Source organism: Rhodamnia argentea, chromosome 9 (assembly GCF_020921035.1).
Source record: "Rhodamnia argentea isolate NSW1041297 chromosome 9, ASM2092103v1, whole genome shotgun sequence".
NCBI classification, from domain to species: Eukaryota; Viridiplantae; Streptophyta; class Magnoliopsida; order Myrtales; family Myrtaceae; genus Rhodamnia; species Rhodamnia argentea.
Genome location: NC_063158.1, coordinates 806,954 through 878,056, shown reverse-complemented (window position 1 = coordinate 878,056; position 71,103 = coordinate 806,954). Strand labels below are relative to the sequence as shown.

At 40.3% G+C, this 71,103-nt stretch overlaps 5 protein-coding genes across 9 annotated transcripts; 3 read left to right on the top strand and 2 right to left on the bottom strand.

Moving 5' to 3' along the window:
• The first annotated feature begins 6,163 nt into the window (after positions 1-6,163).
• LOC115740890 (growth-regulating factor 8-like) lies at positions 6,164-8,965 on the top strand. Of its 2 annotated transcripts, XM_048285837.1 has the most exons (5): positions 6,164-6,451; positions 6,536-7,032; positions 7,242-7,418; positions 7,589-7,895; positions 8,138-8,965. In XM_048285837.1, the coding sequence occupies exons 2-5, from the start codon at positions 6,618-6,620 to the stop codon at positions 8,718-8,720; spliced, it is 1,482 nt and encodes a 493-aa protein (XP_048141794.1). In that variant the 5' UTR covers positions 6,164-6,451; positions 6,536-6,617; the 3' UTR covers positions 8,721-8,965. The 2 variants fall into 2 exon arrangements, with proteins under 2 accessions (XP_048141794.1, XP_030530392.2); XM_030674532.2 differs by having other exon boundaries at positions 6,164-7,032.
• Positions 8,966-22,215: 13,250 nt separating this feature from the next.
• Positions 22,216-25,278, bottom strand: LOC115740889 (protein IQ-DOMAIN 17-like). The gene is made up of 5 exons (XM_030674531.2): positions 24,894-25,278; positions 24,370-24,669; positions 23,842-24,090; positions 23,578-23,715; positions 22,216-23,235 (listed from the first exon to the last, which is right to left on the bottom strand). Exons 1-5 carry the CDS (start codon positions 25,017-25,019, stop codon positions 22,444-22,446), a joined length of 1,605 nt encoding a protein of 534 aa, XP_030530391.1. The 5' UTR covers positions 25,020-25,278; the 3' UTR covers positions 22,216-22,443.
• A 19,373-nt stretch (positions 25,279-44,651) lies between these two features.
• Positions 44,652-46,115, top strand: LOC115740759 (uncharacterized protein At3g28850-like). Its single transcript, XM_030674335.2, has one exon. The coding sequence runs from the start codon at positions 44,879-44,881 to the stop codon at positions 45,956-45,958; it is 1,080 nt and encodes a 359-aa protein (XP_030530195.1). The 5' UTR covers positions 44,652-44,878; the 3' UTR covers positions 45,959-46,115.
• Positions 46,116-50,579: 4,464 nt separating this feature from the next.
• Positions 50,580-52,366, bottom strand: LOC115740882 (NAC domain-containing protein 66-like). The gene is made up of 3 exons (XM_030674523.2): positions 52,051-52,366; positions 51,666-51,934; positions 50,580-51,542 (listed from the first exon to the last, which is right to left on the bottom strand). The coding sequence occupies exons 1-3, from the start codon at positions 52,226-52,228 to the stop codon at positions 50,829-50,831; spliced, it is 1,161 nt and encodes a 386-aa protein (XP_030530383.1). The 5' UTR covers positions 52,229-52,366; the 3' UTR covers positions 50,580-50,828.
• Positions 52,367-63,233: 10,867 nt separating this feature from the next.
• Positions 63,234-69,706, top strand: LOC115740829. 4 transcript variants are annotated; one of them, XM_030674437.2, is made up of 9 exons: positions 63,234-64,588; positions 64,756-65,114; positions 66,195-67,035; positions 67,132-67,328; positions 67,428-67,577; positions 67,693-68,026; positions 68,157-68,227; positions 68,314-68,436; positions 68,821-69,706. In XM_030674437.2, exons 1-9 carry the CDS (start codon positions 63,715-63,717, stop codon positions 69,181-69,183), a joined length of 3,312 nt encoding a protein of 1,103 aa, XP_030530297.1. In that variant the 5' UTR covers positions 63,234-63,714; the 3' UTR covers positions 69,184-69,706. The 4 variants fall into 4 exon arrangements, with proteins under 4 accessions (XP_030530297.1, XP_030530296.1, XP_030530298.1 ...); XM_030674438.2 differs by having other exon boundaries at positions 63,235-64,588; positions 67,135-67,328; XM_030674436.2 differs by having other exon boundaries at positions 64,801-65,114; positions 66,195-67,328.
• Positions 69,707-71,103: the final 1,397 nt, after the last annotated feature.

Sequence of the window (71,103 nt, the reverse complement as noted above, 5' to 3'; positions counted from 1 at the left end):
AGAAAAACGAAGCTTGAATCACGCCGGACGAATTGTGGGTCTCCCGTCCAACTTCCGTTTTGCCCAAATCCACGAAAATCTATCAACTCTCTAGATAATCAGCCCTTAGATCCATGTTTCCAGTGATCTTACAGTTGCATAGGAAAAAAAGAAGCTCAATTGGTCCTCCAGACGAACCCTAAACGAGCCATTTTTTTATCGACCTGCGCTGAAACCCGCGAGAAAGAGAATGTCGTCCCATGAGTTTCAAAAGAATGTGAAAGCCCCTTTTCTATCTTCTTAGGGGCGGATTGCACGAAGGAGAGTCCCTCGTGATGATGCTTTCATTCCCCATAAATCTAATGATCACATTCTTGGTGGATTGAGGAAGCAATATGCCAAGTGTTACTTCCATCTCACGTTCCATCGCCACCTATTCCCATGCACGGCACTACCACTTCTCCTTATTTTTGCGCATGGTATCCATAATTGCCGCCCAATCCTAGTCAATTCCATGTGATATTGTCCTCCTTTGAACCTTGGTTATGTCACACATCTATTCGGCCGTGTATCAATGGTTGTGGATTTAATGTGAGCGCAATCCTTGAGCTGAATTTCAAGGAAAATAATTCGTTCCTAGGTGTAAATGATTAGCCGCGCCACGTTGTGCACATTGAACTATAAGCCCTTTACTTAGAATAGGCGGAATTTCTATAATAAAGTTCTCAATAATTTGAGCATTCAATAATACGTGACGTCACACATTTTCAGATCGACTGTATCTTATATAACTTATTGCGAATACATTGCGCAATATATCCAAAAGGACTTCAATTTAGGGAGCTGATTTTCAGAATGCTGCAGGCCTAAAATGGCCTCGATCGATCTGGACCGAATCTATTTACCGGGTTTTGGGGCTACGGATTGGCTAACAACAACAACAACAACAAAAAAGTTGAGCCGGGCCTGTCGGGTCCTGCCGAGAACAGTCGGGTTGAGCACAATCATCGATCGGATAATGAACAGTTTCCGAGCTTCGGTTTTCCAGTGCAAATGGGGAAGGTTAAAAGACTCCAATTCCGCGTCGCAAGGGTAAGGATGGTGGTGGTCCTGAGCGTACCGTTCTGAGAGAGAAAAAGCAAAGTTCAAAAAGGACGAGAGAGTCTCTGACAAGTGACCAAAGCAAAAGCATGGTGCCTATAATCATTGCTACAATTGTGTTCCACATGAGCCAGACGGAACGGACCAAATCCTTTTTGGTTTTTCATAGGGACAAACTCGAAGAGAAAGTCAAATGCATCGGCCAATGACCAATCTCTCTCCATTAGGTGATACATGATATATCACACATATGCATTAGGATCTACTCCATGTTTCCTTGACGCCGGATACCATCGCTTCAAATGCCGGAATTTGATTTACCTTTCCTGCGCCGTGAAAAAGCTGGGATCAGCAGTTGAGATAAACTTGATTCTACCCGACTTATAATATTTTCTCATGTAAGAACATCTCGGGAGAACTAAATATGTTCTTAATAGCATGATGACACACGAAGATCTTAAGGATCGATCCTCCTTCGGCAAATCAATGAAAGCTTAATGCCAAGAGAAATTGTTCTTTTTTTTTAAAATCAACTTACGCAACATAAGACTTCATCAAAGGCCTTGCGATGGGGGCAATCCTTCCTTTTCTTCCCATTACATGTTTCCGCTGCAGCCATTTTAAAGACATGACGAGTCCACAACGAGGCTCACAGAAATGACATTTTCCTAGGCCGGCCATGTTGCCAAAAGGATCAATACTAAAGCCCCTTGAACCTAGGTAATCGGCCTCTCCCACAAAATTCTCCCTCCTCTTCGACCCCGACCGCATCATCCCGACTTGTGCCCTCGCCGCCACAAGGAACGAATGCATGCCAAGGGAGAGGAAGATGAGTGGAGAGACGAGTTGCCGCGCACATAGGGCACTAAAAAGCCAGGCGGACTCATACGCCCCAAGGCTGCCTCCGAAGCGACCCCAACGGCCAAGGCCGGGGGCGTGGCCGGGGAGAACGAGACGGGCGAAGAAAGGCCAGGATTGGAGAGCCGACCTCCTTCAGATACCAAAAAAACCTGAGGGTCAATGGATAAATTGCACTATTTGGTAAATTTACCATTTGGAATTGCGAGCACCCGACATTCCATCAACGACGGACAGGACCTCGTGTTACTGTTCGGATAACCAAAATCGTAAAATGCAAATTGGACAATTCATTGTCGTGATACTTCTTTGCAAACGTTGCTACCAAAACACGTCGTACCCCCCAAAAAAAGATGCTACTAAGGACTAGACATCAGACCCTTAAATCGACACACCAATTCAGCAAAACAAAAAAAAAATAATAATAAATAAATAAAAATCGAACGTAAAAGGCAAATGGGGCCCGAAATTTCGAATCGACCATTTCACGAAAATAGGAATATCTTAAGTGATTTTGAAGCGCCAAGGCATCGATATTCAGTTAGCGCATCACATCCCACCAAATAATTGAAATAAATAAATAAAATAAATTGATAAATTGGTCCCCCTTCCCACGCACGAAACCCCAGGGTGGGCCCCCCCGGCCGTGTTGCGACTTCCAATGCGCGCCCCTCTGTCTCTGCCCTCTTGACGGTCGGGCTGGACGGAGAGCGACGCCTCTTGACGGAGGTCCGTTAGCCTGGCCAGACGACACGGACGGTCAACGGCCGTCCCGCCCGTCCAGGTGAAAGGAGCGTGGGGAAAAAAAAAATTCAACGCTTTGATCTGGAGATGACGTCAGAAGTTAGTGTTAATTAATTTGATGTGGCTTTGGGACTTTGGGAGGTGCAATTAGGGGCACTCTCGACTTTTCACTCCCAGTCCAAATGCTTGTTCTCATTTATTTTGGTTAGCAATACGATGTATAATCACTTTTTCAAAGGAGTAAAGAGTCGATTTGTAGATTTTTCGCCCGAATGATTTCTAGGTTTAGGGACCGTATGGCAACCATTCCGATCCGAAAAAGTGATTTTGATTAAAATGATTTTTTCCGATTCTATTTTCTAAATGAGTTTTAGAGAATCAGAACGCGTTTGGTAATCGCATAAAATTTATATTTCTAGAACAAAAAACGCGTTTGATAAGCGCACAAAATTTTTGCTCTTTGGAACAATTGATCTTCCCAATTTTTATCATTTAAGTCAAATAATTGCATAGGTACTTTGTGAAATTTCATTCTACATTTTCGAATTAATCGAAGATTAATTCATATTGATTATCTTATATAATATATTGCATATTGAAATGTAAAAATAAATATCAATAATCATCATGAATCATTTTCGTCATTTATTGTGGGGTTTCATTGAACTCTTTTGAGCGAGCAAACAACCGACACGAGCAATACCTTCGTTTTTACAAGGAAAATGCATTGCCCCGCCCTTCATTGTGTGTGTTTTTGGTTCTAGGAAATCAAGCCTCGGTCTTAATTCATCGAAAACTTAAGAACGAGAGTTTGCTAAGTATTCACGATTGTTATTTTTGTCTTTTTTCAAAAAATTTTAAAACTAGACTAAAGTCTAAAGTACATAAACTTAGGCAGATCACAACCAATGAAATCAAGTATGCAATCAAGGAATCATGAAATTGACAAATCACTTCATAAAACCCCGACGAAGCCTTAAGGGCTTAGAGAAATGTGGTTCGAGTTTAATTGCAAAGGTATTTATGATTTAAAGAAAAAAATCTATGAAATTTAGGGAATCTAGGTCCAAATTTATGAAAATGATGTCAAACTAGCATAATCTAAGCTTCTTCTATTTTTATGAATTTCCTGAAATTTTTCTTATTTTTTAGAATTTGTCCAATTTTTTTTTTATTTTTTTATGTAATATTTTATTATCTTATATATATTTTTCTTTGAAAATGAGACCTCGTTCTGTTTTAGGTTGAGGAAAAATTGAGAGAATTGAAAAAGAAAAGTGAGAGATGTGGAACTTTATTCTCTTTTGTTATTCTTAAAAATGATTCTTATACCTAGAATTAACTCTCTTTTTTTTTGTTCTTGTTTTTGCTTCAAAATTGTTTCTGAGAGCATAATCATAATTAGAATCATTTATATTACCAAACAAGATTCTCGTCTTTTTTGTTCCGGAAAACAGAATCGAGAGAACCATAATGGCTACCATGTAGGCCCTTAGCATCCCTTGAATTTCGTTGGTGCACAATTTAGTTTCGAAAGAGATTAGAAGAATTTCATGAATAATTTCTATTTGAGATCGAATGAGCTTTGTGAAAGATTTCGCTTTCACATGTGTTGCGGCTATGGTGTTGGAACGTCGAACCTAAGCACGGATCGCCAAAAGGCAAAACCGTAGCAACAGTTAGAGAACTCAGTGTGTGCTCATTATTAAATACGAATTCGCCATCGACCACCTATTTTGATATGAAGAAGTCATAGATCTGCTATTTAAACCCGTGACCCATGACATTATTCAAATAATTCATTGGGTTATTTAGCGCTTATTTTTTTTCGGAGTTATCCGACATTTATCACTATTTGAAGTTGCATTGCGTTGTTATTACGAGTTCAATATATTCCGGACATGTAGGCCATAAAGCGCATGCGACGTTATTCGGGTCAAATGCGCCCGAAATTTTGCTTTAGATAAATCTGGCTAAGGGAATATATAAAAGCATAGCTACGCATGATTATTCCTAGACAAACCGCTGAGAACGATTAAAAAAAAAAAATACTATGTGCTGTTACGCGTAGGTAGGACCGACCAGCCAATTGAGCCTGGCTCATCATAAAGAAAGCAAATCGAGCAGCACTTTTGTGAAGAGAATATTAATTGAAGGACAGATCTGATTTTCGTTTTTCCCGATTTGTAAATTAATAGTGTAATTCTAGATGTACTTATAAGTAGAACGAGATCACGTCAATATAAAATAGTTTGTAAGAACGATGTAGGACAATACTTCAATACTAGGCACGTGAAACTCGGTCACACGAATTACGCCTAAGCCATGCCTAAAGAGGAAAAAAAAAAAAAGCTTAAGAAATCAAATTGTGAAAAGCAAATTCTAATCCATGGACAAGCTTATCCTAAAATTTATTTTCCATGTAAAATAATAGAGCAGGGCAAGGTACATGAGACCGAGTTACATAGCTATGTGAAAAATACTGAAAACGAATGCTTCATCAAGCAAGTCCTATTTAATATCATTAAATGTTGGGATCACTACAATTTAGCCCAAGGATTGCTTTTTTTTTTCCCTAAGTTCAATTCGAACAGCCGCCGTTGCTCGATATCCATGAGAGTTTGGCCACCATCGACGCCATTGCTCGATATCCACGAGAGTTCGGCCACCATCGATGGTGGCTGGCAACAGCTCACCACTGGCTATTAGTTGCGTACAAATCCAAAGAGATATTTATTTTTCAACTTTCTTCTTGTAACATTCCTGTGATTTTTTTTATTTTTTTTTATGTGGTCACATGACGACTACGTGCGTTTCACGGACGTTAAACAACTTTATTTATTTATTCATCAGTCATGATACCATGTATAGCACGTTTTTAATGGAACTATCGGTATACCGGAAAATGGATAATGACATGAATGATACCCGAACTTTGTCTCAACGTGCAATGCAAATCCCTAAACTTTTAATTTACTCAACGTGATCCATGAATTTTAACTCACTATGTAATGTCGTCCTCGAACTCTTCGTTTGCTCAATATGGTCCCTACACTTTTGGTATATGATCAATTAGTCCTCAGACTATTAGAATTTGTTTGGTACCGTCATTCGATTAATTCACATCAAAGGATCACATTCACCGAATTGAACGTGTATCAAAGTTCAAAGATCACGTTGAATAAATTAATTATCTAAGGACGGCATTACATATTGAGCTAAAATTTATAAACTATATTAAATAAATTTAAAGTTCACGAATTATATTATATATTGAGTGATAGTGTATGGATCATTTGTGCCATTTAAAAAGCGTACATATGATAGGGATTTATGGGGCGATACTGCAAAAATGAAAAAGAATCAGGGCTGTTGATGCCATTGCCCGTTCTTACGTACTGGAAAGAGGAGGTGAAATTGTGGCGTTTTGTAACAGTGTGAAGCTTTCTTCTTTTTGGTCAGTAAACAGTGTCAAGACTTGACGGCAACAAAAAGTTTCTTGCAAAAGCGTACGTGTATCAGAGAGAGAGAGAGAGAGAGAGATTGTCTGTATTCCGAAAGGGGTGCGAATGTTGGAAGCGGAGGAAGCAAACTAAAACTCATGGCTCGAAATGGCGGCACCGCTAAACCCCACCTCTTGAGGGGAGCTCTAGAGAGAGAGAGAGAGAGAGAGACGGACGTTCAGTGTGGCCGAACGAAGTGTCTGTTCCTGGTTTTTTCTTGTGTTGAGGGGTGAAATTGAAATAGCTTCAGCTCCGACCCTTTGCTCTCTCTCTCTCTCTCTCTCTCTCTCTCTCTCTCTCCCCTTGTTCTTCTTCTGGTGCTGGGAGGCGTCGTGAATATTTTGGGGGGGTCTTTTGTTTTGGCCTTGTTGATGGGAAAGGCAACTTTTTGTTGAGACCCGGAGAGGAAAAAGAAGAAGGAAAAACCCAATCATGGGTACAAGAAACAGCAACGACAGTGGGATGACGGTGGTTTCCGGTTCGGAGGAGGAATGCGATGTCGGGCTGGGTCTGAGGATGCAACAACCCGAGAACGATGACGACAATTCTCGCAAAAAGAGGACCCCGATGATGATGATGTCCATGGCCATGCCTCATCGTCACCACCATCACCATCCTTATCCCCAGCAATACATGCTGTCGCCATCGTCCTCCGGTAGAGGAGTTGTTGCTGGAGACTGTTATTATGGCGGTGTTGGTGGGTCCATCTTCTCAGGCACAAGCAACCACCACTTAGCGTGTGTTGATGAAGAAGAAGCAGCAGCAGCAGCAGCCGCACTGCTTGCTTCTGGCCCTGCCTCTGATTCTTCTTCTGCTGCTGCTTCTGCTCCTGTCTTTAGCTTCTCAGGTAAAGTTGCTTCCTTTTTTCTCTCCTCCTAATCTGAACTTCTCAGTGTTCTTTTTCTTTATTATCATAAAAGAAAAATAATGGTTTCTTTCTTTTTTTATTTATTTAGGAACTGAGGATATGACTGGACAATAGACTAGGGAGGCATGAGTTTTCCGTAGCTTTTTGTTGATTTTTGCTTTGAAATAATTGGGGTCGTTCGGTTGCAGGAAGAATGGCAGCATCTGCAAATGCGAGAGCGCCATTTACAGCAGCACAGTGGCAAGAGATGGAGAGACAGAGCATGATCCTCAATCACATGATGATGACCTCTGCGCCTGTGCCTCCTGAACTCCTCTTGCCCATCACCAAATCCCTCCCCACTGTTCTTCCTTCCCAATCCAACAGTAACATTCCCTTGTCCTCTTCAACTTTTTTTTTCCCCCTTGTTGGCCTCATTTCCATCCTTCTTTATATTAGGTCTTTCGCTTTAGCAGCTCAAACTTTAAGTCAAAGTTCATCTCTTTCCCCTTTAAAATCGCTAAAAAGATGGTTTCTTTTTTCTGGATTTCCTTAGGGGGTTCTGATCCGGAGCCGTGGAGGTGCAGAAGAACAGATGGGAAGAAATGGAGGTGCTCGAGAGATGTGGCTCCTCACCAGAAGTACTGTGAGCGTCACTCCCACAAGAACCGTCCCCGTTCAAGAAAGCCTGTGGAATTACAAGCTGATTACACAAACGCCACCAGCAACACCAAGAAGAGCAATGTCACCACCACAAACTCTCCATCCCTCGACTCGTGCCAGAGCCCTCAATTCCTCAACCAGACACCAAACCCACCTTCAGTTTTCCCCACCACGGTGGCCTCAGCTTATGACCAACCCAGGTGAGCAAAAAGAAGAATTTCTTTAAAATGGAAAAAAGAAGAAGAAAAGTCCCTCCAACACAAACCCTAAGCCCCATTTTTTTAATCAATTCGAAATTTATTGCATCCCTCGTGCTTATCCAGTGGGCAATGAATGTTGTGCACATCTTTCTCTGTCTTCCTTTTGTTGTTTTGTGCATAAATTTCTGCAAGTTTCTTTTACAGTTGTTTTTGTTTTGGTTGGTATTGACACGCTCGTGAAGGGGCTTGGAGTGGTTCATGAAGGGCGAGACCATCTCCAACCAGGAAGACTATCACCACCACCAACAGCAACCTATGCATGCCACCTGCAACAGGATCGACCCGTTTCATTTAAAGCAGCCACATATGCCCCTGAGCTCGTACTCTCATTATGGAAGCACCCATGAACTGCATGAGACCAGGCATTTCATTGATGCATGGTCAACCCCACACAGAGAGGACAGCTCAAACAGGGCAGCCTCTGTTTCTGCAAGCAAGAAGATGCCCATTTCCTCCCTCAGTTTGACGATGTGCGGAATTGGAGAGGAAGACAGCGAGAATACGGACATGGGCGTGGGGTTGATGGGCGGAGAGCGCGAGAAGTCGGGGGATCTGAGGCCACCGCACTGGATGATGAGCCCCGGCGGGTCATGGATGGGTTCGACAACGCCGGGCGGGCCGTTGGCTGAAGCTCTTTGCCTGGGGACTGCAAACGCAAGCTCCACGAGAACGGCAGGGGCATGCGAGGCATCTGGTGTCACCCCTACTAGCAGTAGGAACTCCTCCAGTAAAGATGAAGGGCATGAGCTAAATCTCATAAGCTGAAAGATAGTTTCATCCTTTTGCCAATGAAGGTCAGGTAAAATTGGATTGGTTTACTTTCGAGTTGACGATACAATTGAACAGTGAGAGCAACAAAAAAGAAATGTTTTTGATTCGTTTATATGGTCTGATCCAACTTGTTTGATATGTTTTGGTACCTTAGGAGAGAAGTAATCTTTGCTGCCAGGTGCTTTTGTATTTGTTGGACTGATTTTCATGTGTCCATTGTCATTGTGGTTCCTTCTTCAGTTGATTGATGTACATGTACTTACTGCGAAATCATGATGCTCTTGCTTCTGCTAATCACGAATCGGTTCCATATTCGATAATAAAAAAAAAAGCTTGGTATGTTTGGGGAATGGTGCTCTGCCAATTTGCCCAAACAAAAGACAAAATCTTGATTAGCAGAAGCAGAGCACCATTCCCCAAACATACCAATCGTGAAGATATTTTTGCTGTTGCACACAAATTCGTACCTTCTATTGTGGACCTTCTTGGAGTAAAGTTTGATTGGGATAAAGTCGAGTAGTGGAGTCGAAATCGTACCAGAGTTGGTTGACTTTCATTGACATCGAGGAGTAATGTCGTCCGACACTGAAAAAGGTTCATCAGGCTCTGATGATGAACCCGGGCTGAGTATGTTTTTCAGGCCAACATGCTGGATTCGACTGAATCATAGGATGATTCAATATGCAAAAAAGATATTGGTTGGCCGTCAGCTTGTAGTTACTAAAAGGACTGTCTGCATCTGGAGACCTAACACAGATCCGTGACCTCTCGTGGAGATTTTGGAACTGCACCTGGTCATGGACCTTCGGCTGTGGCAGGTCCGATCCGGTCCGCCACGTTTGCTTTCTTGTAGGGCCGACCTGGCCTGCCCGAGCCGAATTGATAATTCGTTTTACGGGTGGGCTTGGAAAGGGTTGCTCTAGTCCTGAAATTGGCCTGATTGGGCCCAGCACACTCAACCGAATGGTTCTGATCCGAAGTGAAGTTTCAGACAGATTGACCAAGTAATTTAGCCGTAGAATCATTCTGTTGGCGGGGGTTAAAACATGCTGTATCTTTCGTTTGATGAGGCGTCCTTGTGGCAGCATGTCAGGCGTTGTGAATTCGTTCTTATATTAGTCTATGAATGAAATGGTCAAAATGTAGGAACACATGCAAAACCAAATTCCTAGAACCTTCAATTCCTAGTGGTAAGGAAGTCAAACGAGTACAGTGAATCAACAAAAATCAGAAGGACTTGAATTGACAGTGAGCGCAGCTGTGTCGATGCGTCTTAAGCAATTCATCCTATATTTGGTTAGATTAGGAGGACTCCCGTGTGAATCCATTCACCTGCGCTTAGATCTTAAACAGATGTCTCTGACAATTGGACTTTTTTGGGGGCATTGCTGCTGTGCCGATGAACTGAAGCACAATTCCATACGATGATCATGCCCTATCAACGAGAACAGTAAGGGCGCGTTCGATTCGATTTTTAGGAAAAACCTTTGAAGGAATGCAAAGGACTTTAAACTCCATTTGTTTCGCAAAAAAGAATGTTTTGGAAGATATTTCCCTGAAAATGATAGTCGTGACGCTTGTATTCAGTATAAAAAATAAATAAACGAAAAATATTTCACCGTCAGCACAATTTTTGGACATATGTTGTCGTCGATGATGTAATCTTTTTTCATTGATTAATTATTTTAAGCAAAAGCGATCGTTTTTAGAAAAATATTTTTCAAATCATTCATTTTTCCCGAAACAAACGGAACCTTAGGTTAAAGGGGGGGTTTTTTTTTTTAAATGCAAGTAGTGTATGGTAAATTGTAATTTAAAAGTGCATCAAGAAGCAATTCTAGTTTAAATGGGTTTGAAAAAATCACACTTTGTAAATGATTTTTGCTATTTTTTTGAAAACCTCAAAATCGGTGAAGGGCTTAGCGTGCCCGAGCCGAGATCCGGCTTATCAGTATCCGGACTTGACCTTGTTGGCAACTTGAGCCATTCGCCAATGACGTCGCGCGAAGTGAGTAAATTTCCGAAATTATGAAAGTTTAACAGTGGCAAAGTCGAAAGAAACATATATATTAGCATTTCAGAGATGCTCAAAACCCAATGCAATTCTAAATGTGTCGTAATTAAAGACATTTAGATGTCTTTGAAAATGCAATCGCATTTTCCAAAACTCTTCAAAAAAATTTGTCAGATAATACTTATATCTATCTAAATAGCTTTAGAGCCAAAGTCCGTCGAGAAAACTTTATGTCATACAAAAGCAAGTAACATAGTGAGAAACTTAGTTAAGTTGGGTTAGGTGACTGGAAAGATAAAAAGACAAGGGGAAAATTTGGTGTGGCCATTGCCTTTTAGTGGCACTGCAGCAATGGCCCCTAATGCTGTCAAATTTAAATTTAAACTAAGTGGGGGCTCTAAGTTAATCATCAGACCCACCGAAGAAAAGGTGCTAAGTTAATCGTGGGGTAGAATCTTTCTGCATACCCATGTTTAGGAATCAGCACATTTCATCACATGCCTGTCGGCCTAGAAGAATGAAAGCGTCACATTGTTTAGCTTAGTTAGCATTGGATAGTCATGTATCTCTTTTACCCTAAAAGCTAGCTCAAAGTGAAAAGCTTTCCATCAAACCTATAAAATAATCACAGCTTCTTCCATGATTGATGTGGGATAAACCCCCAATAATCTCTTCCACAAACGATGTGGAATAAACTCCAACAATCTTATCCTTACACATCGAGCTTAGGTCGGAGCATCAACAGCTCGCTTCGAGTGACTGTTGGGTCTAAATTTGTTGGTATTCTGATTCTGTTACCAATATTAGGTAATCTTGAGCCCCCTTTGACTCTTAAAGTTAGCTTAAATGGTGAGATTTTCTCTCACATTTATACCTAGCCCCTTTAACAGTTGATAGGGGATAAACCCCAACAGTTAGGAGCAAAAGTCAATCTGTATGGCCCATTCTTTAATCATGGTAGGGTGCAATCTCTCTCAAGCGGTCCCCTTGGTAGCATTTGGAATTTCGGCACATTTGAATCCGAGTGCCAATCGGATGTAGTCGAGGGCTTAGTAGGTCTGTTTGAGGTCAAAAGCAATTTGCTAGGTATGCTAATTGCCGTAGCGAGAAGGTGCAAAGTAATCTTCTGATTCGCATGCCGATTTCTTCAAAGAAGGGAAAACACAATCTAAGGTTGGAATTGTAGGTGGGAGGTCATATACTGACCGAAGCATTGGAAGTTGCACTTCTCGAAATACTTTCAGTACTATACTTTATTTGTGTCTACAATAAATATTGTCCATGTGGTTTTAGAATCCACCGATACCTTTTCTCAAAGTTCCAATTTTTTATTTTTTATTTTTCTGTTCGATCTAATTTCAGAAATTTCAAAAACTCACCTAATATAATCCTTTCTTAAGTTCATCACTATGCTAATGCATTTTTCCCACATAGATCGCCACCTCTGTGTTTACCGGGCAAAATCTGTTAGAATATATTTTTTAATATTCAATGTGGGCTTTATTAATTGTTATTGTAAATATTAATTGGTCTAATAAATATAGATAAAAGATTTCCTAATTCTAATTGGATATGGGACTGGATAGTATGGAATGAGATAAGCCTTATCTATAATGAGGGGATAAGGTTTCAATCTCTATAAATAGAGCTCAAGTCCTTCCTCTAAACCCTAATGTCCACATAAGCTCACATAAAGGGTCGTCGGGAGCGATACGTGAGGGGACGCCTCATTGAAGCCGGTGATAAAGGGGATTCATAGAGGAGAAGCTCTTGAGCAACGGATCGTCGCAAATTCCGCATCAAGAACGATGGATCCAAAATAAGGTGCGTCAATTTTTCAACTTTATGAATCTATGATTTGTGTATCTAAACGTGATTATCTTGGGTCGCTGCATAAGGATATTAATCGCGGCTAACATGTGGTATCAGAGCCAACACGTTCTAAATCTCGAATCACGTTCTAGTATTTTTTTGAAATTTTATTTTCGTCAAAATTGAAACAAAATTATATATTCGGAACCTACACGATGAGACGAGCAAAACCATATAATTTTCGCCGCTAGAGGACGATGGATACGCCTCCACGCACGGCCACGTACTGCTGCCCATCGGGCATGTGGTGGCCATGTGCCAATTGAGGGAGCCACGCGGCGACCCGGGCCCCGTACGTGCTCGGCACGTGTAGGGCCGATGTCATCCTGGCCAGGTGCAGATCCGACCTGACTCGGGACCCGACCTAATTCGTGACCCGACCCGCTCCGGTTGATTGTTGACTCGAACTTCTCGGTCGAACCGGTCGTTGACCGGTCAGACCGAGTTAAGCTCGACCGGGTTCGCCGGTTCGATTAGGTAAGCGGTTAGGCCGGATAAACCAGTTTGACTGGTTTTAGAACCGATTGAGAAGCAGAACACGTGCCCCGCACCTGTCGGCACATGGGCTTCACATGCCAAAGCTTCAGGTGGCCCGTGAGGGAGCGTGAAATGTCCGATTGAGGTGTTCCAAGTACCGATGTGCTCATATGCTCATGCTCTACAAGATGATATATTTATTTTACACGTTTGATGCATTTATGGATGGAAAATACCTATGGAACTCTAAGTACGTGTATTGTTTGGGGGTATTTTTGGCTTATTTCTATGTATTTCTATAAGCTTTTGTGAAATACGGTTGCAATCTCACATGTAAGTACCGCATACAGATATGTGGAGCATAATTTATCAATTACATGTATATGGTTTAACATGTATTGTTGAGTGAATTAGAGCGGCATGTAATTTTATGGATAATTGTCCTTAGTTTCTGAAATTACATGCATACGGTAAATGTGAAATACAAAGTTTGTATCCCAATTTCAAAAAAATCCAATTGGGTTATGACCGCCAAAGTGACACACTTGGTTGGATTTAATAAATAACGGTTTATAAAGTATTAGGATGTCTCCCGCTTTAATGCGTAGTTATACTCCCAAAGGAGGTAATTGCGTATTGCTACATAGAGGGTTGCATGCACAACATATGGTTGGGAATTGATTGGTCTTAGTGCTTTCATACACCCAAAGGTGGTGATTAACGAAGATTAAAATAAATTCTCATAGCCGTTGTAATGCGTAGAGTATACAACCGCATATCATATCTTCCGCCCAAAGATGATTATATGATGATGTATATAACTCTCAAGATAAATTTTCACATTATGCTAATTATAAATATTGATTTTTTCAGTCACCTTTTCCGTGAACGGCAACTCCATAGCTATTGAGATTCTTACTGGTTCTAATTTTAAAAAGTGGAGAGAGGATTTTCTATTTGGTATGGAACTAGCGGATGTTCACATTGTTCTTAATAAGGATAGACCGATAGCTCTCACTAATGCTAGTATAGATGCCCAGAAAGCACGGTTCTTTGCTTGGGAAAAGAGCAACAGGATTTGCTTATTGTCAATGAAGCAATCCATACAAGAACATCTTAGAAGTGATTTTGCTGCTGGCATCACTACTAGGCAGATGATGGAGACCTTAGTGGCTAGAAATCGTGACTTTCCTAATACCGAAGTTGGGACACATATGTCGGGGTCATTTAGTTTGAAGTATGATGGTTTTGCTGGTGTTAGGGATTATGTTCTAAGGATGGTTGATCCGCAATCAAAGCTTAAGGCACTTAATGTTCTTATCCCCGATGCTTGTATTGTGCATCTTGCACTCAACTCTCTTCCACCTGAATTTGGTATTATCCAAACACAGTATAATATCGCCGATCAACTATGGACAATCAATGACTTAATTGCAAGCGTAGTGTCAAAGGAAACTAAGCTGAAGAAAAGTAAAACATACGTTGCTATGTACGCTGCTTCTAGTTCCGGTGTTAAGAAGGGTAAGAGGCACAAAAATTGTGCTCACAAAGGAACTCATTCATCTGCCGGTGCATCCGACAACTTGGGTTCAAAGAAACCGAACTTTAAAAAGAGCGGTAATGCTGGTAAGGATGGTCTCTATTTCTTATGTAAGAAGGGAGGTCACGTAAAGAAAGACTGCGCTAAGTATAAAAATTGGTTGTCTAAGCGTGTGCCTAAATGTAATGATTGTTTGACACTAGTTTGTGAATCTAATCTATCAGAAGCCCCATCTTGTTCGTGGTAGCTAGATAGCGGTGCAACTAATCATGTTGCGTTTACCATATGGGGATTCATAAACTGGAGAAAGCCAAATAAGGAAGAATCAAAGCTCACCATAGGAAACAACAATAAAGGCGACGTCGATTTCGTGGGAGATGTCATTTTAATTCTAGATTCTGGTTTTAATTTGATGTTAAGGAATACATTTTATGTACCTTCCTTTAGACGGAATTTAATTTCCGTATCAAGTTTGGACATGTGTGGTTACTCTTTTGAGATTTCAAGCGGGGCAATTTCTATTTCTTTTAATTCAAATAAAGTTGGGTATTGCACTATGTGTAATGGATTGTACAAATTATGTTTGTCTCCCAACGAAATATACGTCGCTTATACAGCATAAAAGATTGTTTCTAAAAGACCTCTACCTAAGGAACGGTTTTACGCATTATGGCATAAACGTCTTGGTCACATCTCCAAGGAAAGAGTAGAAAGACCGATAAAGGCGGACATTCTACCCATTCTCAAAAGTGACCTAGACGCATGCGTAAATTGCTGTAGAGGTAAGATGACTAAAATAAAAAAATAAAGCTGCAGTCCATAGTTCTCATTTGTTAGAGATCATCTATACGGATATAAGTGAACCCTATGCAGCAACGTTGTGTAGAAATTTTTATTTCATCACATTTATAGATGATTATTCCCGATATGGTTATCCAGACTTGATTAAGGAAAAGTCTGAATCTCTTGACAAATTCAAGATTTTCCGGATTGAAGTCAAGAAACAACTGGGAAAAGTCATAAAAATTATCAGATCCGACCGCGGTGGTGAGTATTATAGACGACATGGGATATTGGACGGCTTAAAGGGCCATTCGCTAAGTACTTAGAGGATCATGGGATTGTGGCTCAATTTACTATACCCGGTAGTCCCGAATAGAACGGTGTAGCCGAAAGGTGTAATCGTACACTTATGGATATGGTGAGAACTATGATTAGCGTAACTAATTTACCTTTTTTTTTTTTTTGTGGGGTGAAGCTTTGAAAACAGCGCTTTATATTTTGAATCGTGTTCCTACAAAATCTGCACCTCTTACTCCTTTTGAGTTGTGGACTGGACGGAAACCTAGTTTGAATCACCTAAAGGTTTGAGGATGCCATGCAAAAGTAAACTTGTATAATCCAACTTTGAGCAAGTTGAATTCCAAAACCACTCGATGTTATTTTGTGTCTTATCCAGATCATTCAAAGGGATATTGTTTTTATAATCCCAATGGAGGAGCACGAATTGTTGATTCACAGACATCAAAGTTTCTAGAGCTTGATGTGGCAGAAAAATGTGATTGTTCGCAGATCGTTGAAGATAACGATGCGGTGAGTACTTCTATGTCATTTTCTATACCTATACAGATAATTGTGGAAGTTCCTACTCCACGGATCGAACCTGTTGAGGCTCAAGAACCTATTATCGAAGCGGTTCTCGATGAAGTTCCTCAAGCCTCTCGGGAACAGAATGAGGTTGCAAATGCTCCTCTAAGAAGATCCGTTAGACAAAGAAGATCAGCTATACTACCGGACTACATAGTTTATTTAGGAGAACAGGATTATGATATCGGTTGTGTTGTTGATCCAATGACTTATACAGAAGCTATTTCTTGTCCTCGGTTTGATTAATGGTTAGATGCGATGAATGATGAGATGTTGTCTATGAAACATAATGATGTTTGGGAGCTTGTTGAATTACCTAAAGGATATAAACCCGTCGGTTGTCAATGAGTGTTTAAGACTAAGAAAGACTCCATTGGAAAGATTGAAAAATTTAAAGCTAGATTGGTAGCTAAGGGATTCACTCGGAGAGAAGGAGTAGACTATGAGGCAACCTTTTCTCCAGTTTCTTCTAAAGACTCTTTTAGAGTGATCATGACTTTAGTAGCTCATTTTGGCATGGAGCTTACCGGATGAATGTTAAAATCGCTTTTCTAAATATAAACCTTGATGAATAGGTTTATATGGCACAACCCGAAGGTTTTACAGCAGATGATACAGGTAATCTGGTTTGTAGATTGAAAAAGTCTATCTATGGTTTGAAGCAAGCTTCTAGACAGTGGTACTTGAAGTTTCATTGTATTGTTACTTCTTTTGGGTTCATTGAGAACAAGTTAGATCGGTGTATTTGTTGCAAGGTCGGTGGGAGGAAATTTATTTTTCTCGTTCTTTATGTTGATGACATCTTGCTTGCTAGCAACGATATTGAATTACTGCATGAGCAAAGAGAATGTTGTCACGTAACTTTGATATGAAGGATCTTGGTGAGGCGTATTTTGTTCTTGGGATTGAGATCCATAGGGATCATTCTCGTCGCATATTAGGCAAACCAGGAATTGCTCCTGTCCGCAAATGTGATAAATTGAGTCTTTCATAATGTCCTCGTTCGGATATCGAGAAAGCACATATGAAGAATGTACCTTATGCTAGTGTACTTGGTAGTATCATGTATGCACAGGTTTGTACCGGACGTGACATTGCTTTTGCAAAACGATTTCTAGGCAGATATTAGTCAAATCCAGGACATGATCACCGGATTGCTGCCAAGAAGGTTTTGAGGTACTTAAAGAAGACTAGAGACTATATGTTGATTTATAGATATGTTCAAAACCCGCAGCTAGTAGGGTATTCGGATTCGGATTATGCTGGTTGTCGGGATGACATGAAGTTAACAACATGGTACATCTTTATGTTAGCAGGTGGTGCGGTATCATGGAAAAGTGAGAAATAGAAAACAGTATCATCCTCTACCATGTAAGCGGAGTTTATAGCATGCTTTTCAACTGCTACTCGGGCTATTTGGCTCCGGAATCTCATTAGGGAGTTGACTATGTTTGATTTTGTTGATAGACCCATATAGTTGTATTGTGACAATAACTCTGTAGCGTTGTTCATTAACAACACCGGAGGTCTCAAGGGGTCTAAGCATATGGAGGTCGAGTTTTTGACCATAAAGGAATCCGTATAGAATGGTGACGTTGTAGTAGAGCATATTACTACGGATATTATGATTGCTGATCCACCGACTAAAGGTCTATGCCCTTGTGTATTTGAACGACATGTTATTAGCATGGGCTTAGAAGCATCGTGGGATGCCATTGTTTAGTGGGGCTTTCTATTTTTGCTCTAATAAAGTTTACATTTGTATTATGTTACTTCTAGTAACGATTTTGATATGTATTGACTATTTTACATTCAATTGAGTATTTATGAATGTATTATTGAATGCATATCTATTGAAAATCTCAAGATACTTTGTAAACCTTGAGTAATGGCTGAGGCATTTGTTTTTTGCCATGTGCATATGTCTTGTTATATATAAAGTATAGTTAACTATAAACGTAAGATATATATGGGTTCGTTGGAACCATAAGGATGTTCTCTTGTGACACATCGGGTTTCGTGACACATAAAGTAAGAGAATGTGACCGACAAGGAGGATAACATATAAGGTGTCTCTCTTTTGAGATGTTATCCCTTTGCCATACTACCATATCAAATCCATATCAACAAAGTTAAGAGCATTTGTGACCATCGATGGTTCCGTGTCTTTTGATGCGATTCTTGCTATGATTTGGTGCTTAAAACTTTATGTAATCGGATTGACTATTTGAAATTATCTCTAAACCAATATAAAGATGCGCATATACAGTACAATTTCAATTAATCTAGCCCAAGTGGGAGAATGTTAGAATATTTTTTTTAATATTCAATGTGGGTTTTATTAATTTTTATTATAAATATTAATTGGTCAAATAAAGATAGATAAAAAATTTCCTAATTCTAGTTGGATATGGGAATGGATAGTATGGGCTGAAATAAGCTTTATCTATAATGAGGGGATAAGATTTCAACATCTATAAATAGAGCTCAAGTCTATCCTCTAAATCCTAATGTCTACATAACCTTACATAAAGGATTGTCAGAAGTGATACGTGAGGTGCCGTCTCATTGAAGCCAGTGATAAAGGGGGTTCATAGAGGATAAGCTCTTGAGCAACGAATCGTTGCAAATTCCGCATCAAGAACAATGAATCCGAAACAAGGTGCGTCAATTCTTCAACTTGATGAATCTGTGATTCGTGTATCTAAACGTGATCATATTGGGTCGCTGCATAAGGGTATTAATTGCGGCTAACATGTGGTAATGATAGTTGTGACGCTTGTATTCGATATAAAAACTAAATAAACGAAAAATATTTCACCGTCAGCACGATTTTTGGACACATGTTGTCGTCGATGATGAAATCTTTTTTCATTGATTAATTATTTTAAGCAATATAAGCGATCGATTTTAAAAAAATATTTTTTAAATCATTCATTTTTTCCGAAACAAACATAACCTTAGGTTAAAGGGGGTTTTTTTTTAAAATGCAAGTAGTGTCTGGTAAATTGTAATTTAAAAGTGCATTGAGAAGCAATTCTAGTTTAAATGGGGTTTGAAAAAATCAACTTTGTAAATGTTTTTTGCTATTTTTTTGAAAACCTCAAAACCGATGAAGGGCTCGGTAGCCGGCGAGCTAGATTTGGCATGTCGGTATCCGGACTTGACCTTGTTGGCAGCTCGAGCCATTCACCAATGACATCGCACGAAGTGAGTAAATTTCCGAAATTATGAAAGTTTAGCGGTGGCAAAGTCAAAAGAAAAATATATATTAGCATTTCATCAGAAATGTTAAAAACCCAATGCAATTCTAAATGTGTCTTAATTAAAGACATTTCGAGGTCTTTCAAAATGCAATCACATTTTCCAAAACTCTTCAAAAAAGTTTGTCAGATAATAGTTATATCCATCTAAAGAGCTTTAGAGCCAAAGTCCGTTAAGAAAGCTTTATGTCATACAAAAGCAAGTAACATAGTGAGAAACTTAGTTAAGTTGGGTTAGGTGACTGGAAAGATAAAAAGACGGGGGGAAAATTTGGTGCGGCCATTGCCTTTTAGTGGCACTGCCGCAGTGGCCCCTAATGCTGTCAAATTTAAATTTAAACTAAGTGGGGGCTCTAAGTTAATCATCAGACCCACCGAAGAAAAGGTGCTAAGTTAATCATGGGGTAGAATCTTTCTGCATACCCATGTTTAGGAATCAGCACATTTCATCACATGCCTGTTGGCCTAGAAGAACGAAAGCGTCACATTGTTTAGCTTAGTTAGCATTGGATAGTCATGTATCTCTCTTACCCCAAAAACTAGCTCAAAGGGAAAAGCTTTCCGTCAAACCTATAAAATAATCACAGCCTCTTCCATGATTGATATGGGATAAACTCCCAATAATCTCTTCGACAATCGATGTGAAATAAACCCCAACAATCTTATTCTTACACATCGAGCTTAGGTCGGAGCATCAACAGCTCGCTTCGAGTGACTATTGGGTCTAAATTTGTTGGTATTCTGGTTCTATTACCAATATTGGGTGAGCTTAAGCCCCCATTGACTTTTAAAATTAGCTAGGAGCAAAAGTAAATCTTTTGACCCCATTGACTTATAAACTCCAACAGTTAGGAGCAAAAGTCAATCTGTATGGCCCATTCTTTAATCATGGTAGGGTGCAATCTCTCTCAAGTGGTCCCCTTGGTAGCATTTGGAATTTAGGCACATTTGAATCCGAGTGTCAATCGGATGTAGATGTAGTCGAGAGCTTAGTAGGTATGTCTGAGGTCAAAAGCAATTTGCTAGGTATGCTAATTGCCGCAACGAGAAGGTGCAAAGTAATCTTCTGATTCGCATGCCGATTTCTTCAAAGAAGGGAAAACACAATCTAAGGTTGGAATAATAGGTGGGAGGTCATATACTGACCGAAGCATTGGAAGTTGCACTTCTCGAAATACTTTCAGTACTATACTTTATTTGTGTCTACAATAAATATTGTCCTTGTGGTTTTAGAATCCACTGATACCTTTTCTCAATGTTCCGACTTTTTTTTCTTATTTTTCTATTCGATCTAATCTCGGAACTTTCAAAAACTCACCTAATATAATCCTTTCTTAAGTTCATCACTATGTTAATGCATTTTTCCCGCATAGATCGCCACCTTTGTGTTTACAGGGCAAAATCTCTTTCTCCTTTCTTTTTTTGCCTCTTCATTTTCTTTTTTTCCGGATCAAAATAACGAGAGAGAAATGGTGTGACAGTCTTATGTTGTAAGTTAGGGGCGTGTGCAAACGATCCCAGAATTGTCTAGAATTGGATTGGACCAAATCGGTCTAGAACAGGTGGGTCCTAAGGGTACCGGTGGTACCAATAGACTAGAACTGGTGGGTATTGGTCCAGTTCCCGATTCTAGATGTGGAATCGCCCATCCGGATCGGACCAGTAAATGTATTTATAATTAATTAAAATCCTAAATCCCTAATCCCACTCGTCGGTTGTCTCATCTTATCTCGGTGTCTCTCAAGCAACTTCATCGGTCTCTCCGTCTCTCGACTCTCAACTCCCATTGACTCATGATCGTGCCTCCGACTGTTCCTCGTAGACATAACTCACGGCCTCGCGTCCCTCACTTGCTCTCGGTCACCTCCATTTGCTACAAGTTGGAAACCTTAATTGCTGCCATTTGCCCATTTTTAATTTCTTCAATTTACTCACTGTTCGAAATATGAATGGAAAGTGGAGCATTCTTTGCACATGTTTGTATTTTTTTTTTTCCCTTTTTACAAACAACATGGTAATTAAAGAACATGACATTTTTTATTGCTGAAAAAAAAAAGGAAGCTTGATGGGATCGGTTCATGACTTGCTGGAAAACAAATAGTAATCACGTGAAGCTTGGTGGGACCGGTTCCATGAAACCAACAGGCGGTTCCCAATTTCAATTTTTCGGAACGGTCCTTAGTGGGCAGTGTTCCCACCCTGAAGCCGATCCCTCCTAGTGCAAGTAACCTCAATATCGGTATCGCAAACCTACCGTCAAGTTACCAAAAAATTATAGTCACGCCAGCTAATGGTGTTAGAACTTTTAATAGAAGGACCGCATCGAGTGAATTTTCAAAGGTTCAAGGACTACGCTGAATGAAAAAAGAAAATTCATGAATCACATAAATCCCGAAAACAAATGCTTGTATAAAGATATATTATAGCGGGTAATAGCAATATTTCTTATGTTTGTGTTGCATCCACGAATTAGTACAAGCTCTAAACAACATGGAGGCTGGATAATCTCAATTTTCAGCCAGCTGGAATTGCCTGGCCAAAAGTTGCAGTTTCAAAGTTCAGTAATGTCAATTTTAGTTCACTGAGTTGCAGAAAGCAGTAATATCGCTATTGAAGTAGGTCCGCATGGCGTGTTCAGATTCCTGCAGCAAACCATGTTATGCTGTATCAGTATGTATAATTCATGAAGTGGCCTGTCTTCTTGTGCGTGACTCTCACAAATGCTTTGGTCAGTCAAATTCCATTCAAAGCCTCGCAGAACTTCAGTTCACCAAACCTCATTCAATTCCCCCGGCGAGAGCAAGAAACAGAATACTAGTACAGCAGAAAGAAAAATTCAAGCTAAGAATCGTCTTCTTCAAATATTTCCCTACATAATCACGGACAACGGCGTCCTAATTTGCCTCACCTAAACCATCTCAGATCCGTCGTCGAGCATGGCGATATCTCGCCGCCGGCGCTTTCCGTGTAACACGACAGATTCGATCTGTGCTCGCCCCCGTAGTTGTAGGTGTAATTCCCGCTGTAGACGCTCTTGAAGCTCGGGCTCCTCAAGTTCTGGCCGAACCCGCCCGGCCCATACCCGACCTCGAAGCCACCGTGCGGGTCCGGGGCCGGATATGACAATCTCTTTTTAGCAGACCCGGGGCGGTCCCGCTCCGGCGTGGATGGCCTCTGCCTGGGCGCGCTATGCGACCGGGATCTGGCCTTGGCGGACTCGGTGGCGGCCATGTAGTTCGGGACGGCTGTGGAATTGCGGTGCAGGAAGGCCAGGCTTGGGGTGTTGGCCGCCGAGTAGCACCAGTCGTCCCGGTAGCAGCGGGGGCTTGCGGACCTGACCTGGATGGGCCGGGCCTTGGCGGGGGAGGGGGTGATGGGGGAATGGTGAAGGGAGGGGTTGGCGTGGTGCGAGTGTGACCTGTGGAGCGGTGAAGAAACGGAGTGCGGGGTCGGGCTGGGGGTTGGCTGTCTATGGATGTGGTTCTGGTGGAATGACCTGCGGTGGTTCCTCGGCGTGGAGTGAGAGTAGGGCCGGGAGGTGTCGATCTCGACGGTCTTGATCGGGTCTTTCTTGTCGGTCGAGGATCGGCTCTCGGTCTCCCACAGCTTGGTGGCCATCCAGCGGTCCAGCCATTTGGTTCGCTCTTCGAGCTCGGTTTCATTGCCGGCCGACGGGTGCCTCCGAGATCTCCATATCTGGGGGAATATGAAGAGTTTGTAAGTGATCAGTTTCTATTATCAGAGAACAAGACATGTAGACCCACCAGGTAAAAATCAAAGTGGTAAACAGAGATTGCAATGAAATGGAGCTCAAACTTTGCCACTCAATTGAAACTTGATATGTTCCATCTCAACTCGATTCCACTCGATATGACTACTTAACTCGCCGGAATTCAATAGGAAGTGCTCGATTCGGGTCAACAACAAAATCAATGAACTACCCGCATGAAGAACAATTCAAATCAACCAGTGCTTATCGAGCTCGATGACGGATGAATCCGGTCTCCTTGTTGCCTTGCTGCAGAAAGAGAAGCCTACCTGCTGAGAGAAGGCCTGAGAAAGTAATTTCTCTCGTTGCGAAGCAATCTCCTTTCGACTCTGCAGCAACGCCTCGACGTCCTCCGCTTTGAACGAGTGCTCGTCCCAGAAGTCGGCAGCGCAGCTTGTATGCCTCGACTGCAAGCGAAAAGCAAAAGCAAAAGCAAAACCCGGCCCGATTAACTCACATTTTAACAGAAAACACTCCTGCTTTGCATCGCGAGAGACGTTGAGAACGGTAGCGAGTTAAACTCGGTCACGTACAACTGATCTCCTCTCGCGGATGTCCTGCAGATAGGAGGACTCCCACAAGTTGTTGGTCTCGGGATCGAACATGGACTTCCTGCTCCCCTCGTGCGAGAGCCTCGCCCGCTGATCCCGCATCCGGTCCTGGACTCGGACCAGCGCTTGCATGCACTGGAGCGTCAGCTTGGCTTGCTTCCGGACATTGTGGCCTCTCACCAATGCCTGCAGCTTCACGAGCCCCTTCAGTGCTCGGAGCGCTCTTCTCGCCTTCGAGCAACAAAAAGAGTAAACGGACCTTAACTTCTAGTTTTCCGGCAACAGCAGTCAAGATCAATTCTTTTTACGTGACTTCTCAAAGCATCAAATTTTTGCAGGATTGAGTTCTATGCTGAAGGTTCGTATTGAGTCAAACGCCAGTTTTGGCTTGAAAGTGACTACTCAGGAGAGAACTGAGCTGATGCTGACTAAATGTTGAAGCCTCAGAAGTGAAGTCACTTTCGAAACAATGTCCGTAAAATTTGAAGTTCACTTAAGTTTTGGACTCACCAAGTAACCTCTGAAAGCTGTCTGAATGACCACAGCAGCACGGTTCTCCTTGACCAAACTGGAAGGAGGCCTGGTCAGCCGGGCGATCTCCATGGCCGCCTGTGCGGTCACCACCGCCGCCTCAGCCGCCGCCGCCGTGGCCGCGGCCACTGCAATCGCCTGCCTCTGGTCGGCCGCCTTTAAAGGATTAACCGCCGCACAAATGTCGGTCGCTGCCGTTGGTGCCGCTTCCTTCGTCTCGCAGTCGGCGGAGTGGTTGCTGCCGGACTTACGGAACAACCATCTTCTCTTTTCTCTCTTCTGCACAACAAATTGTGTATATTTCCAAATCCATAAGGAGCTCTACTTCATCATCAACGAGCATTACACTCAACTAGTTAAGACCCATGCATCCACGATATTGCCCAAACATAAAACAAGATGAAACAATTCAAGTAGACTTACTTGAGCAGCTGAAAATCATCAAAAACAGAGAGATAGGTTATAAAAAAACAAAGAGACGAGAGCTGAGAATGAAGTCATACCCTTTCTTCATCTTCTTGCCCACATTCTTCTCTCCTCCTGCCATTTCTCTTCTCATTATCCTTAGCCGGAGATCTGAAAGCCCTCTTGACTTTTGTCAACCAAGAAGTACCACTCTTCTTTCCCATCGGAAATCAACACAAACAAACGCGCACCCAGAAGAAGGAAAAGAAAGCTCTCTCTCTCTCTCTCTCTCTCTCTCTCTCTGAGATTGAAAGTTAGAGCAAAGATGGAGGCATCAGGTGGAGGGCGAAGTGGTCAAAAACTTCATCGCAGTCTCTCCTGATTCCTTCCAACATTATTGCTGAACCGTGGGACTGGAGAACTACAGAGAGAGAGACTGGGGTTTTATTTATGAAGAGCCCTGAGCGAGTGCGAGCTCCAACAACACCTCTCCCCCTCTCTCTCTCTCTCTCTCTCTCTCTCTCTGTGCTTAACTTAAACGAGAGCTTTTAGCTTAGCTAGGTGTTTTGCTGTAGCATTGGAAGTCAAAAAAACTTTCAAGAGAGAACAAAACAACGTTTGATGATGACATTAGTAATAATATGAATGGAGTGTCAGAAGGGATTGGCAAGAACCATGTAGAAAATTAGTGGTTTTTTGAGAGCTGGGGAGGGGAAAGAGTTTTTGAGTGGACACGAGAGAATTTCAAGGCAGTGCAAGAATCCAAAACATGACCCCACTATAAAAAATGAAAGGTACTTTTGATTCCGAGCCATGGCCTTTTCACTTTCCGTGAACAGGAGGAGGAGGAAGGAGTGGGGGTCTGAAATTAATTCGGACTTAATCAGAGCACTGACTCAAGTCTCGTGCCTTCACGTGCCCGCAGCAGCAGCTGGCGGCAAAGCACGAACCACCCCCCTCTTTTTCCGATTTTTGCTTTTTTCTGTGCTCCTTTCTGCATTTTGCTCCTTTGCTGTTGAACGTGGGGGATGTCCCAATCTCTCTCACCAAATTACTCTAATTGAATAGTTTGGTCTGGACAACCCTTTTGAAAATTCTTTAGGATCTTTGCGATTAGATGTGGACACTGAGGAAGGGATTACCTAAAACCGTAAGGAAGCACATGACGAGCGGTGTGTATATAGTCGAGAAGATTGCGTGGATGGAATTTAATGACTTATGTTTTGGAAATGTATGGCGTGTGACACACTTTCCTTTACTTAGTTTGGACGAATCTCAACCAACCTCTTTAGTTACCTTACTTAATGTATGCACGTGTATGGTTATCTGAATCTTTCAGCTCGATTACTATTCTTATGCAGGCACGCGCGGCATCAACTAATCCCGAATTATGGTGTGTGAGCATTGTTTTATTAGTCTCCTTATTCTATTATCTTGAAGAGAGAGAGAGAGAGAGAGAGAGAGGGGTTGTTTTGATAATGGATTGTCATAAAAGCGCTAGCAACGACAAAGATGAAGTGAGTTTATATGGAAGATGAACACGAAGATCAGTGCCTAGGGCAGATCTCCAGCTAAGGAGCGATGAAATTAAACGAGCAGCTTCAGGAATGCGAAGGAACTGGGAAGGGGGCGGTGTTGTGTTGGACTTATTATTATCTTTGCTCCGCGGACCGGTCAAACTGTCTTAGATTCTCCTCATCGCACCATTCCAAAACTAGATTCTTTGTCGCGTTCCCGGATGAAGTAAGAAGTACTGCTCCGGCCTCTTCTGCTTATACTTGCGACGTAAACCCTAATGGCCACAAGCCCGATGGTTTCCCGCCGATTTTCGTCTTGAAATTTCCTTTTGTTATTCGTATAGATGGAGTGAGAATAGATTACTCTACTCTCTCTTGGAAAAGGAGGGAAACGAACAAAGGGTTGATAGACTTTGCCAAGTAATCTTTTCTAACGTTGTTTTTTTTTTTTGTCGAAAATCTTTTCTAACGTTTTTTATAGGGTCCAGTTTGTGTAATTTCATGAAAAATATAACATCATTACTTTCAACTTAGTTGCATCCAAGACTTGATGATAACAAGTGTCTTGAGTAAGGCCACAAATGTAGCACAACCCAGGAATACCATAACTAGAAAATGAAAAGCTGCATGTTAGAGGAAAATGCATACCTGGTTTGGAATCCATCGAAACTAATGCGGAACGATGACAATTTTGAACTCGGATGCTTCCCCTCTATTCCCTCTCCGAGAACCGGGCCGAATGAGAAACCGCTTACGAACAATACGTTCTTCCTTATGTGAGATATGTATGCGTTAGTGGGTTAGAAGAGGAACTTGAGGCTTATCTATAAAGTGTTCAATCACGGGCCCTCTTATCACCGATAGGACCAACTCGGCTCACACTAGCCAGTCCATATTAAACTAATTAAGAATTTATATATCATACTTTAATAGATCAAATCCATTAAATAGTAAATATTAACTTCAATTAATTTAACCCAAATCAAAAAAATTCTTACATTCTCCCACTTGGGTTATATCAATTGAAAGTGCATGACATGTACGCACCTTTATATTGGTCTTCCGGTTATTTATTAATAGTCAATCCGATCCGGTAAATTTTAAAACACCGGCTCATGACGGTAATCGCATCAATAGACACAAAACCTTCCATGGTCACGAATGCATTTAACTCTACTAATATAGATTCGATATAATAGTATGACAAATGGATAACGACTCACAAAAAAAGTGACACTTTATGTGTTATCTCCTTTGTCGGTCACATTCTTTCTCATTAAGTGTCACGAAACCTCATATGTTACCACACAATATCCTTATAGTTCTAATTAACATTCATATGTTTTATCCTTATAGTTAACTGCATTTTATGTGTAACAAGACATATCCATAAAGCTAATAACTAAATGCCCTTAGCCTTTACTCAAGATTTACACAATTCCTTGAGTTTTTCATCATATATATGTATTCAACTTTATAATAATGCATTCACTAATACTTTATTAAGTGCCAAAGAGTTGATACCTATCAAAAGATTACAAAATTATAATGAATATAGATGTCAACTTAATTAGTGCAAAAAACTAAATAGCTCACACTAAATAGCAACATCCCATGATACTCCTAAGCCCATGCTAATGACATGTCGTTCAAATAAACAAGTACGAAGGTCTTTAGTTAGTGGATTTGCAGCCATATCATCTTAGAAACTTGCTCTACTGCAATGTCACCATTTTGAACTGTCTCCTTTAAAGTAAAAAACTTGACCGCCAAATGCTTAGACCCCTTGAGACTTCTTTTATTATTGATAAACAACAATGTAGAGTTATTGTTACAATACAACCGTATTAGTATATCTACAAAATTAAATACGGTCAACTTTCTAATGAGATTTCATAGCCGAATTGCCTAAGAAGCAACCATAAAGCATGCTATAAACTCTGTTTGTATGGTAGATGATGGTACAGATTTCTATTTCTCGCTTTTCCATAACATAAAGATGTGTCCTATTGTCGAGTCATGTCATCTTGATAGCCAACAAAATCAACATCCGAATACCCTACTAGCTGCAGGTCCTTAAAATATTTGTAGATCAGCATATAATCCTTTGTCCTCTTTAAGCATCTTAAAACCTTCTTGGCAAGAACCTAGTGATCGTGTCCTAGATTTGGTTTATATCTGCCTAGAAGTTTTATTGCAAAAGAAATATTAGATTTGATGCAAACTTGGGCATACGTGATACTTCCAAGCGTATTAGCATAAGGTATATTCTTCATTTGGGCTTTCTCAACATCTAAATCATGATACTGTGACAGACTCAATTTATCACCCTTAGTAACAAGAGCAATTCTTGGCTTGAAATCCTGCAGATCGAATCTTTCTAAAATACGATTAACATAAGCCCTCCGAGACAAACTCAACATTCGGCAAGAACGATCTTTAAGGATCTCAATGTCAAGGACAAAAGACGCTTTACCAAGGTCCTTCTTATCAAAGTTCTTTCACAACATCTAATTTGTCTCATGCGGTAATCCATGATCACTACTTCCAAGTAAGATTGTCTACATAAAGTATGAGAAAATTAAATTTCCTCCCATTAATCTTGCAGTATATACATTGATCCACTTTGTTCTCAACAAAATTGAATGAAGTAACAACACTATGAAATTTCAAGTACCATTATTTGGAAGCTTATTTGAGACCATAAACTACCTTTTTCTATTTACACACAAGTTTATCATTTGTTACAAGACCTTCGAGTTGCGTCGTATAGACTTCCGCGTCAAGGTTTGCATTCAGAAAATCAGTTTTAACATTGCATTCAGAAAATCAGTTTTAACATATCTAACGTAATTCCAATATGAGCTATTAATGCCATGATCACTCTGAAAGAATCTTTAGAAGAAATTGGTGAAAAAGTACCTTCATAATCTACTCTTTCTCTCTAAGTGAAAACCTTGATTACTAGTCCGGCTTTAAACTTCTCAATCTTTCTTTTGGAGTCCATTTTAGTCTTATATACACTTTTGTAGCCGATGGGCTTGTAACCTTCGAGCAATTCAACAAGTTCCCAAACACCATTATGTTTCATAGATTGCATCTCATCTTTCATCGCATCCAGCCACGGATCCGACCGAGGACAAGAAACAATATCTATATAAGTCACTAGATCAATCACGAAATTAATATCATAATCTTTGCTCTCCTAGATAGACCATATAGTCCGGTGATATAGCCGATCGTTTCTCCCCGATGGATCTTCTCGGTGGAGCCGCAACTCACGCCGCACCCGAGAGGCTTGAGGAACTTTATCAAGAGCCGTCCCAACAACAAGATCCTAGATGTTAACAGCTTTAGTCCGTGGTGTGGGAGACTCCATTATCCTCTCTATAGAAAGAGAAAGAGATATACCGTTACTTACCATACTATTATCTTCAATAGTCTGTGAGTAGCTACCCTTTTCGGCCACCTCAAACTTTAGAAACTTTGCTTTCCGTGATTTCACAATTCTTGTTCCTCTTATTGGAATTATAAAATCGACACCCCTTTGAATGATCTAGGTAAGATAAGAATAACACCGAGTGATTTTGGAGTCCAACTTACTTAAAGTTGGATTATATAATTTCACTTTTCCAGTACATCCCCAAACTTTATAATGGTTCAAGCTAGGTCTATGCCAAGTCCATAACTCAAAAAGAATCAATAGAACAGCTTTGGTTGGTACATAATTTAAAATATTCATAGCTGTTTTCAAAGCTTCATTCCATAGAAAAATAGGCAAATTAGTCTTTCTGATTATACTCATAATCATTTTCATAAGGGTGCGATTGGGCCTTTTGGCCACACCTTTTTGTTCAGAACTCCCAGGCATAGTAAACCGAGCTACTATCCCAAAATCCTTCAAGTATTTTGCAAATGGCCTTTTAAGCTGTCTAGCATCGCCATGCCGCCAATATACTCACCACTTCGATTTGATTTGACAACCTTTATGACCTTTCCCAACTGTTTCTCGACTTTAGTCCGAAAAATTTTGAACTTTTCGAGAGACTCATACTTTTCCTTAATTAAGTACATATAACCATATTGGAAATAATCATTAATAAATGTCATGAAATAAAAATTGCTACACAAGGTGGACATATATGGTCCACTGATATCGATGTGAATGACTTCCAATAAGTCAGAACTCCGAACTACAGTTTTCTTCTTTATCTTAATCATCTTACTCTATAATAATCTATACGTGTAGCACACGAGACGTCCCAAGGCGTCCACACTTGCTTATGTGCTGTGTTTTAATCTTATATTACGTATATAGTATAGAGGGTGCATGCGAAACATTCTTGAACTATAACAATCAGTGGCCATACAAAATACAAATAATTGGATGCATAAAAAAGGCAGGCACACCTAATATGGTATGGGCTTTTATAGGGTTCACTAATAACACACATAACCACGCATATCAAAAAAATCTATTTTTATATAATAGATGATCGTTTGATTACATCTTTCTTTATTCAAACAAACCGAAAAATACATTGGGCGGATTAAAAAGAATAACTACTCCCGAAGACTATTTAGCTCCACCATATGTTCTATCACCAAGTTCATCTATTTCGTAGCTACTTGTAACTGGATACCCGAGCACCCGCAAAGAGGATAACAACTACGGAGTGTGCAGAAACTCAACAAGTAAAATGTCCGGCCGAATGACTAAACTATCCAAATCATCGTTCATATAGACAAGGACCAAACACACAAGACCCACCAAAATGCAAAACTCTAGTACACATGTAAAGATTACGGTTAGTCAGAATTCCATTAGAGTCGACATTCGAAGTATGAAACTTCGCAAACCACCCCTTAAGGTCCACGGTTGAATTTTCCTTTTGGCTTAATCCTTACACGCAACTTCCATGTCCAATTCATTCCATTCTAGCGATAATTTCGTCCCTCACTCCTCAAATCCGAACTTCCCATGACTAAGAGGTCATATCATAACCGATGGCATCATTCGACGGGCCGCAAACTCCATGGACCATTCTCTATATCCTACGGCCATACACCTATATATGGTTTCACTCCAAAGTTCCATCAGCTCAATAACATCCAAGATGATCAACTCATAAATTCTAACTACCCATGACCCGGGGAAGCTAACTTAGGCGATGGATCGGACGAACAAAGGTGATTTCCCTTCCATGCGAGCATAACTCCCACGCAGAATACCCATTTTTAAAACCACACAAATCATCAAAACAAACGACCATTGAACAGATTAATGGTTAGGATAGAAGTAGCACTTGCCTTAGATTGCCACACGAAAAAAAATGAAGCTCAAATTGCCATCCGAACGAGCTCAAATTGCCATCCGAACGAGCTCAAACCGCCATCTTCTTTGGTGGGTTACGTAGCACCAAGGAGGGAAAATTTGAGTGGCTAAGGTAACAGCAAAACCGGGGTCGGGACCATGAGAACTGGAGCTCGAGGGGCGGCCGTTGCTAAGCTTGGAAGGTGCAATGGCGTCGAGCAAGAGGAGGGCATGTAGGGCGATGTGGACGAGGGCGAGAAGAAAGAGAGCTCGGGATGAGTGGTGTTCACGAAGGAGCAAGGGAATAAGTGAGGGGGAAGAGAGAGAAAATGCCCTTATATAGGGCATTTGAGGCGGTGGGGTTGTCCTTAAGGGCTTTACGGTTCAAACAATGAGCTGACTTCGCTTCGGACCAATTTCATACTTTAACATTTCATTAAATAAAACACAAGATGTCTATTTTTATCACACCAAAACTTCGACCTTAAGTTCAAATATGAACTTCACATTTCCAAATTGTTTTTTTTTTGTAAGGCACATTTCCAAATTGTTAACTGCCACTATTGCCATAATCCAAGTTCGATTTTATTCTGCTCGTTAACTCAAGCGGGTAAAAATTAGGCCGTCACAATATGAGTCTCTAGGTCACTTTCAAGAGTAGCCAGAATGTCAGCATTTATCAGCCTTTCTACTCTTTCCCCGAAGATGTGACTAAGACGTTTATGCCATAATACATAAGATTATTCTTTAGGTAGCGGCCTTTTGGAAACAACCTTTTTAGCTATGTAAGTGAAATATATTTTATTGATAGTTAAACACAATTTGTACGATCTATTGGATATATTACGACACTTAACCTTATTTTAATTAAAAATAAAAAAAAATATTATTATTTTTTATATCAAATGAGTAGCCACACATATCCAAACATGACACGGAAACTAAGGCAGCGTATAGTAACGCTTTTGTTCCCAGAACAACTTTTGGAACATAAACACTTTTTTCTATTTCTGTTCTCGACAACGATTTTTTGGAACAAAAACACGTTTGGTAACTGCAAAAAAATTCTATTCCAGAAAAAAAAAAAAAAAAGAACAGAAACGCGTTTGGTAACCGTAAAAAAATTATTCATAATTTTTTTTCATTTAATTAAGGGGACTATATATATTAAAATTAAGATGTCTTTATCTTTTTAACTTACTAAATCAAATTAAATCTCATTTATTCAATTTACTAAATCAAATTAGACCAATTTATGTATAAGTAATTTATGCACGATTTATCAAATTATAATATGGATGAGATCAACTATAAAAAAAAAAATGAAAGAGAAGACGAATTGGAATTGGACAATGAGAACATCAAATATGTTTTCTATAGATAAGAAAAATTACAATTATGAGTCACACGTAAATGTTCCTAAGTAGTTAAAAATATTATTACCTTTAAACGGGGACCCCTAGAAAAATATTAATTGCACTTTGAGTGAAACCAGAGACTAAAATGAAAACTATTTATGCATTTAGGTCCTTTTTGTCCAATCGTGCAATTTTTCAAAACATAAGGACTAAAATGAGATGTAGGGTATCAGAGTCTCATTTCATGACTCTAAAAGTAAAAAGAATTGGCTAAAATGATTTAAAATGAAAATTTTTAGTCAATTTAGGATTATGCTCAATGAAGAGGGATGTGGTCCCAAATTGAATTTTTAAAAATTTAAGAGGCCAAAATGAAAAGGGAATTAAAATAAAAATATGGAATATTTTTACGCATTTTTCTGACCACGAATACTATTTCTCCTAATTTTCAGCTATTTTTATAATTAAAATAAATCCGAAAAATTTCAAAAATTATGAAAAATATTTTTTGTTCAAAATTGGTTCCTAAGGCCGGGTCAAAGCTTCCAAGGTTGATTTTGTAATTTTATGAATTATTTTGATATTTTTAATTAATTTTCTAAAATAAAATGATAAAAAATCGAGTGTCAACATCGTGCAAGAATAAAAGAGAAGAGAGTATGTTCAAAAACAAAATTATTCCCAACTGTTTCTAAAAAATATTTCAAATACGTTTCTAAAAAGTGTTCAATGTATACATAATCAAGTTTTTTTTTTGTTTCTTGTTTCTGCTCCAAAAGTGTTTATGTTTCTTAAAAGTGTTCCCGGAACACTTTGGAAACACTTTTTTGCCATACGTATTTCTATTCCTAAAGTGTTCCGAGAACACTTTGGGAACAGAAACACTTTTCCTGGAGCATTACCATACGTAGCCTAAGTTCCATTTAAAAGAAAATACATAAAAAGTGTTTCTCAACATCACATTAAAACTAGAATCTAGAATTAAAATAACGTCTCCCACGAACTCAACATCTACTTTCCCGTTGTTTCCTACAATGAGCTTTGACTCATCTTCATTTGGCTTTCTCCCCATGTGTGAATTGCCTCATTGTGAATGCAACTTGATTAGTTGCATCGCAATCTAGACACCATGAACTGGATGGGTATTCTAATAGGTTGGATTTACAAACATATGCCAAAGAATCATTACTTGTAAGCTTATGCTCGGACGACCAAGTCTTAAACTTTCACAGTCCTTCTTTATGTGACCTCTTTTCTTAGAAAAGAAGCAGTGATCACCATTCATCTTAAATGATACTTTCTTAAGACCCAAACTATGAGAATAATCGGTACATTCATGAGTACCTTTATGAGTGCGTTTTACGGACCTCTTATTCTTCTTATTGCTAGAACTTGAGGCGTACAAGGCAATGTGTCCTCTTTCTTTCTTCAGTTTCTCTTCCTTTGTCATCACCCTAACTATCAAGTCATTACTTGACAAGGTCTCATCTTGGGAGTTGTAATCGGTCTTTATAATATCAAAATCAGGTGGAAGGATGTTTAAGGCTTGATGCACATTGCAGGCATCAGAAATAAAAACTTGAAGGACCCCAAGTTTTGTCTGCAGCTCTAACATCCTCATGTAATCCCTAACACCATCAATACCACCATACTTCATATTGAAAAGTCATTGCAAAAGTGTCCTAATCTTAGTATTAGATGAGACATAGTTTATAACTTCCGAGGTTGCCATAATTTCCTTAGGAGTACAGTTAACTAGCAGACCACTCTTCAAATGTTCCCGAATGAATCGCTTCATGGTTAACAAGCAAATCCGATTGCTCTTATCCCAAGCAGAAAAATGTGCTTTCTCGGGCTTCATACTGGTGTCAATGATATCTACTGGTTTATCCTCATTAAGAGCAATGTGAATATCTACTAATTACATTCCAAACAAAAAAAAAATCATATTTCCATGTCTTAAAATTCGAATCGGTAATAACCTCGATCAAAATAGAGTTACCATTTACAGAGAAGGTGACTGGAAAAATAAACAATGTGTATCAAACACAATGTGCATTAGAACATGAGACATCCCACCATAAATAAGATAAATATTTCTCAAATTCAATCAAGTGTGCTACTGTAGCAGTCATTACCCAATTTAATCATTGAAAATCTCTCGTATCGGGGATATAAACATTATGTATACATCTATTAAATACATGTGAGTTTATACTTAAAGACATAGGCAATTTATCTCTAAAATCACATGCTATGCCAATTATATTATAATAGCTTATGGATATATATCAATGAATCATCTCTACACATACTAGGTGTGGTCATATACATGTGAGCTAGAATTTATATTTTCAAAATCATATGAAAATACAAGAAAAATGCAAGAATACCCTTAAAAATGCACGTATACGGGTTTTGTATAAATTTTTCCATTCTTAAAAGCATCAAACATATAATATGAATATACCACAATTTAGAACAAGACCGTTCGAGCACGTCAGCATCAACCACCCTCCAAACAAAGCCCGCATGCACCCTTACATACCTCCTAAAAGCTTGGCGCGTAAGGTGGACACGTGATGTTTTGTGTCGGATCCAAAAACCTATTCGATTATAGACCTGTCCGACCACAGACCGATTTGATCTATTACTCTAGTCCAACCACCGACCAAGTGAATAGGTCAACGATCAATGCATGTTAGGTTAACGGTCAAGGGGGATTGGGTCAACAGTGAAACCCGGATCGGCTTAGGTCGTAGATTGCTAACATCAACAGTGATAGTTGTACAGTCAAGCAACATGACATTTCGCATAGAGGCGCGTGCCTGCCACATGCGGTGGCCTCTTCGGCGTGTGAGCCTTTGGCAGGCAACCGCTAAAGGCATGCAACCAATCAAAATGATTGTCTCGAGAAGAGCTATCTAACTATATGAACAAAAATAATTTTTATCGAACAAAAACTACCAAAATAGGCCCAAAATATTGGGTGCGCCCGTAGTGCCTCCTAATCTCTGAGTCAAATCATAGGAAATTTGACACGTCCTTACGGGTCCCACTCTTAGCAAATTTTCAAAATTCTCTAGATCATCCGTCTCTATGAACACTCCTTTATCTCTTTTCCCCTTCTCTTTGTCTTTGCGTCTTCCTAAGGAGAAATACATTCTCTCTATGCGACTTCAAAATCTGAATATGCTCACTCTTTCTCTCTCTCAAATCCCTCTTTCACTGACGACCATGGAAGGAGAAACAAGAACAAAACTTTGAAATCTCGTCTTTGCGTCATCCCAAAATCCACCTTCGCCAAAGCCTTCGACATCGCCTCCGAGCCCATCGGTAGTCATGAACGCACTCAAATCCCGTCGGCCTCCTCGGTCATTCGTACAGCTTCCTCTAAAACTTTGTCTCGCGACTTCTCTCAAGGTTTGGTCGATTTCTCTTCCCGCTCTCTCTTTCTCTTGTTATGTTTCAACTTTGATTTGGTAGATTCGATTTTGATTTTCCTCTTTGCGTGCTAAAGAGGGCTAGGGTTGAAGTAAAAAAACTTCACTTGATGTTGTCTAGGTTATGATGTGACTAAGTAAGATGATTTCTCTCTCTTCCGTTCCATCGCGTGGTCTCCAAGGTGAAACCGGCAATGTATCTATTCTGCGAGAACTTGCAATGCAATGTGTCTATTTTGTAAAGTAGCCTATATATCATATTTTCTATTGCTAATGGACCAATAAAGGAGCACTTAAGAGATTGGGTACTAGATTTGAGTTTTTTTCTTTTTTGCTTTTATTGATGTTATAAGTAAGAATATTGCCAGATTTCATTCAGCAATGGTTTGTTTATAACTTTATATTTTGTCACTACCCTCCAAAATGGTCAACTTAGAGAATCAGTATTCTACCAAATGGAACATATCCATTGATGTTTGTTTCTTTATTGTGACTTCCTTGACGTCCTCTAGTGTTGTCATTACTCGATGAAGTTGTGTCATGCACAAGTAGGATTTTTTAAAGGTACGAGAATATCGCTTAGATTTAATTTTTTTTTTCTTCTTTGCCTTTATTGCTAACAATATTGCCAGATTCCATTAGCATATGATTTGTTCTTGCAGGTATAATGTCTTCATCCAGTGTGAATGAGACTACTTGGAGTGGATTGACCTTCCAAAATAAAAGGTATAAGTGTGGTAAGCGAGTTGCCGGAAAAATATCGGAATCAACAAAAAAGAAAGACAAGTTCTACTATCATTGTGAGAATAGAACGTGTGACTTCTTTTCTTGGTGTTTGCCTACACGCGATGTGCGTCATCCTACCACGAAGGTTCCGCTTACAAGATTTGAAGATGACACAAAAAACATTGAGTATTTGCTTGAACATTTGAAAGACAAAATTGAGAACATTGATAAGAAGATTGATGAGAAGGTGCAGAGATTTAGGTATGATATGCACCATTTAATTGGTATTTTTCTGTTAGTTTGTGTTTTATTGGTTATTTTAGTAGGACTACTTGTCTAAAGAAGTATATAGTTGGAACTTGTAATTTTGCTAGTTTGAATGATGAAGATTCAAAATCTAGCGTGCGACGAGCATAGATGTGATGCGAGCGACAAGTTCTTTATGGTTCCGATGATGTAAAGAATGTTGTTGACATCAAAGGGTTTCATGGTCCTTGTTTTACAAAACATCATCTTATGAATGGATGAAGAATGAAATTTTGTGACGGTAACCATTATCCCACAAGGCAATTACAAGCCGAGATTGTTTGAATGAAATTTTCAAGTAGTTGTTGCAATCATGATGAGTACATCATTGCCTTGTTTTTAATAGTGTTCTTTTTTCCATGATTTAACCGTGACTTGTGAAAGTTAAGTTCACAAAACACCTCAAGTATTGGGGAAACAATCACCACAAAGTTCTCTTCTTATGTGGAGTATATATTACGAAGTCTATTTTTGCATTATGCTCTAAGAAATATCAGTGGATTAATCTATTTCAGAGGTTCTTATCTGTCTGATGTCATTTCAACTAGATATTCATGTTTGGAGCTTTAGATGTTCACTTTTCCTTAGTGGTTTAGCACAAATTACTCTTTTTCAATGGTCATTTGGCTCCTCGTCTATCTAATTCAAGTTCACACTTTTTCAGCTAGTGCACCTTAAATTTTGTGATGGTAACTATTATTCCACAAGGTAATTACAAGCCAGGATTGTTTGGATTCAATAATTTTGAACCCCTGTTCAACAATATAATGCATTTTGAACCTCTGTTCAACCATTACATGTTGGGATTCAACAAAAAATATAACCACTTCACTTATCTATCTAGATTCAACAATTTTGAATCCATGTTCCATCAATGAACCTAATACAACGAAAAAAGCAATTACAAGCCGAGATCACGGATTTAAGAGAAAACACATAAGTCACATCTAATTGATAGATTTACAACTAGTCAACAAGAATCATCATCTCCAAAACCTCAAACCTTTAAACCCTACAACAAAAATGAATTAAACAAGAACGCCAACACCACCTCCTAAGCCCTCTCGCTCCCGATAAGGATTCCTCCCGACTATTTATGCCATGACCATGCACTATCGATGCCCTCTGAATTGTTCAACTCATTTATCCTAGGTTGCTCAGAAGTGTGTGATGACCTATGCATAAAGAAATAACAAATATATTTAGATTGTACTATACAACATGGCTAGATAAATATTGTCTCAAATAATCCCACATCCACAAACGGTAAGTAGTACCTGACCTGAAATGGTTCCATAAAATATGTTATGGTACTCCAACATCTATTTATGACAAACCATTATAAACAAATAATACAATACAAAAAGATGAAACACCGGGATGTGAATTGATTTCCATAATAAGCACTTCACTAGTGAGTGGGGAAAATCCATTCATAATCCTTAGCGATATGATGTATGTTGATTGCATTTGCATAAAATAAATGACTCCATTAGTAGAATGTAACAAAATGCTTATGTTGCTTCCAACTATTAAATATCCGACCAGTGAATGGGGAAAATCCATTCACAATCCCCGCCGATATAATTTATGGTAGTTGCATCTATATTAAAAAAAAAAGACCATATTAGCCTAATGTAAAATATAAATGAAGGACTAAGAGCAATATACTTAATTATGAAAATCTGGATCTATTGTAGGACCACCATTGTTGCTAGAATATAAGGTACTACAAATCTAATTTGAATGCATTGAATAATCAAGGAAATAAGTTTGATCATATATTGCTTGGGCAACCAACTCTATATTACAAAGTATTGGATATGTTAATTGGCATCAAGTAACATAAGAGAAAAATTTAGATACTCATATTAACTTGAACAATAAGTCATTCACCTCAACTTTCTATTCGCACGGAGGGTGTTCCTTTCTTAGATTTTTTTTTCTCAATTGAACTTTTAAATCTTCCATACCTGGCTCCCTTTCCTTTCCTTCGAAAGGGATCCGATACCACAATCTCACACAAAGAAGCCTTGTTATCATCATCACTAGCATCCTCGGTCACAACCAGACATTACTTGTATGGTGAAATGTCGGCTTTTCCTTTTTGCAAAGCTTTCCTCAATATACTCATAGTATTTCCATCTTTAGCTCCCAATCTCATCGGTTCAAAAGGTTCTTGAATTAATGTGGAAAATCGATAAAATTTAGGACTCATTGACATTTGAGGTGATTCATCATTCACATTCCCTTGTTTAACACCCTTAATCCATCTTTTCAAAATATAGGAATATGGAATGCCCACTCACTCATAGAATCCAAACAAAATTTTGACTCTAACTATAGCATGAATGTTCAAACCAAGCTTCTCGGGCATAACCATTGATGGAGGCAATTCCAGGATGTGTGGAAATGAAATTCATTGCTCCACCACCTACTAATTATGTAGAGAATATAGCTAGGAGTAAGAGGAGGCATGCACGCGCAAGGCATGGCAACACAACAACCCCTTTCATCCAAAAAATTTGAATTTAGAAGAAACTAAAAAGTTTTCAAGTGTCAAATCGACAACATGTTCATGTTGAATCCCCTTACACTTTAGAGTATACATTTGAACCGATTCATCAAGTGTAGTACTTGAAATCTGGTCGGAGATACTTTGCAACATTTCTTCATTAAACCTTTTAAATATGGTATTAGTATACAAAGAGGTGGGCATGTGTCAAGACTCCATTATTCAAAATCTGCATTTTGGGCTTCCCATGAGAACTATAATCATCTTGACTTTCAATTTCTCGCATGTGCTTCAATTATTCTTCATATTGATGGATAAATTCTACAAGGGTCAATGTTTTAATCGACATTCATTAGAATACATTATTGGTACTCTAACTCCTTTGACTTGATCTTATAGCACATGTAAAAATATTACGACCAAAAGCCGAACTCCATTTACGTCTAAAGTCGTATAATCTCCGAAACCAAGTGTTATTCTCGGTTTCCCACTCATCTTCCATTTCTCTTCAAGTAGATTCAAATTCATCCTCTGATCTACATCTATACATAAACTCAAAAAAATATTTATCCTTAAATTCTGGCTTGTGGTAAAGCTGTAGAATATTTTGATTGACATTTTTCCCATTGTGCCAAGTGCATAAACAATGTTGTGTATTCAGAAACACCGTTCTAAAGGCTTTTTCCATTGCTTGGTCTTGATTAGAGAAAAAGATTTTCGAAGCCTTATTATCCATAGACTCCAAAAAAGCCTCAAATAACCAAATAAATTAATCGGCAATCTCATCCAATAAAAATGCATAACCGAACAGAGTATTCTTCCAAGGGTGATTAACCCTAGCAAAAAGTGTACATATCATGTTATATTTATTGGTGCGGTACTAGTATCAAACACCAACGCATCACCTAAACAATCATAATCAAATTTGAACAAGCTATCTGTTCAACCTATCCTCTTGATTTACCTGTACAACATAGAAAAACATTGGGTTTTGCATTTGCATGCAATGAAAATGATTTAGAAGACCTTGACAATCTCTCCACTTATAACGTTGGATCTTACGTCTGCAAGTGATTTTGAGTATCACGCAAGATGAAATATAAGTTTTAGCTTCCTCATGCTCTATTTACTAAGAACTTAAATGAGGAAGTTCCCTCAATGCCAAATTTAGCCATATCGGCTAGGATAGCCTTGTCGCTATCGGGTATCATTCTTCTACATCTTATCAAATGCTTTTGATCTTCGGGTATAAATACATGATAATGCTTATAAACACACTTTATAACTTCATAGACACCATCGTCCACTTTAAATTTGATATGAGCAAGACAGCCGCATCTAATTTCAAACCTTTCGAATTTCCTTCCTTTATTAGATATGCTGTGAGAATGTCCCTCACAGTTATACACAAAAGTCTGACAAGTTATTTCTCATTTAACAATTCTAACCACATTAGCCTTCCTCACTCCAAATCCTTCGCCGATTGCATAAGCCACATAATTATTATATGCTTTAAGTTCATTTGGAAAAACCATACCTACTACAAGCTCAAAACTTTTCTCAAAATCACGCATTACATGTGCAAGATGGGAAAGTTTCATGTTACAATCAAAAGAACAAAAAATACTTAACGTAGTGTTTTTACAAGCAAAATAACATCTCATCTGTTACTTAAGAAAGAAAAATATGTCTCTCATAGTATGAGTAATAAATTATCTTTGATTCATCCATTCGATAACTTTGCGCGTGCAAAGTAATTGATGTAACAACTTCAAAAAAACAGCAACAATCTCGGCAAAACTAGTTCAATGCAACAAAAATCGCAATGAATGGATGTTCTAGTGGTTTCTTCGTTCAAATTTCAGAACCTTGATGTCCATAAAAAGACAGATGAATTAGAACAAAAAGCTACCATTTCAACTCATAGTATAATTACACCGCAAAAAAGTTGACATATTTGATAAGTTTAGGCACGAGATTAGATATGCTCCAGAACATGTGGACTAAGAACAACCTCTAAGCTGTACATTAAGCTATTGGGGGATCTCCACAGTCGGCAACATCAAAATAAAGAGCAAATGCCAACCTCGGGAAGCCAATTTGCACAAGATTTCTACGAAAAATTTATGTACCAGAGGAGAGTGCATCCTCAACTCAACATCCACTTGATAGAAAAAAATAAAAATAAAAATCTATAATGGTCTGACAAGAGAAGCTACAAAAGAAACTAGACAAGAGTTGCTACCATTTTTTAAGGTATAAGTCTAAAATGGTCAGTCAATTCTTTATTTTAACGTCGTTCACACCACTCCGGAGGGGAGACGTGGACCGAGTTGTCAACCAAAGACGCTGTAACAAAGACTAAATTTCTAAATTTCTATGTAGCACTAACATTGATACGAGACACGACACGACACGACATGATACTTTGACATGTTATTTCTCAAAAAATAGAGAATTTCGACACGTTGGGACATGCGCACGTGCGTGTATATATATAATGACTGTATAAAAATATCGGTGAATTTTTTTTTTCTTCTTCTGCTGTTAGAGATTCACGATTAGTTTTTTTTTTGTGACTGGGTATATTAATTTTGGAGTGGTTAGATATATGACTTATATATCTATATTTTTTATAAATTTATATTTTGACACCTACTTTATTGAAAATGATTAAAATTGATCCCGTATTTGTCGAAATGGTATATCGGGATTCTGCACTAGTGTGTAATCATATGTGAATTGCATGTCAAAGAGTGTCGGAGTGTCGGACACGACGGGGAGACCCTTGAAGAGTGTCGGTACTTCCAAGTCAGATTCCATATTGTGGAGGTTCAATAAGTTGCCCGAAGCAAAAATCTAGCAACGCATTGGCCACTTTTTGGCGTAGAAATAGCAAAAATCAGCAAGAATGAAAGTCTGGACTATTTCGGACAGGAGGACCATCGAAGGCCACGGTTCGTATCTCAGGTCTGTCAGTAAGCCCCCTCTTGTATCTCGCGGTTGTATGAGATTAAGGTAAGCGACGTTCCCACATCTCTTGCTTGAGTATTTCGTGCACCCGATAGCAACTTGATAGCCATCATAAAAGTTTTGAGGCGATGCGCTTTTTCTCTTCTCACCCAACCCACGGTCGCCAAAGTTTTTAACTTTAGTCACGAAAGTTTTTTTATGCGATGGAACGGAAGAGATAAATCATCATACTCGGTTGCATCATAACCGACAACATCGCGTGAAAGTTTTTTACTTCAACACTAGCCCTCTTTAGCACTCAAGGATGAAAATGATAACCGATTCTACCAAATCAAAGCTGAAACATAGAGAGAGAGAGAGAGAGAGAGGAGGAGGAGGAGGAGGAGGAATCGACCAAACCTCGAGAGAAACCGCGGGATGAACTTTATAGAAAGTTGTGAGAATGAACGCAGAGGCTAATGCGATTTGAGCGCGTTCATGATCGCCGATGGGCTCGAAGGCGACGACAGGAGCCATGCCGAAGGCAGATTTCGAGAAGATTTTCGGTTTTTGTGGGTACGTTCGTGATTAGGGTTTGAAAACGAGGATTTCTTGTTTCTCCTTGGTCGTTCGTGAATGAAGAAGGATTTGTGAGAGAGAGAGTGAGCAGATTTCTCGTGGGATGGGAGAGAGACGGCGCGCACAGAGAGAAACCTCGGAAAGACGGATGCAAAGAGAGAGAAGGGGAAAAAGACATAACGGAGCGTTTACGGAGACGGAAGATCTTGAGGATTTTGAAAATTTGATGAGAGTGGAACCCACAAGGACACGTGTCAAATTTTCTATAGTCTAGCTCAAAGATGACGTGGCACTTCAGGCGCACCCAATATTTTCTCCTCCGGGAAAATATTAGGTGCTCCTTGAGTGCGTCATCTCAAGACACCTCATTCAATGAACGACACGTGTTCGGGGCCCACATTTCCGATTTTTTAAAATCTGTTTTCTATTACATTTTTTTTTCGTAAACACCCCACTGCTACACTCTCCCTCTTCAAGTGACAGGATCCCTCACCTTCATCTTTTTTTTTTTTTTCGTGCCGAAGATGGAGATCGCGGGAGGCAAGGCCGTAACTTGAAACAGAGATTAGAAGAGAGAGATCGGGCGGCAAAGAGAGAAAGTGGGCCGTGAGCCCCAAACATCTCAGCAAGTCGCCCTCAACACATCTTGACCCCCGCCGCCGATTTCGACGGCTCCCTTGCGGCCATTTGTTGGTTGAAGATGTGAAGATGAAGGTGAGGGGAATTAGTGTGAAGGACGCTTTGCTCCGGAGGGTGTCCGCCATAGGCGGGGTTGCCCCCTCTCCGTTCGACGGCGGCGCCTATGATTTCACCGCCCGAAATGCCGTCCCACGTTTTGAAACTTGGAGAGAGGGGGGTGGCGCTGTGAATGTTTACGGAAAGAAAAATGTGAAGAAAAACAGATTTTAAAAAATCTGAAATGTGGGCTTCACTGGACACGTGTCGATCATTAAATGGAGTGTCTTAGAGATGACGTGGCACTCCAGGAGCACCCAATATTTTCTCTCTCACTCCTCGCTTTGAATTTTCACCGCTCCCTCTTTACCCCAAGTTTCCCACTTCCACTCTTTTCGAAAAATTGAACTGCAATCGCTCCACACTGTTCACTTCTTCTTCTTCTTTCTTCTTCGTCACTCCCATTTTCCTTTTACTTTACTCTGTTTCTCTTCTCTCCTCCACAGAAGTCGTCTGTTGGATCGTAGCCATAACTATTTCGCTCTCTCTCGAGATCTCGAGTCTCCACACCCTTCAAACTCTCTCTTCCACATTGTGCCACCTTCTCTTCAGTTTCTTCTTTTGTTTCGGTTTCAAGAACAGGAAAGAAAGCTGACAAATTTAGCAACTCCGAAGCTCCGGCAGTAATACCAGGGACCATGGGTTGCGTCTCCTCCAACCTGCTGAGTCACGACGACGAGTTCTCTCCCCTCGGGACCTCCGCCCTCGGCCACCACATTGTCTCTCTCACCTCCACCACCTACGGCCTCCTCACCCTCGACCCACCCACACCCTCCACCCCCGCCGCCGCCGCCGCCGCCGCCGCCACCACGCCGCCGACTCCTCCGCCGCGGTTTACCCTTGGATCCATCTTCCACTCCCCTCTCTCCGACCCCAAGTCCTTCCGGTCGGAATCCAAGCCTCTGTGGTCCGACCCGACCCGCCCCGAGATCATCAACTCCTGGGAGCTCATGTCCGGCCTAGACGCCGAAAGCTTCCGCTTTTCCCCTCTCCCCCCACCCAAATTCAAAGGCCCTTTTGGCTTCGACAAAGAGAACTCGAACCCTAATTCCGCTTCCCGCGTTAATTCATTTAAATTTCAAATTCACCCATCCCCCGTTCTCAAGCTGCCACCACCGCCGCGAGATGGCAGCCACAGTGAAGTTCCGAGTCTGTCTGCTGCTGTGCTAGCGGCGAATCCCGCGATCAACAGGTTTGAGTACCTCTGCCCTCCGAGGGGAGAGGACCGGGTTGTGATCTACACCACCACTCTGCGAGGGGTGCGGAAGACGTTCGAGGACTGCAATGCTGTGAGGGCGGCAGTCGAGGGGCTTGGTGTGGCGGTGTGTGAGCGGGATGTGTCAATGGACAGCGGGTTCAAGGAGGAGCTGAGGGAGCTGATGAAGGGGCGGGCAAGGGTGGAGGTTGTGCCGCCGAGGGTCTTCGTGAGGGGTAGGTACTTGGGTGGGGCCGAGGAGGTGATGAGGATCGTCGAGGAGGGCGGTCTGGGGGAGCTGCTTGAGGGCTTGCCGAAGAGAAAGGCGGGCATGTTGTGTGAAGGGTGCGGGGGCGTGCGGTTCTTGCCTTGTTTCCGGTGTAATGGGAGTTGCAAAGTGTTGGTGAATCTGGTGTTGGTGAAGGAGGAAGGTGAAGATGGAGAGAAACCAGAGAGGGTTGTTGTGGTAAGGTGTTCTGATTGCAATGAGAATGGGTTGGTCTTGTGCCCAATCTGTATCTAATTTCTGTGATGATGGGAGTCTTGGACTAGGTGGTCTCTCACAGTTATTGTCCTAAATAACTTGCTAACTATGAGAAATGAAAATGCTTAGCATTTTGTTTACTTACAGTTATTGCCCTAAATAACTTACTAAATATGCGAAACGAAAATGCTTAGCATTTTGTTTACTTGCAGTCGCTATGTGTATGGTTCTATTCCATTGGTTTCTTGCTTCGATTATTCTGGTAATTTCTTCTTTTATGAGATAACAATTTGCAGATGCTTAGGGCTTCAGGCTGAACAGCATGTGTAGAATTAACATGATCTAAGCCAGGACTATTTGTCATTGGAAATGCTTTGACACTGGACATGATGTTAGACAATGATTTAGCGATGTTCTCGGGCTTTTACGAATGATTTTGGTCATCGAGCTGTGGCAACGCATATGAGTTCTGCCAGTTTCTTTGAGAAATCATCATTGCAATTCTTGAAATGTCGTAGTTGCTACTCATCTCGGAAATTAACGTAAGCTAGGAGTGTGGTCTTTTGAAACTGGATTAGCGTGAGCCTTTTGCAATTTGAGCCATCTTTGTTGGCAAATGGAGAGCCAGTCTTCAATCCCATCAATCCAGGCCTGTTTATTGTGAAGTATCTTTATCCCTTGCTCTGTTCATCTCTCCATCAGGAGCATTTTATACACTTCCATCTAGGTAAAGCACTTTTGGAAGGAGAAATAAGAGAAGCTGAGCCAGATTTGGATCCTTTTGTCACTGACACAACATTAGATCTTGTAAATACCTTTTGTCACTGACACAACAAAGCTTTCATAGCAGTCAGAAAGGCAGCTGCCGCAATGCACTCTTCTACATCTCTAAATATTTCTTGAGTTAAGTGATGAAGGTTTCGCATGCTTTTGCTTTGGAAATTTGCCAAATGGAATGCTGCAGCTTCCACCTAAAGCATGTTAAGGATCTGCAAGTTATTTTCACAGCTCCTGCCTCATTGGGACGAATGTGTGATTTGCTTATTTAAGTAATGGCCGTCGCTTTTAGTTAAGTCTGAACATTGGAAGGCCTGCTTCATGAAGATGCTCGATTCGGCAAATGAGGCTGCTTTCAAATGGATTCTCATATACACTGCCTGTTATCCTGCAAAGAGGGGCTTTAGACTCGGCAAGTGCGAGTTTGCTTGTGTACCTGATTGATAGGAGTTTGGTCGAGTATGTTGGCTAGCAGCTGGTTTCATACTGTGATGGATAGTACAGGGAGTGGCCTGAAGAGCATGCACCACAACCAGTGATGCTATGCCAACAGTTACTTCTGCTCCGTTTAGATGGACCATTTTGCATAATTCCTGGCTACATTTTCAGTATGTATATGCTTGTTTTAAGTTTGTTCCTTGTAGATCCCATCAGGCGGAGCAAATCACAATCACCTCTGATGAAGTCATTTCTCTGTTTAGGACCTTAATGCTGTCGGATGATAGTTGATGATTGCTGCTAGGGGTGTCAAAAATACCCAAACCTAAAATTTCGGGTCTTTTTGTGTCGGGTCCATTCTGGTTCGGGTTATACGTAAAAAAAAAATTTGGTATCCTGATGGTTTGGTTCGATTAACTTTAAACACTAAACAAATAAGAAAAAAAAATAAAACCCTAAAAACTAAACAGCTCTCTTCTCCTCCTCCTCCTCCTTCCAAGTTCGCTGCACCACCATTCCACCTTCACCAGCAGGTTTGGTGATATCCATTAGCTTCCTCCAACTTCTCCGGAAGTCTGCCATTGTGCAATGACGGTGCTGCGCTCGAGATATACCAAAGAGAACCTGAAATCGAGCAAGGAAGCGAATGCGGTGAAGAAACACAAATGGAACTGCGTTACAGAGTGTAGACCGCTTCTGAATTGTAAGAGTGATGATACCAACAATGCGGTTGATGCGGCGGATGATCGCCCTTTCGATTACGTCGAGCATGCCTTCCGAGCATGAGTCCATATCTCGATGCGTCCATGTACGCCCAAATCGCCAGAGTTGTGTGTATGGTTTGTCCACACTCGAGCTCAGTCTCTATCTTCCATGGCCGTCCGGATCTAAATGAGATCGGCAATCATGGAGACTCATTATCTCCTGATTGTTTATTTAAATATTGGATAAATGACGTGCATGTTTAATCTACTTTAACCCAATATGCAATGTGCTCCTTGAAATTTAAAATCTGTTCAATGTAGTATCTAAACTTCAAATCAATATGCGATATCGTCTCTAAATTTTTAAGTTATTCAATGTGATCCATGAAATTTTAGTACATGTTCAATTTAGTCCATGGATTGTATGCAAATGTCTAATGTCGTCTTTCCATTAATTCAAATTTAGAAACAACATTGAATATTTTCATACAGTCCAAGGATTAACTTGGTCATATACCAAACGTCCATAGACCACATTAAGCAAATTAAAAGTTAAGGAACATCATTGCATATTAGGCTAAATTTTAGGAATCGCATTGCAATTAAACCAAAGTTTAGGAACCCTTTGTAACATTATCCTTTACATATATAGGTGGGCATTGTGTATCTTTCTATAGGGTACCCTACACAAGGTTCGTGTCTAGGGTACGTGGTGGATGCCATGTGGGTGCAGGATAGATATGATATGAAATCCTGAAATCTATCCTATCCTCATCAATTATGAAATTTTAGAATTTGAAATCTACCGTGTCACGTCTAGATCGTGAACGATAGACCACCGTCGGGCCACATAAGAGTCCGCGTTTGGTGCCAACATACCAGTAATGTGGGGCCTGTCGGCAAGACCCAGACGTGGGTCTGGCAATTGAGCCCTCAATGCGTCAAGCTGCTACTGTCAATTCCCAAAATGCATCCGCTATTTCTAAGCTTTAAAAGAAAAATAATTGCTTCTTTTTTTTTTAAATTCTCCGTAAGAGGATGAGCTTAAATCATCCCATTAATTCGGAAAGTGCAAGGGGAGACATGATTAATCTTAGGCCCGTTTTATTTCACGAAAAAATTATTTAAAAAAGCACTTTTCTGCAAAAAAAATCGCTTAATAATCAAAGCTGAGGAACTGGTTCTTTACCCAAACCTGCACTTCATACATTCCACCTTCCTCCATATCTTGGCTGAAGCATTGAAGGACCAATTCGTGCTAAAACCCAAGGGATCTCAAAATTGCGTTGGTGGTTACAGATCCAATTATAAAGGTAAGTGCACCGGAAGTCCTAAAATTTGTCATGAATGGATCCTTAAAGATTGCAAGAAGAACACATACATAAGACAAGATGCAATTCTTTCTTTCTTTTATTGGATAAATCCATTGAAAGTCCCCAAACTTATCACGAAAGTGCAATTAAGTTTTAAAACTATCAAAAAGTGCAATTAAGCCATAAAAAATTTCAGAAAGTGCTATTGAGTCGTAAAAGCTTGAAAAAGTACAATCAAGACCTAAAACTTATCAAATTGGGGAAATCAAATCCTTCCTTGATCGCACTTATTGAAATTTTTGGGACTCTATTGCACTTTCATGACAAGTTTTAGGACTTAATTATACATTTTGAAAGTATTAGGACTCAATCGCACTTTCCCGGTAATTTTTAAGACTTGATTGTACTTTTTGAAAGTATTAGGACTCAATTGCACTTTCGTAACAATATTTAGAATTTTCAGTGCACTTATCCCTTTTTCTTTCTTTGATAAACCGAGAAATGAGCATCGTGCTCCTATTACTTAAAATCTGACGACAACTTTGTAATTCTTATGAACTCGGTTAAGTTTAAACTTTCACCATTACGTGTGGTGGAGACCTAGAACAACTGGCTCGCATTTTGATGAGATTGAAATGAATGACCTCTAAATTCTAATTTCTCCTCTTGGAAATTCTCAAACGGCTCGACCAATTACCTCAACGTGGGTTGGATTACAATTCTTCCTTCTTGTTATAGCGAGAAAGGCGAAAGAACTTCAGTGTATATAAGCATCTAGGCAAGACTTAAGACGAGATGTCCTAAGTAAGCTCTCTCTGATTCTCATTTTCATTTTCTTGTGTCATAAATTTATTGTACGATAGTCAATTCAGTCCTTCAATTATTACAATTTAGTTATAAACATTTTGATGATTTGTCAATTTAGTCCCAAACCTTTTGACAATTTGCCGATTTAGTCCCGAATATTTTGATAATTTGTCGATATAGCCCTTTACGCCAACATAGGTTTAGGATCGAACCGACAAATCATCAAAAGATTTAGGATTAAACTGCTACAATTGGAAGGTTTGGGACTGAATTGGTCGCCGCACGATAGGTTTAGGAATTTTTGGACAATTTTACCCTTTATTTTATGTTTGGTAGTGAGTACCGTTAGGTAAGAGAAAGACGCCCCCTCTCTCTCTTGATCACGTTACTAACGAACTGATGAAGCACTTCACCGAATGATGATCCACAAACATGACACGACCCTACCAACTGGACATGAAATAATTTTAACGTGCGAGACGCTCCTCGTGCCTCAAAGTCAGCAATGCGCCATGATTAACCACATCAACCTTTTCAAATTAGTTAGCATCTTTGGTTAAGACATCGACCTTAGTTGACACATAATTATTATAGGCGAGAAGTTAAATCTAGCTACCAACATCCCAAAAGAAACCAAACAACCATTCATAACAAACAGCGAAACCATGTCGTGTTGAAGATGAGATATTGGGGGACAGAATGCCACTGCATTGGTTATTTCAGATAATGTGACTAGGCATTATTTCAACCGAGATTTGTATAGAAACACATCTATTTCCTAAGTAACCTATGCTTAAATGTACACAGAAAAGTGTAACTTTGCTATATAGGAGCTGCTAATTGGTTATTGAGGACATATCTCGGCTACAATTATACTGACAAGTGGTGCAGCGGGTTCGATGGCGTCGTCGGTGATGACTTTCCGAAGCTCCAGTCGAAACCGTTCTCGCTACTGTAAATTTGATTGGGTCTGTTTAGCTGCAGCAGGGACAACTGCCCTACTTGATGATCACCTGGAGTCGGACCTGCCAGTACTGGGTTCGAAGCTCCGGAATAAGGCGATTGCTCGGATGCAATGGTGATCTCGAGCTGGCCGTTAAGTTGCGAAGCGACGAGCTGATCCAGTGCTACCCAGTCGTTAATCTCAGCATTCCCAGCTTTTGGTTCATGATCTGAACTGGTGTGCTTGGAGGAGGAGGGGTCATCGCTCTCCGGTGTGTGGATTTCATCAAACTTTTGGTAGAATTTCCTCAAGCCGGTCTCATCACCCAAGTGTGGAGTATCATCCAGTCTTGGGAGGTGCAAGAACTTCCCATGGATCAGTTGATTTTGCACACCGGTGAAGTTGACAGGCGCTTGATAATTCCCTGGCGATTCGCAGTTAGTCCTTCCCATGTACGATAGTATCTGATCCAGGACACTGCTGTCTGTGCTGGCGCTCATCAGCATCTCGGCGTCCATGGATGAGGTCGACGTGCTTTTTGGACTCTCTAGTGTTCTTGATTGATTCTTCTTCCTAAATACCCGGCAGACCACCCACCCGTCTTCTGGGGAGGACTCGTGAACCAAACTCGGACCCTGAATCTACGTTTGTCCCAAAACGTAAGCACGAAAAGTTGTTCTCCTAAAACTATGCTGATCTAAGATGAGAGTGCATTTGAAAGCAGGATTTTGTGAATAGTGGAAGGAAAAAAGTCTTGAGCTTACCACGGAATTGTTCGAGCTCTCTTCAAGCCTGTACTCATGCATGATCCAGTCCGACTTCTGTCCATGTGGGGCTCGTCCTTTGTAAAACACGAGGGTCTTCCTCAACCCGATCCTCGTAGAGCCGCTGTATATGATCTTGTCGCGGCCGGTCGCCTTCCAAAACCCCACGGCAGTTGCGCGGTTTGTCCGAGTCCCGGTCGGGTACTTCTTGTCCTTGTGGCTAAAGAAGTACCAATCGCTCTGAGGCCCAGATCCTATCTTGCACTTCTCTACATGCATATTCAACAATCCACGGATCAAACTTCGGTAGATTAGGAATCAGAAACAGTCCTAGACTAAGCGATCAAAGTGGAAAACAAAATAAGATGAGAGGTTGTAGTAGTACCTTGGATGTCCCATGGCTCAAGCTTATTAAGATCGACCTCGCGAATCACATCCAGATCGATCTTTTTGTGCGACATTTTCTTTCTCAGATAGTAGTGCAGAAGCTCCTCTTCCGTCGGATGGAATCTGAAACCTGGAGGAATCTGGGACTGGCCATTTATGGACAAGTTCATATCCATCTCTTCCGACGCATAGAGCCTGAAGTTATTAATTGGTCCTTCGGATGAAGCAGAAGTTTTTGAAACTTGGACGGGTTATGTATCTTCCTAGGGTTCTGATGTTATAAATATATAGCATGCCGCTTTGCTTTTGGAGACTCACCGGAAGGCGACGAGAGGTTTTATGGTGAGAGAAGTTTCTCCTTTTAGACATGAAGGGATGTGCTCAAAGGTTGGCCTAATACCCTAAAAGACGCTTTAACTTTTAGCTCTTATCTCATAAAAGCCTCAAAGTTTAGGTTTATTATCAATTCTACCCTATTCTTTTTTATCTAGTCAAAAACCTTCAACTTCAGGTCCAATATCAATTTTACCCTAAACTTTTTTTGTCTCATAAAAAATATCCCAGCTTTAGGCCCAATTTCAATTTTACTCTAATTTTCTTTATCTAACCAATTTTTACTTTAGTCCTAAATCTGCCTCCCTTAACCCTCCATCAAAATCGCCCTTAGGATTTTGCGCTGGTATTCGATCTTTCGTGCTTGGGAATGTTCCATCTCTCACGGTCGGAGAACTTGCGCTCGGGACGCTCGAATAGCTCATGCTTGGGAGTTTTCTTTTTGTTGGTTGTTAATGAGAAATGATGGACGGAAGGTTAATGGGGGAAAATTTGTGACTCAAGTAAAAATGTGTGATATTTTATGATATTATAAAAATTTAAGGACAAAATTGGAATTGGACAGTAAAATTTGACAATACATAAAGTTGAGAGTTTTTCATAGGACAAAAAGAAAAGTTTGGGGTAGAATTGTAACATTACCAAAAATTGAGGATTTTTTCTGGAACAAAAAAAATTAGAAAAGAATTAGAATTGGACATAAAATTGGAGGTTTTTTTTACCAGACAAAAGGTGAAATTGGGACAAATGCTAAAATTAGAGTTTTTCTAAGCTATGAGGCCCGTAAAGGTGTTATGCTGGTCACATTTTCCTCGATCTGTGTTTGGAGAAGCTTTTTCTACCCTTTTGATTTATTTTTTTTTCCTTCCCGGCCCGACAATCTTTTGATTAGTGAATTGCAATATGGATAACCATTCATATCTGGTTTAGTTTGCACGCGGATGATATTTTTAACTTGTAACTCATCAATTAGAGGCTTTCAGTGAAATTGCTCTAGCGGTAACTAGTAAGAGCGTGTGTCATCATTGCTCGAGGCCTGTACTCGAATAACAACATATGTCCATTCAATTGGTGTAACATCCCAAATCATACATAAGATCGAGAGAGGCCATATTGAGTCATAAATACCATCACTAAACGGTTGCCGCCTTTTTTGGTTAAGCCGAGTACTCCTTTTAAGGAACGGGTAGAGTCGTTATTGATGATATAAGATAAGGGGCCTTCAATAAATATGTGGTTTGTGGGTGTTATGAGGCCGAGCGCCAATTCGACTGGGGCAGAGAGTGATTGTCGTGGAAAGATGGCTCAAACAAGATAAGGCTCTTGATAGGCTTTTAAGATGGCGGAAAAGGCAAGAGTGGATCGGATCACACATCGAATGGAAGGAGCATCTCCGAACAATACGAACTTACACTGACATGGATGTTAGTTTTTAAGTGATGAATTTGTGACATCCCAAGTCCCATGTGGAGCTAGGGTTTCCTTCTTTCTTGTAGCCGCCACCCACCTCTTGCAGATCTGCCCCCTAAGGGAGGGAGGGAGCCTCCCTCCCCTCTCTCTCCCTCTTTCGTAGCATATTTCATCTTTGATGTTTCTTTTATTTATCTCTATTTTCTTTCCCGATCTGCAATGGGAGTTCGTGTTGTGAATAAATTTCTGCAATTGATTTTGGGAGAATGTGAAGACTAGTTTGGCCATTCATCTTATCGACAACCGGCGAGGAGAATATTGGTCACGTGGCTCCACAATCTCTCCAAGATTAGGCTGCTCTCCTCTTCCGATTTAGGTTTGGGTCAAATTGTGGGAGTTTTACTCTCCCGAACTAGATTCATATATAGATTCGGGAGTTCTTTATCGATATTTGATATGTGTTTTTTTAACATATTGATGTTGATATCTCTGCAAAGGGATGGTGATGAGGGTGTCAATCCTAAACGCGCACCACAAGCCGTTGCAAATGAAGTGGGAGAGCTTGGCTTGTGCTCATCACCGAATCTAGTGATCGGCTATCAAACGTTTATCGTGGCGGATCTGCTCTTGAGAGATGAGAGTATGCTTCTGGTGTGTTTTGTTATGTATTTTTAAGTTTTTGTCTTCTTTTGTAGCTATTTGGGATTTGCTAGATTCGAAAACCTTTTATATAACTATCATATATTATGATATGTGAATGGCATTTTTCTTTCGATAAAAAAAAAAAAAAAAAAGTCCCGTGTGGAAGAGACCTGAGTGATTTTCAAGTCAACAGCCCCCTTCCATAAATGATTATCACCTTGTGTGATTATTTCAAGAACTCCTTTTAGGAGTTTAAGCTCCATCGAACGGATCAGATTGTTATTATTGGTGTCACGCTTAAGGGCACAGGGCTACACGTGTCCCGATAATTGTTCAGTTCCTAGGAGATGAGTGGACCGCCAACTCGATGGGGATTCTTCGGTACTAATCTAACCCTATAGCTGTCAAAAAAAAAAAGCCAATGAAAAGGCATGCGGTTAGAGATTTTTCGGTTAGGAACGAAGAAAAATATAACCCGTCATGCAATTAAATGATTGTGTATAACTATTGTGGTAGTGGGACATTCGAAAATAGGTGAAAAATTCTATAGCTGCGTGGGAGTTTTGTCATTAGTCTATTTAGTTTTCAGCTCGAAAGCATCCTAAAAGAGATTGGCGTCGTCCGCGTACGTGGCATGGTTGGTGAACATGCGCAAAAGAGAGAGGAGCGGACCGTTCGGTTCTTGTGGGGCTCCATTCCTGATTAGATGCACACGCGGCACAACACGATCGGCGCCCCGCCGATAATAAGTTAGCTTACTCGATTTGAAGCATCCAAAATCTAAGACACTGCTTAAGGAAGTCAAAGGGTCAGCTCGTATGCAATACATTTATGGAGTTGTTTAGATTGCTTTATAGAATCAAGGGTACTATTTTCCCTTATCCAATCAATGGTTTACAAGTTATGGCACAAGCGCACGTGTGAGCTCAATCAAAATTAAGCGTGGGTGGTGTCCCTGTTTGTAACCCGCCAATAAGAAATATGGTTAGGGAAATTCTGGTCCGATCAGGATCTAAATTATGATTTTGGAATCAGTTTGTCAAATGATATGAAAACCCAATTAGGAAACGGGGCAGTAGCCTAGACCCCTAGGGCAAAGGTGCGCAGGCGGGGATGCCTCTCCACCTCCCAACTACGACCCTCGACCTGAAAATCCGTGCGACAATGACCTCTTAATGAACCACCATCTTACCCTCCCACTCTCTCTCTCTCTCTCTCTCTATCTCTCTCTACTTGCGCAACCACCTCGGTGAGAAAATAGGCAGGAAAGAGATGATGGGGTCGGAGCGACTGAGCTTTCAAGAATGTGGACTTTGTTGCGGACTTTAGGTTCCCCAATCTCTATTTTGCTGCTGCAGCTCGAGAAGAGATTCAACCCCAGCATGAAATGAAAACCCATCAAGCATAAAATGCAAGAAAATACCATGGGGAGCAAGGGGTATGAAACCGAACCGAGTTTACTCGGAACTCGGAGTCGGACCACCCGAAAAACAAAATCGGGAATCGGTTCCTACTCAAACCTGTTTGGGTATCGGTTCCAATTTTTGGAAACCGGTTGAAACCGGTCCGGTTCCCAGCTCTAGATGAAGACGCACTCGGACCGGTTTTAGAATCCGTTTTAACTACTTGTTTAAAAAAAAAAAATCCTATCTTGCTTCTTTTGCCAACCTTGCAAGTTTTAAAGTGGGCTCTCAAGTCTTTTGACTTGCAAGACAAAAAAGAGATATTGTTAGCGGATTTTGGTGGTAGTGCAATAGAAATAATTGCACTTGTTAATTCAGCGTTTTGTAGGATCTTATTGCTTTTAGTGGATTGTAACTTCTATTATTATATTTTTGATTGTCGATTTTGATGGATTGTCATTTTTATTGCTCATATCAAGGATTGTTGCTTTTGACGGATAATGAGTTTTATTATTCACCTTTTACTTTGGATCATTTCATCGATACTCATATTGTTTTGATGGAAAAAATGAAATCAGAAAAAGAAATGAAAGGAAAACAAGTTCTCGGGTAGACCTTGGAACCGGATCGAAAAATAGGGTCGCTTTCAAAACAGGTTCTAAGATAAACATGGTCGATTCGTGGTTCCAAAAATTGAGAACCAATTGTAACATGATCGGTTTTAGGTTCTAGGTCTAGATCCTACCCACCCGGCCTATGCTCACCCCTAATGGGGAGTTGTTGTGTGGGGATCTGCACAATCTTTGCATGGCTTTTTACTTCTTGATGTGGTTAATGGATAGCGTATGTTCGATCCTCTCCTCTCTCAATTTAGTACGTGGGTCAAAAATCGCCGGCCGTCACCTCTGGCCTATCGCTAGACCTCGGCGACAAGCTAGAGGAAGAAGAAAGGGGAAAAAAAGAAAGACAAGAAAAAAAAGGAAAAAACAAATAAAATTAAAATACTATTAAAAATTATTTACAACGATGAATAGTCATACCACGTAGGATAACCGGCATCCACGTGGGCGATTTTCAGCTAAAATTGGCTAGATGGACTGAATTAGCATAAATATAAAATTGGCAAAAAAAAAAATTTAATATTGAATTGATTCAATTATAATAGATTTATGACTTTTTTTGAAAGTTTTTCCTACATGCTAAGGTTTAGTATCTTGCAACACGTATCAAAGATGCGGATATAACATTCTCGTGGCAGTTGCGGTTGGCGAAAGGAGTGTTGAATTTCTACGTGATGTGATTGCTACAGCGCTTCCAAAAGTAGAGCCCGTTTACAAAGGTTTCCGGGAGGGCCGGTAACTTTTCACGCAACCCATTTAAAAAAGACACGTAATTAAGAGGCGGTCGTGTCAAAGCTTAATCAAGTTTGTGGCAAAAATAATTTGTTCGTGCCAAGCTCTTTGCCAAAATTTATCAACTACTGTAGATATATGCTTAGAACTTTCCATTCGAATTCGAAAAAGCGACATTATTCGGATATCGAAAAAGTCATGTAAAATTCCGTTGATACTTAATTGTTTTCGGAACGCTCAAGTATTTCGACTAAAATGAGCATGTCCCGCGTTACCTAAACTTTAAATCGAGCCCTATAACGCATGACGCGATGATGACGCCGTGTTTCGCGTGAATTTCAATCTACATCAGTCTTTCATTAAAGTCCTTAATGTATCGAAAGTGCATGGATGGATGTCGGCAACTATGGTTTATAATTAAACCGGTCTGGTGATTTCGCGTATCTTGCAGAGAGTCAGGGAAGTGATGATTTTTTCTCTGCGATAATTCCTAGGACTAATCATGATTATCTCCGGGGTTAAAAGGGACTGAGCAACTACCTCTCACTAACTCGCACTCTGACATTTCATCCGCTTTTGATGGAGGGGCCTTGTCTTGCTCGCGTAATTATTAGTGGTCTTGAAATCTTTTTGGGGTTTAGCAAGTCTTGATCAGTGTTAGGGATGGAACTTGCACAGTGATGGTTGTACTTAGTCTGCGGGCTATGTCTATTAGTCTCGTCTTAGCAGGTATTAAGACACTTGTTAAACACATTTAATAAGAACGATTTCGAATCCTTTGTTGATATACTTAAGGTCCATCTCAAATAGTTAGCGAGATTACGAGACAACGAGAAAGCTTCCACCTAAGAAGGTGTGATTATTTTGGAGTGATTAGGTCACAAAGAAGTAACTAGTTGTAATTTCTCTAATCTGAAGTGCTTAGCCTTGTTGTTTTGGCTAAGCCTGACGCATAAAGGAGGTGAATAGGTGTTTTTAATTTAAGTCAGATAAATAAAGTGAAATTAAAATAATCGAGCTTAATGGGAGTAAAAGTAATCAGCAGAATCATACAATGCTTCTACTAAAAATAAATAGAGGCGAGTAGAGAGTAGAAGACAAGGCACAAGAGATTATAGTGGTTCGACTTTTTGGTAAGTTTACGTTCACTCTCCCACACTAATAACCTATTGGCTGGATTCCACTAAGTAATCAAATGAGAGATTAAAAAAAGATGTGATTGCTTGAACACGAGCACTTCCAACAAAAGTAAGCTCTGCTTCTATTAAGGCTATTTCACTCTACACTTTTCACTCTTTACGTGTTACACCTCTCACAAGATTTCAAGTAAACGCTCAAGTAGACAATTTTATCAAATAAAGCTCTCTTGGAATAAGGATGATGAATTCTTGATCTCTCTCATTGATCTTCGAGCTTGGTGCTCTTTATACTCCTCATCTTCAATGCTTCCCACTGGATAGAACCACTCCGAGGATCAATCTCCAAAAACTAGCCGTTTGTTGATTGATGAATAAAGATTACAAACCGTTGAAGTGAAATAAATTAGAATTTTGAGAAGATTTATTCGCCCATATAAACAAACCTTAAAATCCTTAACTAAGCATCTAACAAAGATAATTGTCTAAGGGGTGATTGCCAATCAATCAAGTCTCTTTGAATGGAAAGTCTCAAGAATATCTTTGAGATTAATTAGTCGATCAATTTAACTTAGGAACGAAATCCCAACCGGATAAATGACTATTAGTGAGGGAAATTTAATCTAAGCAAGAATAATATTAATTAAACAATGAGGATAAATCAAAGATCAAAATATATCTCGTCATGATTCTCGTATCGGTTTGCCTTTGTCATGAATCATGCTTCTATCAGAATAAAGACATTAAGAACAAAAGGCATAGAGATATATTTATGGTGAATCCTCAAAGTATAAATCAAAGTCTTTTCAATAAAGATATGGTAGTTTTGTTTCCTTCAAAATCAAACATAATTTCCTAGCACACCTCCCCGTCCATAGAAGGAAGAAGAGGTGGAGTTATATCCTTAATGTATGAAATTCACCCAAGATACTACATGAATAAACATGTGTCGGATGTATAGTTGATGGAACACCCAATTTAGATTTGAACATGCCACTTTAGAGAGTCACGCGTTGTGAAATTAAAGTAACTCGGCATGTCGTATTGACATCCCCCGACAACTTTTGGTTGTCTAGACTCGATTATTTGGCTGGACAGGACATGAAAGGGTCAAATTGGATAGGGTGCAATTTCGAACATCTCATGCATTACTTGGTACAACTAACAGAATAATTGTGGAATAAAACGTGTAATGTGGGCCACTGCCCAAAACAACCATGTGACCATCTTATGAGTGGTTGCTTGAAAATGACAACTTATGGTGATCTTGAACCTCATATCTAAATGAGAGAGAGAGATCTCGGCCGCCATCATGACGGGTTGACGATGGTGGCTTGAGAGCTGCGGCGGTGTGTCGTAATAGCTTGAGTCCGGCGACCACCTTCAAGGTGGTGCATACATGCGGGTCGCCAAGCGGCACCTCTCTCTCTCTCTCTATCAATTTTCGCTTTTCTTAGTTGATTTTATTTATTAAAAAAAGTATTAAAAAAGTCTTAAATCTATTGCATTGGTACCCATTCACAATCCTAAACTTTTCAATTAGACCAATTTTGTCCCGAATCTTTTCACATTGGTACCAATTCGCTCTCGATCAATTTTGGCTGAAAACCGCTAACGTGGCGCCGGCTGTCGTACGTGACAAAACCGATGCTTACGTAGACATGTTTTTTTCCTTTCTTTCGATGTTCTTAAATATTTTTAGCTATCTTATCATTTTTGTACCACCAAATTCCGAGTACGACAAAATTATCCTATAGAGTTCTGTTAATGTACCGGTGGCCAAACACCTTATGCAAGATCGACTTTATTTTGGGAAGAGGCTGGTGGGTGCAATATTAACTCAACGCATTTAGTAAGATGGGACTTCTGCACGCCTATTTCAAACATGTTCTATTGTAGAGTTTACGATGCATGTGTTTTCTATTGCCTAGTCGTTCGCAACGTATGGTCATCTTGAACGACAATACGAATTGGGAAAGATGATGACCAAATTATTGGCCGCACTCCTAGATTGGCACATTACGGACGGTGGATGGCGGAACCAATCACCCTGGGAATTCTTTGGGAATTTCAGATATTCTTGAGATATGATTGATTTTGTTTTGTCGGAAATGATGGGCAACGAAAGATCTTTCACCGAAGGTCATGATCTTCGACTCTTGGATTGAATCGGGTTATGTGAATATTCGAATAGGAAATGATAGATAATGGGTACGTTAAGAACTAAACGGATAGAGTAAATAAAGAATGATAAGTAAGAGTATAGAACTGGTATAATAAATTGTAGGAAAAAAATGATATGTATTATTGATTACGGATCTTTACAAAGGCTCTTCTCCGACTATTTGTAGTCAAGTACAAGGGGAAAATTATCAAAAGAGTCCTAAATATATTACAATTTAGCAAATTCAATGCTAATCCTTTTGCACTTGTACAAATTCAGTCCTTTATGCCAACTTTGGCGGGTCGGCACTGATGTGGACACTAGCCGGTCCTGATGTGGATGCTGGCACTAACGTCGCCAACTTTAAATAATATTTTAATATTTTTTGAGATTTTTATTTTTTGAGTTTTTTTCTTTCTCTTTTTTTTTTTTTTCCCTTTCTTTCTTCTTCCTCTAGCCAGCAACTGGATCAACAACCGGCTAGTGAACAAAGTCGGCGAGGGCAAGGTCCACCTCACCCAGGCTAAGGCTTGGCTTTGCTCTTAACGTCGCAAAGCGACCTTGCCCCGATTCGACGAGGCCGAGCCTCGCCATGGCCGGGCAAGCGACGTCCTAGGCAAGGCCAACCTCGCCCTCGTCGGCTCCGTCCTCCAGTCGGTCGCCAATTCGGCGATCGGCTAGAGGAAGAAGTAGGGAAGGAAAAAAAAAAAAAAGAGAAAGAGAAAAAATAAACAATAAAAGAATTCAAAAAATATTAAAATATTATTTAAAAGGACCACGTCGGCACCGGCAGGCGTTCACGTCAACGAATTTTGTCCAATTTTGATCAAAATGACTAAATTGACACAAATGTAAAAGATTTAAGACCGAATTGGCACAAAAAATTGTTTAGGGCTGAATTGACATAATTACAATAAGTTTAGAACTTTTTTGATAATTTTTTCCGAATACAAGAGGCAACCGTCGATAGCGGTTACTTTTGAAATACTACTCTATTCCTAGATCCTCGGCCTTGCTTCGATAACTGCCCCTTATCCCCTAGACAATTAAACCTTTGGCTTCGTTTCTCCGGCTCATGTATTTATGTTGTGTACGGATTACTCAGTATTGCCGATGCTATCATTTTCTCGGCCATCGGCTATGACCTACACTCGGACGCCACCGCGGTCTTGGCCCTCGGGGTCGATGTTGCTTTACCGGCCTTCCTATCTACCAAGGCCTAGGCCAATTTTGGGTGTCAACATATTTATGCGATGGATTAATCTACGCAGTACTTGCTCCTCGGATAGCATGTAACCGATGGCGTTGGAAACCTACTTAGTGAAACAAAAAACGAGATTAAGAGTATAATCTGATCAGATGACGTCAAAACAAATAAAGTTTGGGACGTTTTCTTGGCATCCTCGAATGCTTGCGAGAAACTCTTTGATGTAACACGTTTGACGTTTCCCTTACCACGAATCGCTTTCGCAGGTCAATTATCATGCAGAAATAGCTGCTAATACCTCTCTTTCCAAACCCTCCGACCTCGCATCCTAGGTGCCGAAAAAATTGCTGTGATAACTACGTGTCATGATGAAATGGGAATAGAAGTAATTAATTATCGATAAGAAAAAAAAGGTGATAGGATTTCCAGAGGGATTTTGATCGGGAAATCTCGAGGCGGTTTAAAATGTGACCGATGGAGAGAGTGTGATGCTGATGTTCTAACATTTTCGGCGACTTCATTTCACGAGAGGTAGAAAGATGGCCCGATGATGCTGCCACTTAGTTTGATTTTATTAGATATGAATCACGACTCGCAATCATCATGTGCTTTCGATAAGATTGCATTAGGAAAAGAAATGGACAGATAATCAATTTCTTCTAGGGAAAGCCATCCTTTCAATAGAATCAACATCGATGGCCCTTGCCTGGAAGGGGAAAATGAAGGCGCCATAGCTTGTGTGTTAATGACAGCTCCGTCCTTCCGGTCAATAGATTTGCACGCATGTACAAGGCCTCCTCCGCATCACAAACGGAAGTCTTAGCTCTACTGGAACCCCTAGAACACTTTAGATCTCGATCTGAAGCTAAACCGGAGCAGTTCTTAGATCGCTCCGATATGATGAGAAGCCTCTCCACCGCAGACCAGCCTAGTGCATCTGCTTATTAAAGAAGCCCAAACCCAATTAAGACTATTTCTTGACCAATAGTGGCCCATTAAAACCGAGAAATAAATAAGGTAGTAGACTGGATTGCTAAAGCCCATCGTAGAAAAAGTCTTCCTTGTGATTGGATTTTATACCCCCCCCCTCAAGCCCTTTGGGCTCTTTTATGTTCTGAAGCTGAACTTGTGTTTGTTCGAACTCGTGTTTAATGAATGAGAGTTATAATTTCGACCACACAAAAAAACACAATCCAATGATGATCTCTTTTCTTAAAGTATGGTCGAACAACCGAGGCGGCATTCTTAATAGATGGGCTTCTCACCATGGGCTTTATGATATTTTGCCGACGCGTTTCTTCAAGCTCGGGTTGCAACAACGCTCGAGTCGGAGCCGGAGTAGGCGGCCGATTCGCTAATAACGACTGACCACCTGGTTTGGGCCGAGCCCAACTGTCGACGCCCAAAGGCCTTGGTCCGAACCGGTCAACGGGCCCCCGTGAACAGATTCGGGCCCAACCGGTTCGATGTTTTGGAGCCGAACTCCGAAGCCGCCTGAGAAAAGGTCAAAACCAAATCGCTGACGGACGCCAAACGATGCCTCACTGTGATTTTTGCCAAAATCAATAACTCGGTTTCAGTTCCGGCACATAGAGAGAGAGAGAGAAAGAGAGAGGGGGGGAGGGAGAGAGAAGCCATTGTCGTCGTTGCTACTGATTTTGTGATAGATCCATAGACGTCGCCTTGGTGCCAATTGCTCATAGCATTTTGCATTCCCTTCTTCGCCGAATCGACCCAGGAGCACCGCAAAAACGAGGTCTTTTTCGCTTCGACAGTTCGCAGAGATCTTCGTCGCCGCGACGCCGCTGCTTAATTCAGGTTTCGAGGTACTCATTCTCTCGCCCACGCCTTAAATTCACGTTGTTCCGGATTCGGAACTAGTAAGGATAGGAAAATAGGAGTGGGTGTGGCGGGTTTTGTGCGGAAGATGTGGTTGTGAACATGGTTGCGTTTGGTTAGATGCTCAATTTGCACGCATCAGAGTGTGGAAGAATTAGTGATTCGGGGATAGCAATATGAAGGGTCGGTCGCAGCGGTTACAGAGCACGGACCCGCCTGACGACTGGGTGGACGGTTCCTGGACCGTCGATTGCATATGCGGTGTGAATTTTGACGATGGGGAGGAGATGGTCAACTGCGATGAGTGTGGGGTGTGGGTGCATACTCGCTGTTCGCGTTATGTGAAAGGTGAGGAGTCTTTTGCTTGTGATAAGTGTAAGAGCAAGAATAATAGGAATGATAGCGAGGAGACTGAGGTTGCTCAGCTGTTAGTTGAGCTGCCGACTAAGACTATGAGGATGGAGGCTTCATATGCAGCCAATGGGCCTGCGAGGCGGCCATTTAGGCTTTGGACGGAGATGCCATTGGAGGAGAAGGTACATGTGCAAGGGATTCCTGGTGGAGATCAGGGGCTATTTAGTGGGTTGTCGTCGGTTTTTACACCGCAGCTGTGGAAGTGCACAGGATATGTGCCGAAGAAGTTTAATTTTCAGTATCGGGAGTTCCCTTGTTGGAATGACCACAAGGAAGCTGATGCTAATGCCGAAGAGGACAATGAGAATGCTGTTGATAAGGGTGCTGGGGTTTTGTTCTCATTGTCAAAGGAGAATTTCATGGCTACTCCTGTGAAAGATTTAGTTGGCATGAAAAGCAGAGATCAGGACTGTAGGTATGATAGGAAAACACACTTGAGCGAGACAAAGAAATGGGGGGCAGGTGATAATGTCATGAAAAAAGAAAGAACCTTACTTCGGCCTGTTGTTATACACACTGGGAAGCGTAAGAAAGAAGAATCAGGCATATTAAAAGACATAAGCGGAAAGAAGAAGGCTAGGACTGCTGAAAAAGATGTTGATCACAAGAAAAGAACTCTGCATACGTCTAAAGCAGGTAACTTGTGTCCACTTTTTCATATTGTCAAATTGTCTCTTCCTTATATGCTTATGACGAAATAATATATCCTTCTAGAAGCAAGAAGATTTCTGTGGGTTGCTTCTGGTTCTTGCCACAGCTAACATGCACTTGTTGACTTGATTTTCGTTCATCTTTATTACTAGTGTTTACACCTGCCAGTGATGCAAAACAATTGGCATTTTGTGAAGATAGAGGTCCGAAGTCTTTCAAGACTGACATTCGGAGTGTCAAGAACAGGGAATTGAGAGATGGTGTGCCTTTTGAACCTGTTTCAGATGGTCATGTTGCCGTCTGCAAGATTCTTGAAAATGCTAAGGCTAATTTGGCAACTTTGAAGCAACCTTTGGAAGGTCCCTCTGCTGAATTCTCCTGTCCTGCTGATGCTGTGTCAACTAAAGATGAGGCTGGGAACCACTTGCTTTCAGGGGTCAATAGTTCTTTAAAGATTGTTTCCTTCAGTGACCAGCATAACGAAGCTGAAAGCTCTACTAAGTTGAAAGTGGTATGCACCCCTTGTCCACCATACAAATTTTAAAACATGCCTCATTATAATATCTTTCTTCAGTAACATCTCAGTCTAAGTTAACCTAGAGTTTGGCTCTAGGGCACTATTGATCCCTGGTGTTTCACCCCGTAATTTTGATTTGCTGCTGGTAGGGCAATCGATAGTCAGCTTTGGCAATGATTCTTGGTACTTCTAAGCCAAAAACATTTGCTAGTAATCCTTCTGCTTGTGTGTGGCATTGCTTGAGAAATTTGTGATAAAGAATTAACTTAGAATTGAGCTATTATTGAGTGAGATTTGAATATGATGAGTGAAGACATAGTGTTTGAACTGCTGGTTGTAAGAATTTTCCAAAGGTTTAGCCGTTTAGGATACATATGATAGATTGTCCGTGATGGGGAAGATGTTGAATTTCCTATGGACCCATTGATCAATGTTTATTGCCAGGGTCATAAGGAAATCCAGTTCACCATGAAGGCCTATCTGCTGAAGAAAGTATTTTTATTAAATAATCTGTTTTTGACATCTTTTAGATAGTTGTTTTCATATTTGCCGATCAATAATAATAGAGCCGACACTTGTAGTCAAGTAAAGTCTTGCATCACGGTATTGGCAAGCTATATATTGCCATGTTGATGGTGAAGATGATGATGGTAGTTGAATAGGGATAGTAGTTGGAATTATGCCTGTGTCATTTGTGACTGCTCATTTTGTAAGCCCCAGGTAGATAGGCTGAAGTGTTATCTGGCAGAAATTTGCCTAATGAATAGCATTTGGCAGATATTGGAATTGTGATTGCAGTTGCAATTTTGATAAAATTATATGAAATTAGGCCTTTTAAAGACACTACCATTGCTAGAGTTCCCTAAAAAGTTAAGCAATGAATTAAGAGGGTTACATTTTTCATACAGTGTTAAATTGGCTACATCACATTTGTGCTCATGGTTACCCCTGAAAAAAATAAACAATGTGAAATTGTTAAGGGCATACGGAGTCTAGGAATATGGATGCATTCATAGACATACTCTTCTTCTTGACTCGATTATTTGGCCTCATTTTTCCTTATGCTGATAATAGAAAGAGAGTGGCATAATAAATAATCCGGATGCTAGCGCCACTGGAAAGGTTTCGGTGTATCCAGGGGAAGATGTAGCTCAAGTAGCCCCAGAAACAAAAGATAAACGAAGTCCATCTGATGTCAACAGCAACAGACCCATGGGTTTTTCTTGCAATGTGAAAAAAGAAGTAGATGATGATTCTTGTAAGGGGATGTTGCAAATTCAGTCTTGTCCTCTTGCTGACAAGAACTCTGTGTTATTACCATCTGATGATGCTAGATGCCCTGGAGTATCTAATACACAGACATCTGAAAATTTCAAAGCAAATGACGTGGAGGTTAACAGTTCACAATGCACTGACAAAAAGTCAGTAGCCACTGTCTGTGATGCAGAAGCAGTCTGTGAGAGTCGTGGCCATACTGGTCAGGAGCTATTTGGTGATGTATCTGACCTCAAACAGGAAGCAGTAGCATCTGATGATTCTATTGAAAGGCAGAAAAGTTCTGCAGAATCTAAAGCTGCTTTGGTGTCTCCTGAAGAGCCATCAAAGCCTAGTGGAAGTGAATTACCTATAGCGCCAACTGCACAGAAAGTAGTGGTCTCTTTTGGCGAAGCATCTTCCACACCGTCCTCTCTGCCTATCCAGAAATCATCCAGCTCAGACAAGTTGAAACCTTCAGATGCTCAGAATCTTAATCCAATTGTGAAGCAACGAACGGCAGGGGAGTCTGATCCTACTGCCAAGGAGCAGGCTTCAGCTGATGTTTTAACTGAGAAGAGTGGGCATGACCTGGTGTGGAAGACAGCAAAATTCTGTTCGACGTCACCCTCAGGTGCTTCTTTGAAAGCATCACATTCAAGTAAGGTTTTCCAAGCTTCTGGCTCCAGGCGGACTGTCTCAGATTCAAAAGATCACACCTTCCCCTCTTGTAAATCATCTTCTTCCCATAATGTAGCAGTTTCTTCAGGGACTGGTGAATCTCCGGGCACTTTGCACAATCACTCTGCTGCCCATCCACAAAACAAGGCTACAGGATCAGGGTTACCACAAAAAAGTGGAAAGTCCAGCCATACAAATTTTCCTCCATCTTCTAAGGTGAATCATAGCACACAAGGGGTGCTTCCTAATCCTTCTACACTGAGCGATGAAGCGGTATGTGTGCAGCTCCTTGATTTATTTATTTTTTCCTCTTTTTTAACTCAAATTGATCTCAGCAAGTGATTTACTCAATCTTGTCAACTTCTTTCGTAGCTCGCTTTCCTTTTGCATCAAGAACTCAATAGTTCTCCTAGAGTACCACGAGTACGCCATGCTGGCAGTTTGCCTCAACTAGCTTCTCAAGCTGCTACTAGTATACGGATAAAGCGAACATCTAGTTCTGGCGCAAAAGATCACAATTTGGTATGGCTTGATGATTCTGCTTCATTAATTTTCTTTGTTTAAATCCTGCTTACTTGAGTATCTGATAGCAAGGTCTTTAGTGAGGTTCATCTACAATTTCCAATATTTTGTATAGGTTCCTCGAAGAAAAGGCAAGGATGGATCCAAAGATGTATTGCGCAGTTCTTCCGAGTATGATGATGAAGTTAAAAGGACTGACAGAGTGGCATCTCCTGATCAAGGGAGACGAGAAACAGTGCACAAAGGAGATGCCTCCAAGAGGGAAATGAATGGATCTATGCGTCCCTTTAAGAAGAACATTCCTGCTTTGACCACAAGTACAAGCAGCGGCCCTTCTTCTTCCAATGAGGCCAATGATAATAAGGTTTCATCCACACATAATACTCCGTTAAACAACTCAGACGATGATACAGGCACAGTAGGGGGCTTGGCTCATCGGACTTTACCAGGTAGGAACTCCTAAGAAATATTTTTTGATGTTATTGTTGCGGGACTTGTTCAAATCAAGCGCTATTTATTTAATCTATTTATTTCTTCGGACTTTTACTGACTTGTGCTTGATCCCTGCATAATTTGTAGGATTAATAAATGAGATCATGAGCAAAGGCAGGCGAATGACCTATGAGGAGCTTTGCAATGCAGTATTGCCGGTACTTTTATTTAAAAGAAAATGTTGTTCGTTGATGACTGCTGTCTTTTATTTATTCTCAATGTCCTTGTCATCCTCCTCTTTCAGCATTGGCATAACTTGAGGAAGCATAATGGAGAGCGTTATGCGTATTCGAGTCATTCACAGGCTGTTCTTGATTGCTTAAGAAACCGGCAAGAGTGGGCTCAGTTGATTGACCGGGGTCCAAAGGTATGGTAAAAAAATTGTTACTTACATTCTGCTGCTGTCCTGTCTGTCTACTCTGTTTGGCAGCTTGAAAAGATTTTGTTGCACTAGTCAAATTGAAGCACATGGTGTAATGTAATTGAACTTTTGGTACCACTTTGATTATACCACGAAGTAATTTCTTTTAATAATCTTTTAGAGCTTTTGTTTCTCTCCCAATTTGTTTTCTTATATCTTAAAAAAGGCTTATCCAGTGTCAATTAACCTCACCAAACCACTGTGGGGTTGACTAGAGAATCATTGTGGAGACTGCTGATTTCAACTTGGACACTAGATGCCAAATATGTGCCTATACACATTGCTGCTTTATTAGTTATGTTAATTAAAGGGCTTATTGATGTGTTGCAGACCAGCTTAAGCAGGAAAAGGAGGAAAATCGATGCTGAAGAATCAGAGGACAATGAAGATGGAGCCCATGGCACTAAGAAGGAAGTAGAAAGCAGAAGTCTTGAGTCCCAAAGGGAAGAGTTCCCTAAGGGCAAGCGAAATGCAAGAAAACGTAGACGTCTAGCTCTCCAAGGGAGAGGAGTGAAGGATTTGAGAAACCGACGGAAGACGGGATTGGTAATCGAGGATGACGATGATGATGAGGAGACCCTGTCGAATTCAAGTGAGGATAGCATTTTCAGCGAGGATGAGATTCAGGGAGGCGGAAGAGGGCCAGTTGGAAGTGATGCCTCTAGTAGCTCGGACGAGATTCAAAACATGTAAACTATGATGGTTCTCTGTGGTTATTCGGAACCTCAGCCTCCCTCTGGTTTGTATGTGCAGCTACCTTCGGCTTTCTCCAGTTCTGTCAGATTCTTGCTTTACTATTTGGACAGTAGAATGCAAAGTAGACAACGTTAGTTGACGATGTCTCTGAGTTAGATGTAACCTCTGTATATTTTACAGGTGATTCAACTTTCCTCGTCAGCTAGATGCTATTTTGAGGTCTGGATTGAAAATTTGTATCGCCATTGTACATATAGTTTTTTTTTCCCTGTGCTACTAAAACATTTCTTCTATTTCTTCTGAGGGTATTTTGTGTGGGGGGTTATGTTAGCCGAGGAATCACTTTTCCGGCCTTGTGGGAGAAGGTGACTTTAAGAATGACTTGCTGAGCAAGAATACTTGTTAGGATGGTTTTCGGCAAACTTCATGTTGGACTTGATGTTATTTTTTCCGGTGTACTGACTGCAGTAATTTCTGTGATTGTGGTTTATGGTGAATGTTATTTGTCTCTTGTTCCTCAGGGGGTTGTATTTTTCACTTTGTTTCTTAAGTCTTGGATTGGAACCATGTTCCTGCGGTTTACTATGATCATAGATACTTCTTTCTTTTTGAAAATTAGCTGTGTCAACTTAAAAGGAAATTGTTGTCAGCCGAACCATATATGACCGTCGGCTGCCGACAAACGCCTTGATAAGAAGGTAGATGGTGTCTCAGGAGCGTGGTCTTACCGGTAGATGTCACATGGTCTCTGGCATGTGATGATGCTTGTGGGAGGAAGCCGTCGTGTGTTCTCATTTCTTCTCTCTAAGCTGAGAAGAGAGGAGGCAAACCACGTCGTCTGTTTATTGTCCCCCAAGCTCAAGGATGAGCTTTTGGCTGCATATTGGGGAGTAGTTTCAGTCTTTCGGAAGTTCAAAGGGAGTATCAGTTTCATCTTGGCATAACCGATCTCTTAATCTCTTCATTTTACCAGATGCCAAAAGTCCAGAAAATGGACGGTACTACATGTCATGATCAAATAAATAATTAAAGTTCGGACAAAGAGAAGACCATTAAAGATTGCAAAATTCTAAGAATCCTAGCTATAATCAGTAAGACGACTGCTCAAAAACCAAGATTATTGGGTAATAAGTAAGGAAGAACTATGGTCCTCAATATGTGCTCCAAACTTTGTGAAGCTTTTTTTTTTTTTAAAATCAAAATGAACATTCTTGTAAGTAAAGTTAAGATTATTTGAAAGATCTAAACCCTACAATATCAAAGATTTGATCCGATAGATGCTAAACATTCTTAATTAGAATAATAATATTAAGGGTTACTACTATGAAAAACCTCAAATTAGTATTCCCGTGGCAAATTCTTCCCTAAATAATTTTTTGACCACCAAAAATTTCCAAACCGATAGACATGTAAAAAATTTGTCCTATGTTAATTTTCATTAAATTGGATTAATATCACAAAAAATCCCAAATTAGTATATATATGACAAATGAAGGGTAAAACCCCAAACCGATACACCCGCTACATGTCATCCAAATCAACAATTTGATAGTAAAATTTAACGGAAATTAAATGAGGGTAAATTTGTCACATGTGTACCAGTTTGGAGTTTTTTATGGTCAAAAAATTAATTTGAGGTAAATTAATCACGGATGTACTAGCTTGAGTTTTTTCATGGTATTAACTCTAATATTAATATATAAATGATATAAACTAATTGCCAAACTTCCCACATAATTGTACACAGTAACACTTTTTATACGTGTAATATATACAATTTTCAAAGCTTTTTAGTTTTGTATTTTCGTAATTAATGTTCTTTAAGTCTCTATGTTTTATTTTTGGATAATTACCTGTAGAACTTGAAAATACAAATGCTTACGAGTAGAAAATTTAATTAAGAAAGCACGAAACACA

Coding starts and splice junctions, on each gene's coding strand:
- LOC115740890 (XM_048285837.1), top strand. CDS start 6,618: ATGGGTACAAGAAACAGCAACGACAGTGGGATGACGGTGGTTTCCGGT. Junction 7,033..7,241: donor TCCTGTCTTTAGCTTCTCAG/GTAAAGTTGCTT, acceptor GTTCGGTTGCAG/GAAGAATGGCAGCATCTGCA. Junction 7,419..7,588: donor TCTTCCTTCCCAATCCAACA/GTAACATTCCCT, acceptor GGATTTCCTTAG/GGGGTTCTGATCCGGAGCCG.
- LOC115740889 (XM_030674531.2), bottom strand. CDS start 25,019: ATGGGAAAGAAGAGTGGTACTTCTTGGTTGACAAAAGTCAAGAGGGCT. Junction 24,670..24,893: donor GGCAAGAAGATGAAGAAAGG/GTATGACTTCAT, acceptor TTTGTTGTGCAG/AAGAGAGAAAAGAGAAGATG. Junction 23,236..23,577: donor CTCAGGCCTTCTCTCAGCAG/GTAGGCTTCTCT, acceptor ATATTCCCCCAG/ATATGGAGATCTCGGAGGCA.
- LOC115740759 (XM_030674335.2), top strand. CDS start 44,879: ATGGGTTGCGTCTCCTCCAACCTGCTGAGTCACGACGACGAGTTCTCT.
- LOC115740882 (XM_030674523.2), bottom strand. CDS start 52,228: ATGGATATGAACTTGTCCATAAATGGCCAGTCCCAGATTCCTCCAGGT. Junction 51,935..52,050: donor TGAGCCATGGGACATCCAAG/GTACTACTACAA, acceptor ATATGCATGTAG/AGAAGTGCAAGATAGGATCT. Junction 51,543..51,665: donor AGAGCTCGAACAATTCCGTG/GTAAGCTCAAGA, acceptor GGACAAACGTAG/ATTCAGGGTCCGAGTTTGGT.
- LOC115740829 (XM_030674435.2), top strand. CDS start 63,715: ATGAAGGGTCGGTCGCAGCGGTTACAGAGCACGGACCCGCCTGACGAC. Junction 67,329..67,427: donor CTACACTGAGCGATGAAGCG/GTATGTGTGCAG, acceptor CTTCTTTCGTAG/CTCGCTTTCCTTTTGCATCA. Junction 67,578..67,692: donor GCGCAAAAGATCACAATTTG/GTATGGCTTGAT, acceptor TATTTTGTATAG/GTTCCTCGAAGAAAAGGCAA.